This window comes from Cylas formicarius, unplaced genomic scaffold, assembly GCF_029955315.1.
Source record: "Cylas formicarius isolate icCylForm1 unplaced genomic scaffold, icCylForm1.1 PGA_scaffold_3__17_contigs__length_32017465, whole genome shotgun sequence".
NCBI lineage: Eukaryota > Metazoa > Arthropoda > Insecta > Coleoptera > Brentidae > Cylas > Cylas formicarius.
The window spans coordinates 5,251,904-5,323,992 of record NW_026844326.1 but is presented as its reverse complement, the minus strand read 5'-3'; the positions used below and the strand labels follow the sequence as shown (position 1 = coordinate 5,323,992).

Here is a 72,089-nt window from a genome sequence, read left to right as displayed (position 1 = left end):
GAAATATATTCTGGATTGCATACTTCGAGAAGGTCTAAAAGCAAACAAATTAAATTAACACTTGATAAAATCAATACTATAACAACTCTTACAATCTAACCCATCAGCAGCAAAAGATTTTGGTATAGATTTCGATTTCCGTTTATGCAACTTTAACTGTTTTTCCAATTTTTTAATTGTTTTATCTTCTTTCAAGTTTTCTTTGACTAACAATATTTTCCTATTTTTCCTCATGTCCTTTTCTAATTTCTTTACTTGTTTCTGCTCTCGTTTGTGCTGTTCTTCCATATTCAATTCCTTATTAGCCAATAATTCAGTTACCTTTTGTCCAGGCACACCGGTATCAGAACCTACTCTTGATTTATTGGTTTCCGTTTTGAAGTGCTGCACACTATCCTTCATATCCCCGTTTTTTGAAAATCGTTTTAAGTTATAATCATTTCGTTTTGCTTTCTTTTCTTTCCTTTTTTCCTTGCGAATCTGTTTTCTGCTCAATTTTCCTATATTAGGTTTTTTCTTATGTTTAGCACCCATATCTAATATTATTTGATTTGATATTGGATTATTAGAGAGGTAATTTTTGAAGAAAAACTTTCCGTTTCCACGGTAAGAAAAATTTTGGAGAGGCTAGAGAGGTTCTGCTTCTTCTTTTTAAAATTAACCTACATTAATAAGTCCGCCAAGCCAAGGGATCTGACCACTTTCCAACTTTGGTCGTATTTTAGTAGAATATGAACGAATTCTACTAAGCTTTTCCAAAAACACACCAAGTAATGATGTCGTCAATGAAAAAAGCAGAGACTTTTTACCAATTAAAGAAAATAAGAAGAATTATAACTTCGCAACACTAGTGGGAAGAGTGGGTGGCAGGTTGCTCCGTCAATTGTTTACTGTTGTATAGCTCGCAAAAAGAAGAATCCTGCCTGTTTTGGCAGCCAACACTAGTTTATCGTTCGATGCTGCCAAGTCTTTATTCAATCGGCTAGTGAAATACCGAGTAACATCTTATTCATGACGAAAAGTGCTCGCACCTCTCATTACAGATTTTCAATCTTTTCGCCATCTAGCTATGACCTGGAAAACTAAAATATTATTATTTATATCATTATAATTGTATAGAGGCAACCAGTCATCAGACATTCTCGATATTGTCAAAGCCTATTCTAAAGGAATGCCAAATAGCGTAAAAATAGTATATTATGCAACAAGTACTGTAAACGGCATTTAAGTAACGAGTTTATTTGACACGTATTAATTATGTGATAGAATATGCTGATGAAATGCTAGCTTCAGTATTCCCGGTATCTGCGACGCGACGCTTGCATAAAAACTTTATATATATAACAACTCTGTGCTTTGCGTCCAGTTCTCCTTGTAGCGGGTTAAAGAAAACCTCGTAGTTCTATTTGTAAAATAAAAAAGTGTTTTTTAAAAACGAGATCCTTCGTTAGAAAACCTTAACTGGCGCAGTCGTGACGGATTTGGGGTAGTTTTCGGTCAAAGCCACGTCATCGGGACGATTTGATCGTGAAACGTGGGTTTCAACCCTTAGACTCCAAAACGAACCAGTGATAGACTGTCTGACAAACCCAACGTGATTGAGTTCGACTGAGGGCAAGGAAGGCAAGAAATCACCCCCGCAAGCAGTGCTACGCAAGGAAAATTCCAATAGGAAGAATAGGCTGACGACTAAGAGAAATCAAGGTTAGTGCCCAAAATTCCTATTGTTCTCCTTTCATCTTCCCTGGTTAGGACGGTGGAAATAATTTAAGGATTCTTAGTTTTAAGTTCAATTTTAAGAAATTTCAAAATCAATTAAATTTATGAACGAAGATAAAGACGTCGACAATTTAAGTGCGTTTTTTACTTCGTTAAATTTAGTGGAACAGAAAGTAGAGAACAGTCAAATCAATTTGAAAATGAATTCTAATCAATCGTCGAATTCAGGTGTAAATTACACTTTGTTAAAAATGTTTATAGATAGTATTCTGCCATATAATGGTGATTCCAACACTTTAAATAGTTTTCTATCAGCTGGAGATTTCCTTTTTGATACATATGGTCAAGGAAACGACGAAATTTTAAAACAATATTTGTTAAGAACTATTAGAATGAAACTTGTTGATCGCGCACAAATTCTAGTAGGCTGTAGAATGGAGTTAGTAACGTGGGACAATATTAAAGTAGCTTTGTTAAATTGTTTTGGCGATAGACGAAATTTAGAATGTTTAGAACGGGATTTGTTTATTGCCACCCCCTTTAAAAATGAACATCCTTTAGATTTTGGGAAAAGATTACAAGTTTTAAGAAGTATCCTTGCTCAAAAAATTAATGCATTTCCTGCCGATACTATGGATAATGCAAGCAAAGTAATTCATTTACGTCAATACGATCAAATTTGTTTAAGGACGTTTATTAGGGGATTACCAGGACAATTACAAAGTATTATAAGACTTAAAAATCCGAGCTGTATAGAAATAGCTATGACCCAAATTATTGAAGAGGAAAATTTTCAATATACACAAAATATCTTCAGAACTCCAATTCAATTAAAAGTTTTGCCTAATACTTCTATCGAACCCGTTAAACAATTTTCACAAAATCCAAATTATTTTAGTAACCAAAATTTTAATTATGTACAACCGATTCGCCCTACAAATTATTTTCAAAACAATAATCACCATAATCAAAATTTTAGAATTAGGCATGATCAAAATCAGTTTACTCCCCAGACTAATAGTTTTCCCAGAGGTCCAATTAATATGCCTCAACCACGCGAAGTTCCAAGAAATTTTCCTACAAATAGGCAAGTTTTTGGCCCACCTAAGAACGTATTTAAACCGACAGGTCAGGTACCTAACAATAAACCCGAACCTATGTCAACAAGAACAAACTATACTATACCACGTCAAAATAATCAAATTAACCATTTCAAACCTACTGGCCCTAGAAATTTTATTTCTCGAGAATTATACCAAATCGACGAAAGTAACGCGGTACAAACAGATGAAACATCTGCGGTATTTCAAAATGAAAATATTCACCAAGAGGAATACTCTGAAATTGAATTTTCAAATCAAATTGAATACTTTAATGACACTCAAAATTTTGACGAACACCCTGAAATTGAAAATCAAATCTCTCAAAATTTTACAATAACGAGCCAATGCGACTCAACGAAATGACATTAGAAATGTATACCGAAATTAATAATAGTTTACCGTACATCCAGATTAAAGAACCCGCAATTAAACTTTTAATTGATACTGGTTGTTTTCACTCGATTCTTCGACCTTCCATTGCAGAAAAATTTTATTATGAAAAAATATATCATTCCCCAACTATTATTAAAACAGGAACTGGTGAAAAGGAAACTCTATTTAAAGCAGATATTCCGGCTTTCCCAGAATTAAAATCTAATACCAACCTATCTTTTATTCTTTTTGACTTTCATAAATTCTTTGACGGTATAATAGGATTAAACGACCTAAAACGTTTTAATTTTTCTATCGATCTTGTCAATAAACAATTAAGGAATAATACAACTAATATACCAATTTTATTTAGACAACCACAAAACGAAATATATTGTATTACTGTGAATGCACACGAAATTGTTAACGTAAGAATTCCAGTAACACAAAACAATGATGTTATTATTCCCGAGCAAGTCATTGAAGGTCTCTATTTTCCAGAAACACTTACTACTGCAAAAAACGGTTTTGCGCAAACAGAAGTTTTTAATTACACTGAGAAAAATATAACGTTAAATTTCCCACAACCTCTAAAAGTTTTATCTTTTCCGGACTTTCATAAAGAAAATTTTGAACTTTTTAATTTAGAACACATCTTACCAAAACATAAAGAACAATTTAGTAAATGCGACATTTCCAAAATAATTCGTTGCGAACATTTAAATTTAGAAGAAAAATCTGCTATAATAAGGCTTTGTAAAGAATATAATCATATTTTCCATCATGAAAACAAAAAGTTAACGTTCACCAATAAAATCAAACATTGTATAAGAACAACGGATGAATTGCCTGTATACACTAAATCATATAGATACCCCTTTATCCATAAAGAGGAAGTTCAACGGCAAATTAATAAAATGTTAGACGACGGCATCATTAGACATAGCCAAAGCCCTTGGAGCAGCCCCATTTGGGTAGTCTCGAAGAAGCCTGACGCCAGCGGCAAGCAGAAATGGAGGATTGTCTGTGACTTTCGTAAGGTAAATGAGAAAACGATAGACGACCGCTATCCATTGCCTAATATAAATGATATACTCGATAAATTGGGACGGTGTAATTATTTTTCAACTATCGATCTTTCATCTGGTTTTCATCAGATCGAAATGGATCCGGAATCAATTGAAAAAACAGCTTTTAGTGTCGAGAATGGTCATTTTGAGTTTGTTAGAATGCCTTTCGGATTGAAAAACGCCCCCGCGACATTCCAGAGCGTCATGGATAATGTTTTGCGTGATGTACAGGGAAAGGTTTGTCTAGTATACATGGACGATATCATAGTATTTTCGTCATCCCTAGAAGAACACATCAAACATCTTAAACTTGTTTTCCAAAAACTGCGACAAGCTAGACTAAAAATTCAACTAGATAAAACGGAATTCCTACGAACCGAAGTAGAATTTTTGGGTCACATAATAACAAAAAACGGAATTAAACCGAATCCCAAGAAAATTATTGCAATCCAGAAATTTCCTGTACCGAAAACAGCAAAAGACATAAAATCTTTTCTAGGCCTTCTAGGATACTATAGAAGATTTATTAACGGATTTGCAAAACTCACCAAGCCATTCACAAATTGCCTAAAGAAAGGAGCGACCATCAAACACACGCCAGAATTTCTAGAAGCATTCGATCTTTGTAAAAATATCTTGTGCAATGATCCAATACTACAATATCCAGATTTCGAAAAACCTTTTATATTGACAACGGACGCCTCTAATGTTTTTATAGGAGCGGTTCTCAGCCAAGGAAAAATTGGTAGTGATCTTCCCATAGCCTTTGCCTCTAGGACATTGAACCCGGCTGAAAGCAATTACTCAACCATAGAGAAAGAATTATTAGCAATCGTGTGGTCAACAAAATATTTCCGACCATATTTATTTGGCCGAAAATTTGTGATAGTTACCGATCACAAACCTCTACAATACCTGTTTAATATGAAAGAACCAAATTCCAGATTGCTAAGATGGCGACTAAAACTGGAAGAGTTTGATTACACAGTTCATTATAGGAAGGGCAAACTGAACACTAACGCTGATGCCCTATCACGCATCGAACTAAATATGATAGATAAAGAGTCACTTTTCGGAAATCCTGGAGATATTAATGAAGATATCGATAAATACATACATGAAGAAGATCAAAATATAAGCCTTGAACAATTGGAACAAATTGAAGACGTGTTTAACCCTCTAGAAAATGTAAACACTCCAAAAATTAATATCATCTCGGACATTCAAATTAAACCGCCAAATATTCCTAATACTGGTAAGACAGTACACTCAGCAGCTGAAGATCCAATATTAAATATACCAATTACCGAAAATATTTTAAATACTTACTCTAATCAAATAATATTTAACCAAAAAACAAACGGTCGTTATCACGTGATTAGGAGTTACCCATTCCAAAATAAATCTAGATTTTCTGTTTATTTAAGTCAAAACTATCAAAATGAAATAATTAAATTCTTTTTAGATTATTTGGATCCAACAAAAATGTACTGCCTTTATGTACAAAACACCGAAATAGATTTAAATCGAGAACTATCTGTTTTGTTACCAAATACATTTAAAAACCGTGCTTACAAATTGGTAATATCGAAAACTCTTTTAACTGACGTCACTGACAGGACAAAACAAAAAGACCTAATTGCATATCATCATGAAAAAACCTGTCATCGAGGAATTAATGAAAGCCTAATAGCATTAAAAAGGCTCTATTATTGGCCAAATATGAAAACTGATCTAACTGAATATATTAATAATTGTGACACGTGCCAACAAACAAAATATGATCGACATCCACCAAAATTAAAGTTTATGTTGACACCGACCCCTTCTGAACCATTAGAATCCATCCATATGGATACTTTTCAAATATGTAACGTAAAATTTCTCACAATTATAGATGTATTTTCACGGTACGCCCAAGCTTATCCGTTAGAACCCGCTTGCACAGCAATTGCTATCTTAGATGGTTTAGCGACCTTTATAAGTCATCACGGCCTACCTCAACAAATAACGTGTGATAATGGTACGGAATTTAAAACGTCTTTGCTTTTAGATTTCTGTAAATTGCATAAAATTGCAATTCATTTTACAACTCCCGGCAATTCTAATAGTAATAGTCCAATAGAGAGATTTCACTCTACTCTTGTCGAACTATATAGGGTACTAAAATTAAAAGAACCTAAAGAAGCCCCTAAAAATTTAATAAAATACGCCATTATAGGTTATAATTCATCAATGCATAGCGTAACAAAACAAAAACCTTTTGACGTTATTAATGGAAAAGTAAACGGTTTAGATCCCTTTGATTTAACGGATGAAATCATTGTAAATAATTATATCACAGATAGACGTGAAAGACTAAAAACTATCTATCAACAAATTTACGAAACATCGTTAGAAACAAAAATACGTTTAAATGAAAAACAAAACGAAAAACGAGAAAATCCACCTGAAATGAAACAAAATACAAAGGTTTACGTTACTGACAAAACAGCAAAACGTAGTAAGGACAAACCCCGAAGAAAACCTGTTATTATAGATCAAGATATTGGGAATAAAATTATTACAAAAAATAAAAAAATTATTCATAAATCTCAGATCCAAAAACCTAAAGCTTTTTCTTCTTCGCAGGTTAATGAACCGGACAACGCTGTTCCTTCTTGCAGCTACGCTGTTATTAGTGATAGCGAATAATGATATTGAAGTTATCCCAATTAAAACACCACTTCTCCCCTTCCGCTTAGGAAATGCTCGAATAATTCAACATCAACATACATTTTTGCATTTTGTAGAAACATCTCAACTTTTTAATCAATTACGTAATTTAGAATACGCTTACGCTGTAATCTCAAAATCATTAAACTATACAAATAAACATAATTATCAGAATGTACACTATATTAATGGAAATAATTTACTTAATAATGTTCGATATTTAATTACTCAAGTAAAATTTAAACTTGGTAACATAAAACCTAATAACCGTACAAAAAGAGGTTTAATAAATGTTGTAGGTAAATTATCGAAATGGCTTTTTGGCACTCTCGATTCAGAGGATGGACAAAAATACGATAAAATTATCACAGAACTTGTGCGTAGTAAACATTCATCTGACATCCAACTAAAAAAGCAAACCTCGTTGATTCAACAGCTGATTGACAACTATAATGATACTATAACACTTCTACAGAAAAATCAAGAAGCTATTAAAAAACATATAGACATTTTTGAATATAATTCAAATAAAACTATTACTGACATAACTACTTTCATTAAAGCTCAAAATACACTAATGCAAATAATTCTAAATTGCCAAAGTTTTATAACTTTTTTGGATAATTTAGAAAATGCCATTACATTTGCGAAATTAAATACATTACATCCTGTAGTAATATCGGCGGCCGAATTAGAACAAATAATTTTTAAATTGACTGTTCTCTATGGTGATAATCAAATTCTAATTTTTGAAAATCAAAATAATTATTATCAGTTAGCAAACTTACAAGTTAAATTTACAAAAGATAAAATAATTTTTGCCGTCCATATTCCGATTTTTCTTAAAGATATTTTTGAAATATTCCACCTGTTCCCAGTACCTGTGAATCACTCCTTAATTATACCTAATTCACCCTACCTAATATTGGGCACTGACATGCAACAATATCAAGAATCAATCTGCCCAATCATTGAAGACACCTACGTTTGCGAAAATCAACTTACCCAGCCCATCGGTGATTGTGTGACATCCCTCATTAAATATGCCGAAAACAAAAATTGCCACGTAGTCAATGTAAATGTTTCAACGCATATAATACGACCAATCACTAGTAGATTTGTTTTGATAATACCATCGGAACAGAAACTTAAATTACAAATGAATTGTCAAAACAAAGAAATAGCTTTTATTGAAGAAGCCTGCCTAATCAATGTTCCATATAATTGTGGTATAAGTACCCAAAATACCGAGCTTTGGAATAAAGAAGAAATTTTTAAAGCAAACCCATTCTCACTGCCACCCATTAAAATTGAAAATATGGAACATCACGATGTGAAGTACCAGCCACTCCAACTACAATCGATTGATCTCAATACGATCAAAAAACTACGAGAAGCTGCGAAATCATCGATCCCCGACATTGGTTATGAAATTCATCCAGTCACTTGGAGTCTCGCCACTTCAACAGGAATGATGTTTATTTTAATCTTGTTAATAGTTATAGCATGGAAAATCTACAAGAGCCATTTGCTGCAAGATTCCAAGAAAACCAAGAACGACCAGTCTTCCGAAAACAACCCTTCGTCCCTGTTGTTTTCCACTTCGGAGGGAGGAATTATGTGATAGAATATGCTGATGAAATGCTAGCTTCAGTATTCCCGGTATCTGCGACGCAACGCTTGCATAAAAACTTTATATATATAACAACTCTGTGCTTTGCGTCCAGTTCTCCTTGTAGCGGGTTAAAGAAAACCTCGTAGTTCTATTTGTAAAATAAAAAAGTGTTTTTTAAAAACGAGATCCTTCGTTAGAAAACCTTAACTTATTGCATTCTATACTTTTCCACTATTATTAGTTTTTGGGTACATTTTCGGAAAACAACACGAAAACATTCACTGACATGACCGCCTTGATGTTGACGTTTGTTAAGGCCAAAACATGGAATTGCTCCCAAACCCGTGCGGTAAAATCTCGGAAAAGTCCGAAGTGGTTCGGATCCGTGGGAAATGAAACTGACGTGGTAAAGTGACGCTTCCCGCAAGCTAGATCGGTGTGTAATTAGGCATTTTACAGACGGGAGTAGAAAACAACAAGTGCGGTAAACGGCATTTGACTCACGAGTTTATTTGACACGAGTGGAGCGAGTGTTTAATAAACCAGTGACTTAAAAGTTTACCGAAGGTGTTGCATACTATACTTTTTCTACGGCCTTTGGGTTTTAGGTACATTTTCGCAAAATAATGAGAATACAAGGCGTGGGAAATATCTCCGGAAATATCTGATTGCTCTCAAACCCGTGCGATAAAATCCCGGAAATGCCCGAAATGATTCGGAAACGTGGGAAACGAAAGTGATGCTTCCCGCACGCTAGATCGGTGGGTAATTAGGTATTTTACGGACGGGAATAGAAAAACAATATTAACGCTTTATTGTGGGGAGCGACATTACAGCATAACATAAGGTATTTCATTAAATATTTTAGCTGCATTTTAATTAAAATGGCAATACAAGCATTCTGAATTCATTGCACTTTCCTCATCTCGAGTTAGTATAGCTGGCCGATAGACGATACTGCTATAAGCAATTAACAGTGTGTGCATTAAATACCACACACAATGTTGTAAGTTAAAAAGCGAGAGATTACACTTTTTGGTAACAAAATAAACATTTTTTGGTGCAAGATAATGAAACGTCTTTTTAATATTCTCATGATTATGTTTATCAACACTAAGGTTGTTATATGCGTGATAAGTACCTTTTAATATAAACAGATTCTAATGTTGTGAGTGATTTTCTTAACGATTTTATCATGTGGCATTTATTAAAATGTGGAGCAGACAATACATAATTGTGAACCCCAGTTAAAATTAACTATATAAACGAAGGGGAAATTTCCGAAATAATTCCACTAGCTTACGATGTTTGGTTTGGGTTTAGATTCAATTAAAACTGTTTTTGATAAATTGATAATAGGTTTATCTATCCCTCACCAATTAGATTTATGTAATGCCAAGAGAATATTTTGCTTGAGGTTAAGATTAGTATTTGCCAGACAGCTATTAGATAATATATTGGCCCTACATTGACGTTTTCGTAGAGAAGGGTAATGATTTTCCTCGCATCCCTCTACATTTTACTGCACTTTGTGACATTTTCCAAACATTATGTATTAGGGGAGGTTATTAATACAAGGAGTCCCGAAATTAGTTACAAGTTGAGAGAAAGTTTCGAAATCTTAAAGTTTTAGTAGATTTATGTTAGAAAAAAAGTGAAATTTTATATGATAAAGGAATTGATGGTCTGTGACGGCTACACTATCTAAATTCATTTTCGTTTTATTAAAGAAAGAATTAGTAGGATCCTTGTTACTTTGGAGAAATCGTTTAAATCGTTTTAATAATTTCCAAAAGTATTCGAGGTCCCGTAGGACATAAGGCAATAAAAAATGGCCGCAATCCAACCTCGGCGACTCATTTTTTTTCGATTGTTCGCTCTTTTTTGAACATTGTTATGATAAGTGTCCGAAATTCAAAGCTTTGTTACTTGACGGAACCTATTGAAATTGGGGCCGCTGGGTGGTCGGAAATGTTCAAAAATGTACAGCGTGGGCCCGGTAACCTGAAAATTGGGTCACCTTTATAATGATAATTGATCATAGCTAGAATTGTTTTTACATTGTCATATAGCTCAGAGAAGTAAAAATCCACACCCACATATAAACTATAGAAACTGCGAGCGATCAAGTTTCGCCAAGTATTTTCTAAAAATTATAGAAAATTTATTTTCATTATTTTGCCTTTTAGGCAAAGATTATTTTCTCGAAAACTATTAACCCGATCGCCAAAGTTTTTGTACTAAAAAATGAAGGAAATGCGAGACTACAACTTTTAATGCAAGGATTTTTTCCATTATATACAAGGTTTTTAGTTTATAGACAAAAGTTTAAAGACCCCGAAAATTGTTGTTTTTCTAAACGTCCACTTTATGTGTATAACAATAAAAAATTGTGAATATGCTATGAAGGAGAAAAGCAAGTAGAGAACTTAAATATTTGTTTCAACAACAGAAAATACATGAACATTTACGAGGCAGGAAAAGCTATCACTAGGAAAAAAAATGGCGATTCTGAAAATATAACAAAATTCACTTGAAACGTGGTAACAGAAGTAACTAGTAATATTAAACGAGCATAATAATAAAAAAATTGAAGATCCCATTAGATTACATTAGACTTATTCAAGGATTTTTTCAAGATGCTATTTTGGAAATAACCAAACTCAATTTTTGAATGCTTGAATTGTTCTCTCTATTTACCTAAACCTAAACATATTGATTGATAGTACCATTTGTTTAAAGTAAAATTTTCTACACCAGATGCTCACATTCCCAAGTAGAGGACTTGCCTATTTTTTAATAGTTTATCAAAATGTATGTTTATATATGAAAACACATTATATCAAATATGCGCCCTTAAAGAGTAACTTAAAAGCCGAAAATCGAAATTCGTAAAAACTATGGCTAATTGATTCAAGTATTATAGGCATCAAGAGCTACAATTTTTGTATTTACGGTTTTCGCCGTACACATACGCTGCTCGACATATTTACTGTTACGATGTACTGCATGGTTTCAGAAAACAAGTATTTTCTCAAATATCTATCATTTACTCTATTGGAAAAATTCATAAACTTTCAAATTCAAAAACTTTAAAAGATCCTGAAAATTTCCGTTTTTGTAATTAATTTATTGGCTGTAAATGAAAAACTGTTAAAGAAGGGATAGTTTGGTTTGTACAGTATCCTAAATTGTGTCGAGAGAGAGTTTCAGTTTTCGTCTATCGTGAGATAATTGAAAAATATTATTTTAAATCGCTATTACTGTTACACATCTTTATATTTACAAAAGTTTGTCGTAACTTTGAAGTTGCAAAACATAATTGCAAGGTCATTTGAAACCACCAAATTCTAAGTTGTTACGTAGGTTGGAACTAAGCAGACCTTAAGATACTTTTTACAAAACTCTTGGATTCCTCCTGCGTCGAAATTGCTGACGTTTCGCCAATCATCCTGTTGGCTTTTTCAAAGCTTGACTGAAACTGGCTGGTATTTTACTCTGTACCTGCTTATATATTGCTTGATGAGGGGGGGGGGGCGCTAATGAGGGGTATAAATACCGTCTCGGATCGGATCTGCTTATATATTGATTGAGGGGGGCGGAGCTAAATGAAGGGCATAAACACCATCTCGGATAACTAATTCCCAAATTGGTGACAGGTAGAGACCTGAGTCGCGGTTAAGTTTGTTAAGTTGTTTATAGATTTCTATAGACTCTCGGATTTTTCGTTTGTTCATGCAAGAATTTTAGTTTTAGCGAATAAAATTTTATGTCCGGTTTCATGAGTGTGTTCGGCAACAGCTGATGAGTTTATTTGTCTTAGTCGTAAGGCTCTATCGTGTTCTTTGATCCTAGTTTATATTTTTCGTCCGGTATCACCAATGTATTATGCACGGAATGCTGTAAACTCCTGGCATCTCAAATGGAATTTTTTCTTTGACCGACCGAAGATGTTGAGAGATTTTTGGACAAGTGGTAAATCTGGTTTTGACATTATACTTCTTTAGAACTTTTGATATGTGCTCAGTGATGTTTTGAATGTAAGGAAGGATCACAGTGGCAAGTGTAGGATTGCTTTCGGCCTCATTGCTATTGGTAGGTTGTGGTGCAGTGTATTTTTTGATGGAACGCTTAATATCTTTAATGTGGAAATTATTAGAGAGAAGAGCAGAGGTAAGGTGTTTTAATTCTGTTTTCAGTGACTCGGGCTGAGATAGTTTTACGTCTCTGTAAACAAGTGAGGATAACCGATGATTTTTGGACCGGATGGGGATGTGACCATGCATTAAGGTCTGTGTGCGTAGGTTTTCTGTAAACACAATGACCTAATGATCTAAGAATGGAATGTTATTGTTAGTTTCCAACTCCATGGTAAAACGTATGTTAGGTTGTATAGAGTTTAAATGTCTAAGAAAATCTACTAGGGTTTCTTGACCATGAGGCCAAATAACAAAAATATCATCGACGTAGCGTTTCCATAATTTTGATTTTAGATGAACGGTGTCGAGAGCTTTCTTCTCAAAGGCTTCCATAAATATATTCGCGATGACTGGTGATAGTGGAGAACCCATAGCCACAACTATCACCAGTCATCGCGAATATATTTATGGACGCCTTTGAGAAGAAAGCGAAACGTCACCAATTTCGACTCAACAAAAACCGACGCAGGAGGAATCCAGAAGTTTTGTAAAAAGTATTACAGTAGCCTGTGGAAGTTTCTTTGAAAAACCAGACCTTAAGATATTTTTATCAGAAATGTCTGTGGACTGTATGATATTCTCAACCTTTGCGCTAAAGTTTCTTTTTTTTTTACTATGATTATTTCACGAAAAATTATATTCAGTATTTGTTGAGTTTACATGCTGTTCTGTCGAGCTTATGGCTTCCTCATTGATATTGAATGGACTGTATATCTTTTAAATTATTCATTTCACTTTTACACGAATCAGCATAGCTGTGCGCAAAATAGAAAAGTATTAAAAGAAAATAAATGCCCAACAAGGCGAAAATACCTTAAGAATGATGGTAGTGTCTTTCGACAATGTATTCAGAATTACTGAAATGCAATTAAAGAGTGTACTGTAGTAGCATGTAGTCACGCTAAAAGATTCGACCGCCTTCCTCCAAGCTGGGGTCTAAAACTGTAAACTCTACAAAAAACAACAAAGAGGGTAAAGTCAAATACAAATATATGGAATTGGCAATTTTTAGTCATCTGTCACTTGATTTCTTCCGCCGTACATGAGGTTTTAGCACCTACGATAGCTGTACTGGTGAAGTTGTGTCTGAGATCGGCATTTCACCGTATAGCTGCCACTCCAAAACAAAAAAAACACTTAAAAATATAATACTGCTTAGAGAATTTAAAGCTCTCGGTATATAATTTGTTTATTGTTCTGATTCATAACATAAATAACAAACACAGGTTCAAAAGGTCAAGAAAAATTGATATAAGGATTACTCGTTCTTGACATATGTGTATCGACAACGAAAAAATTGCATAAGTACTCATTTAGTTGAATCAAAGTGGTGTTAGCGAATAATGCGTGGAGAACAGTGTTGATCAACTCCATTAACTCAGAGGAAGTAAAGGATCAATAATATTTTACAAAACAACGAGTGTACAAGTAAGTAATAACGAATACTTAATATCTACTGTCGTAAAAACATTCCTACAGTATTAGGAAATTTAAAACAAATATACGATTGTCGATAACATATATTTCAATTTCAATCCATGACGTATTAAGTACAAATTCTTGGAACAATTACTTTGGAAGCTTCGAATATGCTCCATATCATACTATTTTTAAATTTCTGAGAAATTTTCATGATATGTTCTTTCAAGTTTCCCTATATTCTGAGTCCCAATAGCTTCTTAGAAATAATCCTGTATCTTTAAAAAAAAAAATTAATTTAAATACGTAGAAACAGTATGTGCAATTGTTCGATAAAACACAAAATATGTAAGTATTAAAAGTAAATTTTACTTCATATATTCGTAACACGGTTTTCCATTCTTTTTCGAATTTTTTTTCCATCTGCGGTCTAAATATATTAAATAATGACTGTAACAGCAATAATGGCAAATGACTTCAAAATTTCTAAGGTGTCACACTGCTAAAATAAAAAAACCTTCCTGTACTGATAAATGCTTGTAAATCGGTTTTTTCATCGATTTATTGATCCGTTTTTGATAGGCCTTGTATACCTTGACTTATTAAAAAAATTTGGAAGATGTAATATTATTTAAAAAAAAAAACACTAATTATTTGGTATTTTATATATATCTAAGTGGCAATTTGACATGTTCTGGGATTTGTTTACCTATACATGAACTAGTGCATATTCTATGCCTGTACAAAATTGAGATGAATTATTGAATTGTATTGATGATCTATTTATTACCTATTATTTTATTATTTTAAATAAATGTTTCTAGAAAAATCTAATATAACAACCGAACTAGATAGCAGATATCTATTAAGAAAAATGTATCTCACTAAAAGAGTTAATAAAAAATGTAATTTAATATATTGTACGTGATTGAAGATAGATATTTTGTTATTAGAACCATTTATATATATTTTACTTCAGTAGAGCAGTCTCAAACCCAAATTTATTTATTTATTAATTTAATACAGGTAAAACCCAATTACAGAATGAGGTAAAAACTGAATTACAACCTGATAAGATTATAAAAACTTAATTTCTTAAAGAAACGTCCACACGCTACCTTAATACCATCTATTTACAAATCTTCATCTTGTTTGGTTCTTCAGAGCCTAATTAACACTCGCTCACATTCTACTTTGTATCCGCTTATATATTATATTCCCGTATATAATATAAATGTATCATCGCATCAGCACCACTGTTCCGGGACGGTGAAATCAGTTCTTACAAAAGATTCAAACTTCGTCCTTGCCCCACGTTATGTCCTAAAAGAGGAAATCATTTCAAATGTGGAGTATATCCTAAACAAATTGCCATCTCAAACAGCTAATGAAATTCGATTTGAAGTCTCAGAATCCCTTAAAAATTCCAAACCTCTAATGTTCCGAAGTCTGGACGCATTGCTCTAAAATTTCTAAAATCTAATCACGACATCGTAATTCTTAGAGCAGATAAAGAAAATGGTCATAAACAAAATTGAATGTCAGAAAAAAATTGAAGATATTTTTACAGACGGATCCTATCGTCAACTAAAAAAGATCCTACGTCATCTGTTGAACGCCACCTTACATCTGTTATAAAGGATTCTTCTCTATCAGAATTGTTGAAAAAGATCTATTTTCAGCACCACTCATGCTCCAATACATTCTCCAGCAAAATATCTACCTTCAGTGTTAAAACCCTTTACAGCAAAAACTTATAGTTTCCTACTTAATTCCTCCTTAATTTCATTGAACAATAACAAACCATTACATTAGATCCAAGTAATATTCTGGTTAATTTCGACGTAGAATTAATTCATTCATGAATCTCAAAGCATCGTTTCAGATAGATTAAAATCCCAGAATATTTACTAAAACATTCTTATCTTAACTGAAAAATCCTTGCCTAGATAACGAAATTTTTAAATGCATTACGAATTTCCTGGAAAAAAGCATATCGAAATCGTTGGGAATTGTTTTATCCAACTTAAAACTAAATTAACAATTTTACACATTGATATTACAATTTCAATGATTGGTTGCGAAAGCAAAGCTTATAATCTCTAAATAGACTTTTACTGTAAATTACTGTACAAAACCCTTTATCTGCAATTGTTATCTATAATTTAATACTTCACTTTGGCAGGAATTTCTCGAATAATAATTCGAGTTACACGAACGCAAACAAAATCTGACTAGTTCGATATTAAACTTGAAACATAACAAAAATGTCGGAATTATCTTACTTAAGGCAAAATATTTGTAGAAATATCAATATTGAGAAAATACTTTCAGGAGGAACAAGTACACAAGTCAATATTTTAGTCCAGTTTATATAATTTTTTAACAAACTGTCTATTTTAATGCGTCGGTTCATTTTTCATAGTGAAATGGGAACACCAGTTTACTTGCAAACATTTTTTTACGAGTAGCATCTATATGTTTGATACCACATTGTTAAGACTGGGACAACAGGAACCATCGGTATTAATAACACTTTATTGCAACTTTGTTTCCTTATAATTCTGCAGTATATTGTCCACATAATTAAAGAATGCATTTTCTATTCATATTTACCTGTACTGTGGAAGCAAGCACGGGCACAGAAAAGGCACGTCAATAAACCTTTAGTAGCCCAATATTAAATGATTTTGAGTCATCTAGAATCGTGTTAAACTAAAAAAAACTAAAAATGCTTTGACGGTGGTTCCAGGCGCATGGGAGGTATAGTAGGCATAGTAGCCGTAGAATATTTTTTAGGTGCCTTAAGGGCTAAAATTTAAACATCTGCAGAGCTTGATTCTGGAGAAAAAACGGACAAGCAAATGAGAGCATTTCTCAAATATTTTGCCCTCGAAACAAAAGGGTTTTACATCTGGTGAAGGTGCTCTTGCGAAGAATTTAATATTTCGCCATATCTGGTTAGATCAGGCTTGTTTAATATGTGCAATCGATATAAACTTTACACCAACAACTGAGATAGCCGTATTTGTCCAAATCGTATCGGGGCGTTCGAGGCTCGTTCGGGGCAGCGCATGAGGGAGGCCGGCAAAGCGTTTCCGTGGAGGGAGAAAGAATTTTCCTCCATAGAGAATAATTACGATTTGTTTACATTACAATGTTTTTAAAATGCATCTGTTAACATTTACAGTGACTCAGCTTAAAAGGTTCAATTGCATTTTAATTAATCAACGAGTCAAACCTATCATAAATGTGTTTGTTTAAAGGTTCACAATTATTTTAAATAAATCATTGGGGTCATAGTAAAATTGTATTTAGGTACCTCTTACTCGGAAAATCGCATACGGCGATTATCACGAATCGTGAAAGGTTAATAAACACGTGTGCCCAATTGTTTTCACAGCTAAAATTATTGAGGTTTTTTAAATTTATTCAATAAGCAATATGATTTTGAGGATATGGTTGTCAATTAAAAGCACTTTAGATTATACAAAAAAAATAAAATTTACCTAAGTAGTTCTCAGGATAACAAGTATGAAAAAAATGAAATAACATTAAAATTTTAGAAAAGAACAGCGCCCATTGTAAATTGTAAAATAAAAATCCCTTAGGTACCAATGAAATACCTACCTATACCTTCATTGTAGTATGTTTAATAGAAGTTATACTTTTTTTTAGCTTAAACAATAGCGTAAATTGTTGTTCTTTATATCATGTCCAATAACCTCTATTTTATTTTGTAAACTGTTAATTTTATTGTGTCTGTAAGTACGTATAGTGGAAACCACGTATATAGATAATTAACCAACGTAAAATAAATTTCACCGCATTTTATAAATTAATTTGCTATCTGAGCCGTGATTACACTTGTATTTTAACCTCTCTCTTTATTTGGATAAATGTTTCGGCTGCTTTCGGGTGTTCAACGCCGGTGCCTCGTGTGATTTGTAGAGATGCACGTTATAGAATTTGTGGTTTTCCCCCAACAACTTTACATTACAATAAAACTAACGGATGTGCACAATTCGAATCTCCTCTGACGAGGTCTCCCTAGTAAGAGCGTTTCGAAAGGTCCATCTCAGCCCACATTGTAAAGATGATTAATTAGTATGTCTCATTAATATACTTCTCTCTGACGCTGTTGGCCTCGGAAAATAAATTTAAAAATTGCCTTTTGAGTGGAAAAAATGCCCATTAACAAGATTTCATTGACCTCGATTTTATGTGTATCTGCGATACAAAGAACGACACCCAAATACGGGCTGTTTTTTCCTGCGTTCTATCGACAATTAATAAATTTAGTTAATTACAGTTAATTATTAACAACGCTTTTCATTTTAGTTAATTAAATGCCAAATTTTGGGTCGTAATAGTATCTGGCTGTACCAGATGTCTAATTTTTTTAGCCCTTTGTCAATGTTACTGTTATTAAACGCTAAAGCAATAAAGCTATTTAATGTTATTATTAAATTATTATTATTCGTACTACTAACTACGGTTTTAAGTACTGAAAATTGGCCATTGTCGCCTTTGATGAAGATGAACGCAACCAAGAATATGCTGCAACATGGCATGTTCGTTCTTCGAAATCATTTAATTCAGTAGCCAGATGACGATGTTTCTTTATATGCATCTGGAGTTGGTTAGTTTGTCTTTTTGTCGATTTTATTTAATTTTATTTTGCTAATTTCTTTATGATTTTCTTGCCATTTCTTGTCAATTGTGACTAGATTATATTTTGTCGAACCGAAAACTTTTTTTTTATAAGGTAAATACCAAAAAATTTTTTTTTATAATATTGCATTCAGAATGTTTCCGTTACTTCATGTATAAATTCGTTGGCACCATTTTAAAAGGGATGTTTAGTTTAATCCTAAACTTTATCTAGGTATTTATAAAAAACTAAACACCGTTCCTTCAGAAAAAAGAAACGCGAAGTAAAGATTGATTAACATTTAACGTTTCCTTACTAATAGTTTTCAATTGGTTTTCTAGTCACTTTTAGTAGTTAATTCCAAAATCACCTTGGATTTTCCTACACGAGCAATATTGCTATAAGACAAATGGATAAGTTTTTTTTTTCAAAGAAACTGCCACAGGCTACTGTAATGCTTTTTACAAAACTTCTGGATTCCTCCTGCGTCGGTTTTATAAAAGTTTCCGAGGCTCTTAAAATTACTTCAAGGCCCATATTACGCTATAAGTTCTTGTGAGGGAGAACATGACGTGTGTGGAGGTCATTGTTATATTTTTTTGAATTGACATAAATTCCTTTAAAGGAAAAATATCTCATTTGAAGCAACGTTTATGAAACTGGGAGAGGTATTTCTTCGAAAATATAAATAAAAAACATCTGTTTTTAATTGCAAAATTAAATCATGGGCTTAAAAAAAAGTTCGCTTCAGGGTAATATATAAAATTATTGGTGCAAAATAAAATTGAGTTGTAGTAGAATTTTCTTTGGGTTTTTGAGTTCTTATAATATTTACTAAGACATTTTCATAATAAAGTGAAAAATCCACACGAAGTAAAATATGTTGTAAAGAAATGATATATATGTTTGGTGTATATTTATTTATTTCCATTATTTATGGTTTATAAGCAACATTACAACCTCTTAGTTACAAATGAATGAGGAGTAAAAATTTTTTTGTATTGCTAAAATTTGGTTACGGTTACAAGATTGTGCAAAATTGTGCTGCAGGGGTTTTATAAGAGTAAGGAAAATTGATAAGTTTCCAGGTTTTATAAAATTTGGTAACGCGAAAAGTACTGTTACTATTATAAAACAAAAAAAATTGGCAAAATTGTATCCTAATTTTTCCATGTGGCTGAAGTCAGCTTGCGATTGGAATTGAAATATGTGTCAAATTACAGCGGACCAACCAAATACTGCATTATTTTGAAAATTCTGTATTAACTTTTTTTAAGCAAGATTTGCGAAATTTGGTGCCTCTGGTTTTAAGGTCTTCTCTAACTGATGTACCTTGCAAATTTATTCCCCATCACGGCCCTTCAGTAGCGGTGTGAAAATACCACGATTATACACCTAAATCGGAAAACTTTTGATTGTAATGAAATTCAGTACGCTACTACGTATGGGGTGTAATCCATTCAGTTTTAATAATATTAAAATCCAGGATATAGGAGCAGTTTTGTAAAATATCGTAATTCACTATTTGATATAGAGCATGGGTTAAAAAAGGTCAATTTAACATTATTGATATATTTCCAAATTTGGTATAATATGATTTTCTTGGTACAGCATGGATTGTAATAGTGTCTAAAAAGACCAATAAAACTACTTAAATTTGCACTCTTGAAAGTCTTTAAAAAACCATCCCTTATCCAACTAATTGTATATTTCACCTTGCAGACGATTTTGTGCTTCGTCAAAAATATGTTGAATAAGTTTATTTTTCTCTCTTTAATAGGACTAGGCTCCTTATAAATTCTCAACCTTAAAAAAAAAATTGTATCTTTTAGCCTCTAGACATTTTTATAAATTTTTTCAACAAGCGTGGTAAAATGTTGCCTTTTCGAATTGTTTTATTTTTAATTTTTTTATAAATTTCTTTAAAACTTTTAACTATTTTAGTTTTTTTAATCAAACCTTAACTTATGACACTACGAAAAAAAACTTCAACTAGATTTATTAATTCACCTGGGGTAAATACCAACTTTCCTATTTTAAATAGAACATCCTGTATATGTATAATGTCTATACCTAAGTCTAAACGTTTTTGGCAACTTTAAAATTATATGTTAAAAATGCCTGCACTAAAGCAATTACAAATTTTTCCTATAAGGAAGCTTTAATTATTATATATCATATATTGACTGGATATTTTGGATGTAAATTAATACAGGGTGAACAAAAATTAAATATAGAAATGAAATTATAATTTTCAATGGCAAACCCTGCATTTTTTATAAATTTATCCTATTCGACTGCGAAAACTAAAGTGACTTTGTGAGAGTGATAGTGTTTTGAATTCCGCAAATTTATAGCTTCCGAAATAATTGACAATTTAACATTTTCTAAATGTAATTATGCGGCTGTTAAGGTTTGTTGTCAATTGGGCATGATACTGACGTTTTAATCCAACGCAGTTTTTAAAAAAAGTAGAAGTATATACAACTTGTTTCGCTGAAGTCCGTATTTATTTATTTATTTATTTTGTAATATAAATTTATAATTTATCTTTTAATTTATATCACCGCGATCCCTGGAATCACGTTGTTCTTCCAATTGTGGGTTTCAATGAAACAAATTAGATTAATTAAATAAAATAATAAATTAATGAGAGAGAACTCATGTCAATCTGACATGTGTGATGTTTTTTAAAGTGACTTTTCTGTGTTACCTTCTTCCTAGCTTCTAGCTCCTCCTATACAAAAATGATTTGTATAATTACGAAAACCTGAAAAAAAAAGTCAATTTGTAAGATAACATCTGACAGTATATTTTTCTACCCCCGTCTGTAAAATACCTAATTTGTCAATTCTGACAGTCATGTCAGTGAATGTATTAGTGTTGTTTTGCGAAAATGTACCCAAAAACTAACGATCGTAGACAAAGTATAGTATGCAACCGCACTTGTTGCATAATATACTATTTTTTTTAATATGTCTGTATTAAATTGTCACTTACGACATTTTACCAAACCCTCGCCCTTACCTTGAGAAACATGTGTTTCAAATTTCGTTAATTTTGCTTGAAAAAATAAACTCCATGCAGCAAATTTAAAATAATGGCCAGTGTTTGCCCGCTAAAATTTGATACAGATTTTAAGCCCAATCCCAAGCTAACTTCATTCACGTTATTTTTCCAACGATTTTCAGGTAGTTTTATTTTTCTGTTAGAGTTTCATCTACCGAGTATTTCACACGGTTGACATTTTTGACTTTCTCAACGTTTAATAAATATTATTATTGTTATGTTATGTCAATCCAGTTTACGATAATACGAGTTCTAAGACGCGTTTTAATTTTTGGATTTTTCGAATAAGTCCCTGAATCTGTATTAAGGTCAAATGGAGTAGTTTTCGATAGCAACAAACACGTCCCTTGGTCGTGATAAAAGTGAAATACCAAAGTTTAAATCGATACATAATTTAGATATCATTAGAACAAGAGATGATTATAAAATTGTCGAGTGCTTAGATAAAATGAATGCCGATGTATGTTCTTCCATTGAGCGAGATCTACCCCATTTATACGGTCCCTACAGTTACATTGAATGTACAGAGAGGGTCAGAAAGGTGGGTCGATAATGACAGTGTTTGCCGTTTTTCGTTTTTAGGCCCGATCCTATAAAATGCAGGGCGTTGAACTTCATTTACAGATAAACATTGATATTTACAAATAATTCAATATTTCACATATCTTGTTAAAACTAGCAGCCCTTAGATCGTATAATTTTGTCTCTCTTGTTTATTTTCAATAACAATATAACAATTGCAGAGATTTTTGATGTTGTATTTCTTCAGAACTTTTAATATCTATTCTGTATCTGCTTTGAGAATTACGATGTTGAGATGAGATTTTTGAAATTTTAGAGTTCAGACTTTGAAATATTATACCTTGGTACAAAACGTGGGGTAAGGACGAGTTGGAACCTTTTGCAAAAACTGATATTTCCGTGTCAGAAAGTTTGGTAATTGAGAAGAGTTTGATGGTTTCGCTAGTGTTGAAGTTAGTTTTTCAAATTTTCGAATTGATAGAAGATAAACGAACTAGTATGGGGACAAGATTGAGGCAATTTGAAGATGTAGAGACAGAAGAGTCTTGTAAATTTAGTCTACTTGATAGATATGATGAAATCTTTCCCGAAATAAATCAAAATTAGGTTTTGATATTATGGGATATTTAAAGAAAATTAGGGATAACGTTGTTTCCTCTACAACGTAACAAAAAGTCAGGGTACAGGGTAATCTTACCAGGTTCAGTCGGTGATCTTCTAACTTTCTGCTTTTGTGCTTGATGTCCTCTCCATAAAGGCTTGCTTTTTCTTCCACATGCTACTGTAATACTATTTACAAATCTTCTGGATTCCTCCTGCGTCGGTTGTTGTTGAATCGAACTTGTTGACGTGTCGTTAATCATTCTGTTGGCTTCTTCAGAGCTTGATCAATAGGATGATTGGCGAAACGTCAGCGAATTTGATTTATAAACAACCGCCGAAGGAAGCATCAAGATTTGTAAATGATGATAATATGCTTTTTGCGTCTTTTTTATTATTTGAATTTGATAACAAAAAGACATCGAAAACTAAATTTGTGAAGAGAAGTAAACAGAAGAGAAAAAGTTACACAAATAATAGGTAATGTAATTTTTTAAATATATGAAAAATGTGTTACAAAAACATTGTCGGTGAAATAAAAAATGTCATTATAGAATTCCTAATATTTTTCCTCAAAGAATCTGAAAATAAATTTTAAAAAATAAAATAAAAAATAATATTAATTAAAAAACAAATTCATTAAATAGTAATAGCAACTTAATTATATAATATGAAATAAATGAAATATACAATAAAGCCTAATTTAGTTGCTCATCTTGCTTATCTTAAAGTTGTTTAAAGGAAATTTTAAATTAAAAATGAAGGATATAAAAACTTAGAAAGCCTAAATGATCATAATAAATCTGCCAGTAACGAGATGTCCCATCTTTTCAACTCACCCTATGGAAAAAAGCCAGTTAATTTTAGAAAGTTTTAAAATTTTGTTTTGCCAGCTCTTTGATCAATGTTTCTCGTTCCTTAGCATCTGGCTAGTTTGCTTTCCATATATTTAGTTTGTCTCCAAGTGTTTGCTACGTGACTCTCAACCTCTGAACTGAAATATCCAGCTTATCTCTGACTCCTAAATGTTTGTTGTATACGCGCTCCGAAAAAATGTATATATATATATATATATATATATATATATATATATATATATATATATATATATATATATATATATATATATATATATACATTTTTGTATTGACTGCATTTTTTTATTACTATTTAAAACATTCTGTCTACAAAATATGACATCAATAGAACTTTACTTTAGTTACTATTTGAATTAAATATTATTTTTATTTTGTATTTTTGTATTACAGATTTCCATAGATAAATTTATTTTTATAATTAAATTTCCTTGAAATTGATGTTTTATAATGAGTATTTTACTTTTTTTGACATAAAAAAATTAACAATAAACATATCACTTCTTGTTATTCCTCGTCGACTTTTTGTTGTTTACGATTTTTTTTACATATCTAATAAAACATAAATAGCTTTTAGTTTCTTGCACCGCAAATCTTTATTTGATTTTAGATCGAGACTGCAGCATGTCGCCAATAAAATTCATTTTTACGTTGCTGGCTTTTACATTATCACTAGGTGAGTACGTCTTTTATTATGCGATATTGAACAATTTCATCCCAATTAATCCGCGTTAATCTAAATAAGCAGTTGGTTTAATACCAAGATTAATAACAATTTATTAAACTTAAGTGTCCTTAATAATTATTAAATTGGAAAACAGGAAACATGACTATCCAAACTATTAGTAGGGTACAGTGTTTTCGCAAATGAACTTGCATGCGTAGAAATCGGCGCAGTGCAAAATATTTGACTTTAGTTTTTTTTTATAGAAATTATTCATCTGACCCAAAAAATAAACATGCTATTTGGAAGACAATTCAATATGCTTTGGTGCGAGTTTAAATTTGTCAAGAGTACTGATATATCCATAGCTACGGTTAAACAAATGAAACGTGTTCATGCAGTAGTTACAGTAATAGCAACAAACTTGTTATAGACTTAAATTAACCGCCTTTGCAAGTGGAATTTTCACATTATTCGTTTTTAACCATTTGGATAGCGTTTAATTGTTTGACTTGATGTTTACACCGCAAAAAAACCCTCAAGTTATTTCTTGACAACTGGATATAACATGGGCAGCTGTTCGAAGAGCATGTCGACGGAATGAGGAGACTGGATCCTTTGCTAGGCGCCCTGGAACAGGCAGAAGGCAAATTACAACGGCTCGTGATGACCGGTTTATTGTGTCAACAATAACAATAAATCGTCAATTTAATGCGGTTCAAGTGCAACAACAGCTCCATGAAATTCGAAGAGTGGCTATTAGTAAGTGGACAGTGAGAAGAAGTCCGAAGGAAAATAACTTGACCCGTTGGATGGAACCATTGCACATAGGGGACGTTGCTCCTGCCAGGTTCCAAAAATCTGTAGAAATCTTTGTTATGTATACTTGTTATCTGAAGTAATTGAGATGCAGTACCTATAAGTTTTTGAAATAGTGTGATGATTTTTGGATTTGTGATGTGTTATTCCATGATGTGTATGTTAACACGGTTTACGGATGTCTTATATTCACGCTGGTAAGCAGATCGGATAGGATCAGATATCCCGTATAAGATAATTGCGAGAGCCGATTGAAGAATCGGTCGTCATCTCATGACAATTTATTTAGAAGTTGTTCCCGTGTTTGTATATGTTAATCAACCTGGAGGATGATGGATTGGTCCAGACTCTTCTTGAAGGAAGAGATTCTTCAGGATTTTTGTATTATATTTCACTTGTCGGACGCTGATTGAATAACCTATTGTAGTCGTGGCAATTAGAAGTAAATCCAATCCAACCTGACCCCAAAAACAACTGTAATTGGTTCAAAACTTACTCCAGCTCATCGCTTTACACGGGATCATCTGAATTGGACATGGGGATCTGTTCTGTTCTCAGAGCTACACTTCGTACCTCAACCTAGATCCCAGAGCTTATTGTTGCAGTAGAAGAAGAGTGGCTTAACATTCCATAAAAAACAAGAGCGAATTTGATTAGATCTATGCATAATTGAGTAAGAGATGTTATTAGGGCAAGAGACGGTCATAATCATTATTAAAAAATAAGTGTTGAGTAATTGTCAATAACCCTATTTATCAATTTAAACTCGTATTAAAGCATATTAAATTGTCTTTCAAATAGCATATTTTTTATCCGATAAATAATTTTAAAAAAATGAAATTGCAGTCAAAAGTTCACAATGGGCCGGTTTCCATGCACGCAACTTTAAATTGGGGTGCTACTTGCAGTCGTGCGAAGTTAGAGGCTTCATCATCATTATCATTTCCACTTTAGATATGAGGGACTAATGAATGTTACGGCACCCATATTTTTCGCAGCATCATTATCTCTTCATTCCAAGTTCAAATTATTTTAAACAATACAGGATGGCTCAAGAAATCGTGACAAACGCTACAAAACATATATTTTTTTAAATGCAACACGCTATTTTTAAATTTAGTTTTTAATACGCTATGAAATTATTTAACTTTCCTATGAATAATAATACTTTCGTAAACCTAATAGTTTTTTTCAATATTTTAATTTTTTTTAAAAGGAATTCTAGTTTTCACACTCGGAAAAAAAATAACGATACGATGATATTAGCGCTATTCGAAGATGACGTAAACGATATATGCAACGGAATTTGAAAAGGCTAAAGATGGCTGGATGAAGACACAAGGCACAGAAATTGCAGAAGTAACTGGCTACAACAAGAAAAAATACCCTGTGGAATGAGAAACAATCAAAACACTTGTGGAAGAGAATAATATAAAAAAATATTAAGAAGAGTACGTCACAGAGTTACAGTAGAACAAACGAAAACGAACAACGCGAAGTCTTAGAGATATTAACCTCTGAAGTCAAACATGCCTTAAAAAATTGTAAAAACAAAAAAACTCCACCTCAAGATGAGATACAAATTGAATTTCTAAAATCACTGAACGATGAAATACATCAAAAAAGATTCCACCGGAATGGTTAACATCAACATTTATACCTCTACCAAAAAAAAAACAATCCGAAAGCAGAAAACGACTACAGACTCATAAGTCCATGTGCTACCCCTTAAAAATCCTGCTGAAAATAATCCAAAATGGCAAAAAGATATACCGGAACCAAACAGCCACTGTGAAAATTAACGAAACGGAGACAAAAGGAGTGCGTATCCAGCGAGATGTCAGACAGGGGTGCGTACTTTCAACTGCACTCTTTATTTATATTCAGAGATAATATTAGATCGGCGAAGTTGGAAAAGAAAAGAAGGTATTAAGATATACAATTCGCGGAAGATTACAATTACAGGGTCAATAACGAAAACATTAAAATGGGACTTACAATAAATACTGTAAAAACAAAATTCAAGACCACGAAATAAGAATCAGATTTAAAACACTATTCAGCGACAAAAATCGATGCTTGAATTAAGATTATAGTTTATTGAGTGCTACGTGTGGTCACAACTACTTATGGAGTAGACACTTGAGCTCTCAAGGCTCTGACCATCAAGAAACTAAAGTCTTTTCAAGTGTGCCTGTATCGCAGAACCTTAAAAATACCCTGGACTGCTAGAACTACTAATGAGGAAGTGTTATAAAGCATAGGACAAGAAAGGAAATTAATGTTTACTATCAAACCAAGAAAAGCAGTTTATGTCGGAAATATTCTAAAAAAGAACGAACTACTACAGACTATCAAGCAGGGACGAGTGGATGGAAGAAAAGTGGTAGGAAGAAAGAAGAAACATCAGGGACTCAAATGAGTGTAGGAGAGCTGTTTCACGTTGCAAGAGACAAAGACGCATTTAGAAAAGTGGCCGCCAATCTCTGTTGAGGGATAGCACTGGGAGAAGAAGAAGAAGAATCTGAATTACATGCTACAGGATGTTCGAAATAAACGTTTATATCTGGATCATTTTAAATTGAAATATTTTACCAAATATGATAACTTTAAGTATGTCAGGTACCTATTTTTAATACTTAGCTACTTATTTTTATTTTTCTAATTTTTATCCTTCTTTAACAAACAAAAAGAAAACTAGTGCGGTTAAGTCACATGTTCGAGGCGTCCGTCCAATCCAATGGAATTTCTCGATGATAATGCGGAGAAGCCCCCAATCTAGATTTTCGCTTTACTTCGAGAAAGAATTCATCATACCCGCAAGGAAATAGGTCAAATGAATAAGACTCTATTATCTCTACATTTTGAAATTGCTTCCATCTTGTCCCCATCCGAGTTCGATACCGTTCCAAACATGATTCATGACAAAGCTTTAAATCTTCGTTTATCTTTTACCCAAAATCTCATTCAGAAATTTGAAAAACTAATGTCAACACTAGGGAAATTCTTCTCAACTACCAAACACTGTGATAAATGTACCATCACACCAACTTTCGAAAACGGAAAAATCAGTTTTTTCAAAAGGTTCCAACTTCGTCCTTGCCGCAATTCTTATCCAGGAAATCATTTCAAACGTCGCGTCTATCCTAAACAAACTGCAATCTCAAATAGCTAATGAAATTCGATATGAAACCTAAAAAATGCTTAAAAACTCAAAACCTCCTAAACCTAATATTGTAAAGCTTGAACGCATTGCCGTGAAATCTCTAAAATCTAATCCCGGCATCGTAATTCTAAAATCGAAAAAGGAAATGCTACAGTGATCATGAACACAAATTAAAATCAGGAAAAGATTGAAGATATTCTTACAGACATCGTCAACTCGAAAAAGATCCTACGTCATCTATGGAACGGAACCTTAAACCTGTTATTAACGCTTTTTCTCTATCAGACTCTGAAAAAGTCTATCGCCCCTCATGACTCTAAAATTCCTCTTCTCTACGGACTCAAAAAGATTCACAAACCAAGATTACCCCTTCGACCTATTGTCAGCACCATTGGTTCTCCAATATATTATCTAGCAAAATATCTAGCTAGTCAGAATTGACAAACGTCAAAATAAAAAAAAAAACCGTGCGGTAAAATCCGCAAATGTCCGAAGTGGCTCGGATCCGTGGGACAAAAAACCCAAGTTGTAAAGAGACTCTTTCCGTTCGGTGTATAATTAGATATTTGACAGCGGAAAAGTCACTCGTTTATTAAACATTCGTTCCCCTTGTGCCATGTTCTTTACCCAACTACTTCAAGATATTTCAAGCCTGCTAACGCACAATGTTATGTATTAATAATAATGGATTAATTAAAGCCATCTTGCTTCATCATTTTCTAATAAAATGATTTGACGAAGATTTGAACAAGAAAGCAAGTTTTGCCGGATTAGTGGTTTCTCCTTGGCAGTATAATCTACTGGATGCAAATGAAATATTTTCGAAAATTTGTCTTTTTGTCATGGTATAATCCGGATCGAAGGGATAATATTTTTCTATTCCCCTCTGTAAAATACCTAATTACCCACCGATCTAGCGTGCGGGAAGCGTCATTTTACCACTTCAGATTCGTTTCCCATGAATCCGAGCCACTTCGGACATTTCCGGGATTTTACCGCACAGATTTGTTAGCAATCGGATGTTTTGGGAGATATTTCCTACGCTTTGAATTTTGACCTATGTCAATTCTGACAGTCATGTTAGTGAATGTATTCTTGTTGTTTTGCGAAAATGTACCCAAAAACTAACGGTCGTAGAAAAAGTATAGTATGCAACACGTTCGGTAAACTTTTTAACTCACTCGTTTATTAAAAACTCACTCCGCTCGTGTCAAATAAACTCGTGAGTCAAATTACGTTTACCGCACTTGTTGCATAATATACTATTGTGTTTTCTAGATGCGCAATTAACTGTAGATTGGGTTGCATCACACTTGACAGCTAATGACCTGTGGATTATGTTAAACTTGAAGCAAAATTTCCAATTCTTTTCTTACTACAAGTCTTACTGCAAGTAAAGAATTTTTTTCCGCCTCACCCAGTATATATCATATCAATAAATTTAGATTTAGGAAAATCCATACTTAGTTTTTTTAATTTTGTTAAGTTAATTACTCACTTGCAAGGTCAAAATTGGACAATGTTGTTTTGTCGTAGTCAACTAATATTAACGCAGTAGTCTTAGACAGAAAGAAGGGTAAATATTGAAAAAGTACTAAAAATGGGTATATGATTTACTTAATTGAAGGTATAGGTTATTGTAAGATCTTTCAGAAAAAATAATAATATGTATTTAAGAAAATCGTCGAAAATGTTCAACTTAAATTTATCCAAAAATATTCGGATATTTTGAACACCTTGTAGCGTCTAATTTAAATTCCATTGCATATATCTTTCATGTCTTCTAATGAAGCTAATATCAAATATAAGTGATATAGCTATGACGCTATCGTAATTTTTTGCAATTGTGAAAAGTTGTATTTTTTTCAGAAAAATTAAAATATTGAAAAAACTATTAGGTTTAGGCATTATTAACAAAACAATTCAAAACAAAATATAAAAATAGAGGGTTCGAATATAAAAATGTATGTTTTATTATACTGAATACTGCAAAATAATTTTAAATTGACATACTAACAATCTTTACACATTTTCTATTTACCATTTTCTCATAACTTTTGAAGCCAATGCGTTAATAAACTTTGTTGACTACCCTGTACAACTGTACAATGTGTCCCTTCTGAAGATACCATATAAAAAAAGGAAATTTACCGGTTTCGTTTTTATTTTTTTCTGGTATTTTTTAAAAAGATGAAAAGTCACATTCTCGTGTACAATTTTTCGGCTCTACAATATGGCGTTAATCGATTTTAAGTAGGACGTTTCGTCTCGGCTAAATGGATTTTTATCAATTTTTCAATGTTTTGGGTAGTAGGCATTGACATGATGGCCTCAAGCAAATGTCAAATTACGTTGAAAAGAATAAAACTATCAGTCTACCAGCAATTTCTACAAATTGAACAAAGAAATGAAGAAAATAGACATTTGCCGAAAAAAAAATTTGTCGCCATGACAATACAATGCATTATAATTCGAATTGCTTCCTCATCCACCTTATACGGCCGACTTAGCACCCAGCGACCACGCTCTGTTTCCTAACCTCAAAAACTCGCTGAAACTGAGGAGAATTTATAAAGATTACATGCCTAAAAGTATAAAAAATAAATAAAAAACGTTTATATCATTGTAAGCTTCGAGACTTATCCAAATCATCCTCGTATAAGGAATCTACCTACTTATTATCTTTTTAATTAATAATTCATCATCATTAATCATAAATTCACGACTGCAGCTAGCAGCATTTTTAACTGCACCGCTATAACACACTGTCCTTTTATCTGCTTGTCTTTATATACAAAATTTAAATCAAAAGTGTAATAACACTCAATCAATAGGAGAGGTGTGCTTAAAATGACTCACCATTTCCATCTTTCTTGCTCTGAAAGGCAAAGACAATTTCCTTTGTATTTTGTAGCAGAAATATGTTCTATTTAAACAACTAACTCTATTTAATGACTATTGAAAAAAATGGTGCAGGTAAAATGGTGGGCTGTGTAATCCTAGACGTCATCAGTACTAAAATTTACTCCTTACTATTTTTCGAAATTTCTTGCGATTTTCGCCTTTCTTTTCTTCGAATTTCGTATTTTTATTCTCTTTCTTCTTCTTCTTCTTCTATTTGAGCAACAAATGTACGATTTTACGGGAAGACATAAAAAGGAGCTTTTAACCGAATATATTTACAAATTACAAAATATTTACAAATACTATTTACAAATATTCTTCATTAATTCTGGATCGGTTGTTGACAAATCGAAACTTCTGACAATTCGCCAATCATTATTTGGCTTCTTTAGAGCTTAAGTGAAACCGGTTTGCGTTCTACTCTGTACCCATTTAACTCTTTGAGTGGGGCGGAGTTAAACACTGAAGCATAAACATTGTCTCGGATTACTGATTCCATATTGTTAAGTCGCGATTTGGATTTTTGTTGTTGTTGTTGTTGTGCTGATTTCATGCAAGAATTTTAGTTTTTCGAATAAGATTTGATCTCCAGTTTCATGATTATGTTCGACAACTTTCTTTGTCAGGTTCTCTGTCTCTCCAATATATTCTTTGCCGCATATGCATGGAATGCTGTTAACTCCTAGGATCTCAAACAGAATTTTATCTTTGACGGATCGAAGATGTTGAGAGTTTTTTGGACAAGTGGTAAATGTGATTTTATTGTGTATTATATTTTGTAAGAAATTTTGAAATGTGGTCCCTGATGTTTTGAATGAAAGGAATGACCACAGTGGCAAATGCACTTATTTTATTTAGGAAGTTGTGATAAGTATTTCGTGGAGCGCTTAAAAACTTTAATGTGAAAATTAAAACAACATACGATAAATGATCTTGACTGTAATATTGCTGCAGGGTATCGTTCCAGTAGTAGGGAAATTGAATCACGAAATATATAAATAAATTAAACTAAAAATAAATATAATGCGTTCTCCATTATCACCGGTCATCGCAAATATATTTATTAGAGTCTTTGAGAAGAAAACCAAAACCAAAATTGTAAAGGATACGCTACGTGGATGATACTTTTGTTAATTGACCTCATGGATAAGAATTCCACAGAGAATTCCTTAGCCATTTAAACTCTACACACAATAACATTCGTTTTACCATTGAATTTGGAACTAATAATAATCTCCCATTCTTAGACATTCTTATCAATAGAAAACCAGATCTACCATTGGGTCAATCTGTGAAAACCCACACACACATTAGAATCCGGCCCAAAAATCATCGGTTATCAACTTCTCTTGTTTACAAAGTCCTCACTGAACCCAGAATTAAAGCACCTTACATCTGCTCTTCTCGAATAATTTCCACCATAGAGATATTAAGCATTCCATCGCAAATCACACTTGACAACAACATTCCAAAACCAATGAGTTTGAAAGCAGGTGCTACAGTTTTGCTTACATTTAAAACATCACTCTCCACATGTCAAGAGATTTACCACCAATAATCTCTCAAGAATTCGATCTGTCAAAGATAAAATTTCGTTTGAGTTACCAGGAGTTTACAACGTGTCATGCATAGAAGAAAAGAAAGAAAAGAAACTCATCAGTAGTTGTCGAACATAATCATGAAACTGGACATAAAATTTTATTCGATAAAACTACAATTCTTGCATGTACTTAATTATTGTATGAAAAATCTAGCGAATCCAAAGAAATATATAAGAAACCAAAGAATCTTAACCGCAACTCAGGTCTGTATTTTTCACCAGTATTTCGCTCCGCCCCCTCAGACAATATGTAGCCAATACGAGCCATTTTCAGTTAAGCTCTGAACAATCCAAGGGGATAATTAGGGAAATGTCCGCAAGTTCGACTCAGCAAAAACCGACGAAGGAGAAATCCAGAAGTTTTGTAAAAAGTAAGAATACATTCTGTTGCATTTTTATACTATATAATTGTAATTATATAAATCACAAATAAATATGAAATAAAATTAATCGTCAGAATATTTTGAATCTGTGCTATCACTATAATCGAGGAACATTATTATTGGAACGTTGTAACAAGTTTTTTAAAAACTATTTTTCAATTCAAATGCATAATGAACACATTTCTACAATCGCTAGTAGTAGTTCACACTGAGTTTTAATAACATAATTTACATGAGCGGAAATTTTTGCTTTTGTTTTAAGGCGTCTAATTTTATTTTCCCAATACCTTTTCTATAGAATTTAAATCTCAGTGATAAGATTATAATATAAGGAGTATAATACGATATTTTTTATAACCTCATTCTTTAAATTCCAGCTGGTTTCAAAGTAAAGGTCATGCCGACTAAAGAACTCTTGCAATACCTCTTTTTTTGCTGCTTTTTGAGCTAAGGTGAATAAATAATAATAAACCATTTCGCTGCCTGGTGGGATATTTGGAAGAAGAAAACTTTTTACCAAATTTTTAAAAAGTTCGCTTCTAATGTCTCGATGGTAGTCTAGTGAGCAGGGTTTAATTTTTATTGCTGAAAGTTGCAAAGCATTTTTATTTAGCCCAGCTTCCCTCAGTGTAAAATGGACATTATTTTTCCTCTCGATGCTTTCTTTGTGTTATGGGTGTCGAACCAATTCTCATTAAAATATTTCGTTTTTCTACATGAAATTGATGAAGTTGAGTCAAACATTTCACCAATCATTGGATATCTTTGGCGCAACTGTGCTTATCAATATTTTTAATCCTATATTCGATTTTGTACAGAAATCGGCGTATTCTTTCACTACTGCAAGTAAATTGACCATTTTCTTTTCATTTCTGTAGCAATGATTCAGGTGACGGAATGTCACACTTTCTAGTGAATCATTAGGAATGCCTATTATCTCCGCGGTTCTCCCAATGGCAGCTTCCATGTCCTCTAAAGCCGGGTCCAGACGGGTAACTGAACCGTGTAATGTAACTTGTGTATACACCGCATCTTGTCAAAATTTTACAGCGTACTGCTCGCAGTGAGCCGTCCGTTGTCGGTAAAATGGCGAACCTTCGAAGTAATGACACGTGTTAATGATACAGCATCTGGAGGAAAACTCAGTCTTTTAAAACCACCTATCTACATGTACGAGAGTACCGCTCTTGTAAAAATGGAGTGGTCGAAAGAAGAAACCTTCGAATTTATAGAAATATATCGGAAAAAAGAGGTGTTGTGGAACCCGAAACTTCCACAATATTTCAATATAATTAGAAAAAGCGCTGCATGGAAAGAACTCGGTGAAGCAATAAATATGTCCTCTGAACTACTTTTGTTCATCTCAGGTACCACAATATGTAAACAGGAGATTGCCATTAAATTCTCATAGCTCACATCAGCAACATCAGAACCTTTCCGCACGTCATCAGTCTCCGCACGAATCTCGTTTTCAACATTCCTATCAGTCACCTAATTACTTCTATAAGTCACCTAATGAAACTTCCTTCGCCAAACTCTGAAACCACCGTAATGTCACTACCAATGTATCTTGTACTGAAATAACCTTTCTCATATGGTATTTTGTTCCATTATCTTCGGGTCAATAAAATTGATGAAAAAGTCTGTTGGCGACATCCTCGTGAAATTTTTATAGTTTCCACTAACTGACTGGAATTTCAAATCACGCAGTAAACTTTGTTGATCTCTTTCCGAAAGTTAATGCATTTGCCACCAGCGCCTTTGTCTTTTCTTCTTATTTTTTAATTCAAAATGCATATAAGCCGCAGCAGCTACATCCATATCGTAGTGTTTACTTCCCGACGCAAAAACAAACTGAAATTAAAGACAGCTCGCCAGAATGTATTCCAAATATTGTATGAGGTTCGGTTCGGACGTTCGTACGTTTCGATGGAACAGAAACTCGAAAACAAGCGAGCCAAACATTTCCTTGGTTCGCAACGATGTTACGTTATGAGGTTAGGTTGCCAGTCTGGACCCGGCTTAACATTTTTAGAAGACCTATGGACAAATTTTCCATTAAAAAATATTAATTATTAGTGGATTTTTTATTTTCCATCTTTAAGTGTCATTAATGTTGTAGCAAACGGTGATATATTTTCAGTTTTTTAAAATTTCAATACTCAGAAACAGTATATAAAATTGTCCGATAAAAAGGATAAAAAAATATATAAGTATTATATAAATTTTACCTTCATATACTCATAAAACGATTCTGTTGCAGCACATATTCAAGTGACACTTTCTTTTCAGTTAACTAACAAATAATGACTGTACTGTTAAAAATATAGAAGGAAAAAGAAAATTTTGATCAAAAGCTTTTAAAAAAATATTTAGAGTTTAGAATGGACGTGTTATCTACTCATCAACAAATACATGCTTCTTTTAAATGGTTTTTAAAAATTAACACGTTAGGTAATAATATATCAGTTTTAGCTTTCACAATTTCTAAGCTGAATTTAAAAATGTTAATCTTTAGTTAATCTTTAGAACTATCACATGCAAAATACTACATAGAACTCATGTAGAGTATGATCTGTTCATAGATGTAAGAAAGTGACCAATTGCTTTTGAAAGGATTATCCAAAGGTGGTCATTAACATACAATGCAACAAGATTATTACTTTAATTAATAATTAATAAATAATAATTGATTAATTAATAATTGGTTAATTAATAATTACCTTAATTAGTAATAATAATCTTGTTGCATTGTATGTTAATGACCACCCTTGAATAATCCGTTCAAAAGCAATTGGTCACTTTCTTATATCTATGAACAGATCATACACGGAAATGACCGAGCTAACCACCTTCTGGTTCGATTGAAAAGATGAAATAGTTAAAAATAGTTCATAAATGTATACTTACTAGTTTCAGCTTTCTGTTTATAAAGTTGCACTAAGTGAAGAGAATTTTTAGACCTTGGCGATGGTATAAAATGCTTTCAATGCAACTCGGTTGAGGATCCCGGATGCGGTGATATTCAAGCAAACGAAACAGCCAGTCCGTTTCTGCAGGAGTGCGTTTCCGATTCTAAGATGGGCGGTCACCTACCGTTCTGTCGCAAATTAAAGCAAGCAGGTAATAATAATAATCTTTATTTTTGCATCTGTAAACAATATTCTTACAATATTGAACAGAAATTACACTAATCATCAAAATGATGTACAAAAAAACAGGGCCACTGAAGGTAATTTTGACGAAAATCAACGTCCAGCCCCTTGGACTAGAATATTTTCATTCATTTAGTTTCTGAGCTACTTAATAATTTAATTAAACTTAATCAATTAATTAAACTTTTATAGGATATCTCTGTTAGTTTTGGGATCACCCTCGTATCTCCGTTGTCTTTTAAATTATTGAAGAGATTAAAGAACGTTCCTATCGGATTTGTTCCGTAGAATACTGTGGTGTGGTTTGTTTTTTTCTTGTTCTAGCCGTTTAATAGCTTTGAAGCAAATGTTTGCTTTTGTATGATTTATGTATATCATTTTCTACGTTAATTCGAAAATGATTTTCAGAAATATATTAGTATATGTTTGCTATTTATATTAACTTATCTAATACCTTACAAAATGACCTTATCAAATTTTGACTTATCAACTAGGTAAATAAATTAATGAATTTTATTATGGTGTAGTTAAATTGAAAAAACTAATTATGGAGTTTGTCTAAAGCTGAATTAATTGATATGATCTATATACTAGGTGAGGCGAAAAAAGAAGACTTTGTTGGTAGTAAGACTTTACAAGTTCATGTATCCCAATAAACGTATACCAACCAAACAATCTCTTAAGTATTTATCTAAACTGTTTAATACTAGTGGCAGTATTGAATATGAAAAAGTGGTAAACCGGAATGCCACCAAGGGGGAAACAGAATTGTAAAATTTACTTCAAGTTCAAGATAATCCCCAAATTAGTGGCCGTCTAGTAGCTAGCTTATGTGATACATCCCAATCTTCTATTAAACGCACCACTTGAAAAGACAAGCATTATCCCTTCCATATGTTACTACACCAAGAAGTTCTAGGCCGTGATTTTGAATACTGTTATAAATGAATTATTATTATCATTCAACAGTCAATTTATTCTAGGAAGTGCAAAACCAAAAGCATTGGTCACTTAGTGTGTGGTAGGTAAGTTCTAAGGAAATAAGTTTAAAGTTATTGGAACCTATTTTTTAGCTAACCACTTAATGGGCCTAGATATTTAAACTTTTTGCAGAAGAAGAACATTGAGATCGAACAAATGTGGTTTCAGTAGGATGAAGCTTCTCCTAATTATCATCGACAAGTCAAGATTTTTAAATCGTTACTCACAGAAACGGGCGAGTGTAGGAGAATAATATCGTTTATGCTAAGGAACGTCCAAGAAAATATACGAAAAACCCTAAACATGGGTATTTAAGTTGAAGGGCACATTTTTGAGTAATGTTGTAGTAATAGGTATTCAATATTATTTACTGCGACTTTAAAATTTTGCTGTTATTTTCACCAACATTGCTGATAACTGTCTATAACTATATCTATAACTTTATCTGCGGCTCCAACAAAGTTATTTCTCCTTTTTATTTTTAAAACTTAACAGAGCCCTGTTCGCTAACAGTTTCTTACTAACAGTTTCTTAAGTTAAAATAAATAAAGTATTAGGTATATGACATACTTTATAAAAGGTGTAAATTTTTGTAAGATTTTTCAGAAAATATAGACAAAAGAAATTCAAAACAAAATTTAAAGATAAGTTGTTCCATTTCAAAAAATGCTTCACATGTTTTTGTGTAGCCATTTATACTTTAAAATAATTTTAAATTGTGTACCCTAGCAATCTTCACAACTTTGAGATAATGAAATTTGCTCTATCGTAGACTAGCGCCGTATATTAACAGTACCTAATCTGCTGAGGCGCAAAAACCAAACAAAATATAAAAAATGCACACAAAGTTTTAAATCATTCGAGTTCTGAACTACCCCTGGCGAATCATTTATCGGTAATAAAAAGAAAAGCGGACCAAGATTTATTCCTTGCGGCACACCAAGTCTTGTCAAAAAATTCCTGGATTCTCCTCCTTTGTACACCATAAATTCCCACTTGATAAATACGAAGCGGCTAGTCCATTGACAATTCAAATTTGCACAGTTTCGCCAAACAATCCGTCACGATCTACTCTTTCAAAAACTTTATTAAAATCGGTGAAAATAATTCTGATCTGACTATTTTCTTCGATTGCGTGACTTGCTTTTTGGGCAAAGTTGAAAAGATTTGTTGTTACAGTGATTTTAGGTAAAAAGCCATGTAGCTTTTCTCTTAGATAGTAATATATATCTAAACATGATTTCTGTTAGTGGCGCCGAATCAAATTTAAGTTATTTTTGGCAGAAAGCTTGGAAATTGCTGTCTATCCTATTCTCTACCTTTGAAACATTTTGATAATATTGCAGATAACTCCACATCTGAAAAATCTAAAACAGGTTTGGTTAGTTAATTCTTTAGAAAATCACCATTTTTGGAAATTACATTTGGAATTCTATGGTTTATTTGGCTTACAATATTTTCGGTAAATTCTTAAAGTAAAAATGGAGATCGCTTTGTTTCTGAAGAAACCAAAAACGAAGATGTTCTCTGGCTTCGAAATGACATATGAGTGGCCCCTGGTAAATTGGTATACTGGTATAGAGTGACACTGGAAAGTAGACTTGATTTGGATTGACACATGACCAATATATTAAACAGAGCCCACAGAATGTTGGAATTTGTAATCAGAAATTCATTGAAATTATTAAATTAACGAAATTAAAGCTTTTACAAATTCTTCTTTTGGCCTGTGTCGATTACACAAGCAATATGAGAACGTCATCTAAACCCAATCAAATCAGGAAATACCTAAGACATTTGGTTTATGTTTTACAGTGAAAACGGATCGAATACCAAGGATAGTACGTTCTTGCGGTTGGATATTGGACAAACATCGAGAACGCACAGATTACTGCAAAAAAGGAGACACGGACTTCATTTTAAGGACCAACTGCGCGTGTTTTTCAGATGCCTGTAATGGTTCCACTAGGATCTCTTCGTCGCCTTTCGTCTGGTTGTTTTCAGTGATAACCGTGTATATTGCCTCTTTCAAATGTACTTAGGAAAATACCAGGGCATATGTATTTATTGTAATTCGCATAAAAAACACATACGACGTTGCTTTTGTTTTTGTTGGTGTCCTTTCGATCAGCAAGGCAATTTCCCAGTCGATAACCGTGTGTCAGTGCCTCGCTGTTGACGTTATCTTGTTTGCCAAACACTGAGATAATTCCCCTATCAGCATTTTTAATACATTTGCGCTAACGTGATTGCAATTAATTTTGGCGCTAAAAGGAAGGTATAATTATTACGTCTGGCATAATATATTTAAGCGATAGTTGGACCTGGTATTTGGTTATGCAATGCATCAATAGTGACCACAAATTAACGATGACATTTAGCTTGTTCTAGGCAGTTTAGGTTTTGACCCTCCAAATTTACCACACGCCTTTGTTTCTTTTTGCTTTCAAAAAATCGATGAAATCGCATATCTCCACACGGAAAAACAGAATAGTTGGTGCAAATAGGTTAAGCTCAATTTGAGCATATACTCAGCACTATGTCGGCTTAAAATCAAAAAGTGAGATTCTCAGTATCTTAAGTTCCTTTTAACAATGTTTGAAATCAATGCTTCGTTTGACTATTTCAAGTTTTTTAAACAAAAATGAAGGTGATTCAAACTAAATCCCCTTTACAAAGTACATCCGCTTTATTTTAAAATTTTAGATACTTTTGTAGCAACTTGAATTGACCATACACCGTCTTAAAAATATAAAGCTAATCTAATTAAATGTTCAGGCGAAAGACTAAATATTAATTCCAAGCTTTGACCCAACCCGGCAACACCGCACTAGGACAAGGATGAAGAAGACGGGATTCACGCGTGGAACGGGCGTGGGTCGAGACGCCCCGCGAATGCCTCCTAATTTCAATTAATTTTGATATGCAATACAAATGTTTGTTTGGCTTGCAGAGTACCGTATATTTATCAAAGTAGTGAAAAACAAAGTTAAGTGGTTATTACTCCGCTGAACCTATCGGGAATCCAAAAGATTCCTAAGTGGTCCTTCGAACTCTGAAAACAGCGTTAGCCCGACCACTAAATGAGCATAATTTTATATTGGATTTCTGTTAGTTTTAAATTAGTTAGATATATACTTGAAAAATATTCATGTAGTTGGTCAACGAGCAATATCTTATCCCAGTTTTATATTGAAAGGGTGGTAATTTTACCTTAAAAATTAAGATATTATATAACATAACATATAAATAGCTTTTCAGCTTATCTTTTTTCTAAAACATGTTATTTATTGATGGATTTTTAATAAAGGTGGTTAAGGACTATTTTTAAAAATGAACTTTTGCGGAGGTGTTTACTAAAGATACATTAATAATTATGACAAAAAAAATGTCTACTATTGTGGTAGATATGCCGAAGTAGATATTTACATTATTTTCATTAATTTTATCTATCTAAAATTAGTATTCCTATTATTTTATTGTAATAATTATATATAGAGAAATTTGGTGATCCAGCATGTTGATGTAAATGTAAATACATAGTTACTTTAAAAGTACTTTTGGACGAAGAAAAAAATTCATTGCCAACTTTTTCTTTAATCTCGAATCGAAAAAGGGCTTTAGAAAAGATTTTTTTTTTGGTTGTCCCAAGGACTCGAAAATAGTGGTATTTAGGAAAAATCTCTACTATCTCTAACATACTTAAAAGATGTAGTTAGTAAATATAGTAATTATATAGTGTTCTAAATATATATTTTTCAATACTTTTATAACAGACTTTGGAAATCCCCAAGTTTTCAATGTGTCTTCAATATTTATTGTTTTCACACCACGAAAAACTGACACTGCACTGAAAGTTCATATGACCAATCGCTACTATAACTAAACAGTACTGTACGATTATATTCTCTCATAGAAAGCATTTTCAAATTTGGTATGTCAAACTTATTACATCAAGGACATCATAATCTTGAGGCAATTATTTTACAGACTTATATACGATTTGTCCTTTTCACTTGAATATTGAATTCACACTGAGCAACGTTGTTTTTTAATTCGTCCCATATCATTTCTACAAGACTGAATGGCAATCGTCTTTAATTATTATGGATAATGCACGATATCAATCTAGAATTGTACCAAATGCATCGACAAGAAAAGAGGAAATTGACAAATGGCTGCCGAATAAGCCGATTATTACAAAATGACAAATTATATTTTATGCGATATCATACATATTTTTTTTCCGATTTTTTTGGCCTTGTTTTGATTTTTTTTGCATGGACAGAGTTTTCGAAAAATAGGTTATTTAAAAACATATCTTAATTTTTTCATGTAGATTCCTCTGCATAAATATTTGCATATCATTAAGGAACGCCATGATCTATTATAACATAGAAAATACATGAATTCATTTGTAAATTAATAAATTCCAAGGACGACTGTTTCTGTGTCTGTTACTGCCCAAGTAATACGATCGTGATCGTGAGTGACGTCTGTCTGGTATTGATCAGATAGACATTTAGAACGGAGCAATATCTGTTGAAGTATAAGCGAAAGCAAGACAAACAATCTATTTTATTCGGTCTGGTGTTTTATTGCCGACTATGCCATCACAAATCGTACCGACTATATTTCCTTTCCTTTCCTTTTATTGTGTGCTGGAATATAGAGGTAAACTTTTCGGTATGATAACCATCCTGTTTAATGAATGCATTATTCTCTGGTTGATTAGTGGAAAATAGCAGATATGATATATTTGTAACCTGAACTTTACCGGACCTGATACAACAGAAATTCAGGCCCTATGAAGAGGAAGAACAGTGTTTTCTGGTTTTTACAAACAAAATATCTCAACTGTTGGCTTCTTCAGAGTTCAACTAAAACTGGATTAAATTGTAACACCCTGTATAGTTTTTGAGTGATATTGGCTCGATATTTTCTTATTTGTTGTTCGCTATCGGACGTCTCGCTACTTATACACATAACAGATTAAATGAGCGATAACCACGTTCTGTTTGGAGAAATACGATACGCGCTATTGTTGGTTATTTTGCCAGGCGCGTCTCGAAAAGTAGGTCAAGATGTCTCCAAAGGTTTAATTTCGAATATTTTTCGAAATAAACGCATTTAATTTTATTTCGAGTTTCAGTATTTCAGTCTAACCGAGAAATTTGTCACCTAATGCAAAAACGGTGATTTGTGATAACGAAGATAGATACCAGCGTATCCCCATTTTCTGCTAATGTTTCTATAATCTAATCTCAGTAATTGTCGATAAGCTGATTATTACGAAAACTTCTACATATTGTCAATATTTTAACGAGGTTCAATTTTTCCGATAAATAATATTATGAATGGTGCATTTATTATTGTTTTTTATTTGATTTTGGGAAAAATAACTCTTATTGGGCCCTGATTTTCCATTTTAGTCTAGATTGTCCATTTTAGCCGATTTTGTCAGTAACCCCCTTGATGTATGTATATATATATATATATATATATATATATATATATATATATATATATATATATATATATATATATATATATATATATATATATATATATATATATATATATATATATATATATATATATATATATATATATATATATATATATATATATATATATATATATATATATATATATATATATATATATATATATATGATGACACTATATTCCGGGATATCATCCGTTCGCTCGTTGAACTCCGACTGGAATCCTGCATCCGACTGGAATCCTGCAAATCTTGCATCCGACTGGAATCCTGCAGACGTTTCGCCAAAATCTCACTTGGCATCTTCAATGCTCGCGCTCCGAAAACACTTCGAACACTCGGAGCGCGAGCATTGAAGATGCCAAGTGAGATTTTGGCGAAATGTCTGCAGGATTCCAGTCGGATGCAAGATTTGCAGGATTCCAGTCGGATGCAGGATTCCAGTCGGAGTTCAACGAGCGAACGGATGATATCCCGGAATATAGTGTCATCACATTTTTCCATCCGTGAATCAATACGTGAGAATATATATATATATATATATATATATATATATATATATATATATATATATATATATATATATATATATATATATTCTATTCTATTTAACACGCAGTTAATGGCACAGTTTAAAACTCTCTAATGAAAACTGTCTAAATGTTTTCAGTATTGACAACGTTTAACCAGTTGCAACGAATTAGAAACAATAAGAATAATTACAGAATTCGGTAAGGGCACGCAAATTTAAAATCCCAACAACAAATATAACTAATGTAAAAAAAAGCTAAGGGCAAATAACAAAACCAATAAATATGCGAAGAGCGAAGAACGATACCAGTATCAGTCAATACTGCTATCGCTTTGACAATATTATATATTATAAATATTATCTCAACTTATAAGAGAAGAAATAGAAAGATAATTAGTTGTGATAATCGGGACATTGAAAATAATTCTATTCCGAAGAGTATAAAAACAAAATAATTCACACAAATATCCGAATTATAAGCAAAGAAAATATCAAAACACTGCCTTCTCGACTTCTGTGATAATAATGTAAATTCTCATTATAAGAGTGAAAGTATTTTTGTCTACTGAAACGAAAATGAAGAGTATCAATGAATTTTATTTGGACCCTGGCGATTCCATCTACGTAATTGTTATAACGGTCTCCGAGCTGGCGACGAATACTCCAGAACATGTCGTGTCTGTGTAATTCAAGAAGCTAAGTTCTTAAAGCGCTCAGTGGTTCTCAACATAAATACTAGATTACGCAGTGCTTTTCCGGTGATATGGGACCCGAAATACAGTTGGTTTAATTTTAAATTCACATGTACATAACATTGGAGAACAGAGTTTTCCGAGTCCCTTAGACATTCACTTTTTTATTTGGATGCATTGCAAAATTTAAGACCAAAATATGGTTAAAATTTTTTGGAATTCCACTGTTATCGCTTCCGAAAATGATATTTCAGTGATATGTGGTACACATAATAAAAGGGTTTAGTAGTTTACCTGAGGGTATTTTAAGCTTTTGATTTTAATTAGTTGACTGGCAAAGAAGTGAGCCTTCTAGTACCACAATTGGCGTAACACATAAAACAAATTACATTTTGCACTACAATGCTAACAGACATTTACTTGAAATTAATTTTTACGTTAGATGAGATTAAAATATATAATGCTAAGCCCTCTTACATTACTTATTTACTATTTGCAAAGCTTCTGGATTCCTCTGCGTTGGTTGTTGTTGAATCGAAGTTGCTGAAGTTTCGCATCTTGGCTTCTTCGGCAACTGCTGATGAGTTTATTTGCCACATATGCATGGAATGCTGTAAACTCCTGGCATCTCAAGCGGAATTTTGAGAGATGTTTGGACAAACCAGATTTACTGGTTCTGACATTATATTTCTTAAGATCTTTTGATATGTAGTCAGTCATGTTTTCGATTAAAGGGATGACAACAGCGGCAAGAGTGCGGTTGCTTTCAGACTCTTACATTCAAACCATCACTAACTACATCAAAAGTTTTAAAGAAATATAACGTTAAAACCAGATTTACCACTTTTCCTAAAATCTCTCAATATCTTCGATCCTTCAAAGACAAAATTCCGTTTGGGACACCAGGATTTACAGTATTCCATGCATGTACCGCAAAGAATACATTCTAAACACCTGAGGAAAAATATGAAAACATGAACTTAACCGCGACTTTACATGTCATCAATTTAGGAATCAGTCATCCGATACAATGTTTATATATATTATCAAGTACAGAATAAAATGCGTACCAGTTACAGTTAAGCCCCAAAAAAGTCAACGGGATGATTGGCGTAACGTCAGCAAGTTCGATCTAACAACAACCGACGCAGAAAGAATCCAGAATTTTTGTAAATATTATTGCAGCAGCCTGTACTAAAATTATGGTGTTCGATCTGAGGATCTTCGCCAGTGAACTAATTTAAAAGTTTGAAATGGACCCAAACTAAAACTAAAACCCCTCATCATGTGTACCAAATATCAACGGAAAATCATTTGCCAATAATCAATATTAATCAGCAATCTCATTTTCAACACAAAATTCTTCAAACATTCTAAAAAAAATTATACCGTGTTTTGTCTTAAAATTCAACTCATTCCTTTTGTCAGATCGGAAAATACACTGTTTAGTAAAGTTTTTTATTTCAACAATGATATGATTTTAATAGGTCTGTTTTTAATATTTAAGCACGAAATGGAGAAAACCTCTCAAAGGCGATAAAAAATGAACAATCCGCATGTAAAAAAGGGTTTTCGAATACCAGAAACTTGGATAACATATGTATAGTAAAGAATTAATACAATATTCTCCACTAATGTATGTATTAACTGATGGTCGATTTTACTCCATCCCGGCTGCACGCTTGATTTACAAAAAACAATTGAAATGCTTCCAAAATAAAAAATTTAATATCCTATCCACTTGGAAAACTCTATTCTACAATGTTATGTCGAAGAATCTTTTAACTGGTGAATACCAAAAACATTTATGCACTTTTTACTAAAGCTTGTCAACTGTAAAAGTCTCCCATTTAACTGCATGATTACTAAATTTTCAATTATTTTTTTATACATCTGAAGTGCTCTTTTTTACTTTTTTTACTCAAGTCATAAATTATGACTTGTTTATAAGAAATTCTGTCTCCACTCAGAAATTATAACATGTTTCTCAGAAATTCCAACTTGTTTTTCAGATATTTTGACTTATTGTTCAAAGATTTGTTTTATTAAATTTTAAATTTTAAAATTTAAATTTATTAAATTGAAATTGAATTGAAAAAATTAATTTTTAAGAATTAGGTCAAAGTGAATGTGCTTCCTTACACCTTCATTTATATAGGATAATCTCCATAGACTGGGGTGAGGTTTATTTTTCGACTAGTGACATTTAATAATTTGGAAATTTAATTTTTAGAGGTTGCTTGCTCCCATATTGTTTTTTTTTTACTTTACTTTACTTAAATTTTTATACTTTTACTTAAATTCTACTACTAAAATTTCTCTTTTGTTCTATTGCATGTTTACAATTGCTTATGAACTCGTACATAATTTTTGTTAATCAAGAGGAAATTACATAAGAGAAAAGGAACATATTTTTTATCTGTTGATCAAATACTTCACGTCGCAAACAGCCGATTCTCGATTTTTCGCAAATTGCGGAAACGGACTTACAACTCCGATAACAAGCAAACAGCGCTGGATCAAATTCAGAGGTTAAATTGTGATATTTTTGTTCTAGATTAGTTCTATCAGTTTATGAATCACTCGTTAATCGATAATTTCGCAATATTAAGGTTATTTTTTTGCGAATTCTATTGTTTCGAGGAATGATTCATATCAACCGTTGTTGGAACATTGTAAAAAAACATTAAAAGATATTTTATGATTAATCCATTAAATAATAATAAATAATAAATTATTGAACATTTTCGTTCGCCTGTTGCAAAGTCCGTTGGTTTTATCAGCAGATCAGTTCGAGTGTTATTTTATACCTCGCATCATGGGTCAACTTCAAAGTTAATTTCTCGCTAATGGCTGAAGCTATTATCTTAGGATTTATTCAGAGACCCCTTATTTTATGAATTGGATTTACGTAATAACCTTTTAAAATATAATAAAACACAATATTTCTTTCCCAATAGAGAGATCAGGGGTATACCTCAACGATACTCTTTCACTAAAACAAATGTTGATTCATCATTTAGGAGACTAATCTCTTCTTCCAGTGCCTATTCGGTCCATATACAATTTTTTCCGTGAAAAAGACCAGCGATCACAGATAATAATTTTTTTTTTAATTTTTATCTATTATTCATGTAATTCATATCATTTTCTTATTTAGATAGATTATAAAAAACATTAGAAATTATATTATTTTTTTTTAAATTTATTTTGCTCTACATTTCTAGTTTCAAGTTAATACATTAGTTGAATTATCCTCTCTTGTTGGACAAAGATTCGGTCCAAAGTCTACTGCTCTTCCCCAACTTATGATGTAAGAGATTACTGAGTGTCCTGAGGAGTAGTATACATTTAAAAGAGAAGAGCTAAGGGCTATTAAGTTATTTCGATGCACAGTCAATTTGATCGGACCACTTTAATTAACTGTCAAGTTCAGTATAGTCTGCCTCAATCTTAATCGATGGACCCTCCCCAAGAAAACTTTAAAGATATTATTATTGTTATTGGGTAAAGAGATAATTAAAGAAATTATTTTTACTTGAGTGACAAGGCAGGGGTGGGCAGGTATAGGACTAATTAAACATGAAGCTTTAAGAGAAACCTATCTACTTACAAAAACGCCAATATAGTTGACAAAAGGAATAAACATAGTGATTTTCAAAGTCACCGTATAGATAATAGTGATACCTAATACCTTATCAGGAGGAAAATATATTGTCTTTATCCAAGCGAAGTTGTTCCTTGTTAATAATAAAAATACGTAAATATAATAAATATAGAGTTGTTTGTAAAATGGTATTTAACTACCGCAAAATGGACAAGGCAAGGCAACACTGTTGTAAGGGCAATCAAACAGAGCAAATGGGGAAAAGCACCAGGCCTAGACGACCTATACATAGAGGTTCTAACAATGTTGAGTTGTTATATAGACGCCTTGGTGGATCTCTTTAATGACGTTTATGGGTCCGGTCAAATACCACAGGATTGGCTTCACTCAATCTTTGTAACAATCCCGAAAAAAACAAACGCTAACAGTTGCGATCAATTCCGAATGATCACCTTACTGAGCGAGGTTCTGAAACTCTTCTTAAAGATAATCCTCACAAAAATATACAACAGAGACGAGACATAAGCCTCAAGCCTCACATAGTTCAGTTTCAGACAGGGCTTTGGTAGAAGAGAAACACTTTATAACTTAACTGTCCTACTTCAGAAATACGGAGACCAGCAAAAAGATGTCTTCCTATGCTTTATAGATCACCAGAAAGTGTTCGAGTGTGTTAATCATTCAGAATTAACCATAAAGAATTAATAAGATTGCTCAATAGATGAGAATGATCTTAAAATCATAAAGAACCTCTATAATATGAATCAAATAGTGTCCTTTATCTATCTATCTATCTATTATCTATTAGGACGATAGGACGATAGGACTGTGTTCTGCCCGCCTCCTTTTAATCTCTACTCTGAAACGATTTTCGATAGAACCTTAAGAAACATTGAAGATGGAATCAAAATCAACGAACAGACTGTTATAACCTTCACTATGCTGATGATACAGTCATAATAGCCGACAGCCAAGAAGCGCTACAATGACTAATAGAAAGAATAAACACTGAAGAGGAATGACTGGGACTGAAGATTAATATAGACAAGCCGAAGGTATTTAATGGTGGTTAGCAGAACACGAAACATGCAATTAAATATAAGAGTAAAAAACAAGAACATCGAAAAGGTCACCAAGTTCAGATATATCGGTAGTTGGATAACTGAAGATCTTAGAGATACGTAGCAAGATCGAGCAAGCCCGAACAGCATTCATTAATATGAGAACCTTGAGAAGTATGAGAAACTATCATTTTAAAAGAGTTGAAGCACATCAGTTCCAATGAGATGCAGTCTTTTCCAGAACGCTCACCGCCGCATTTGTGACAGCAAGTTTTTCCTACGTGTCTGAAACCTTAATTTACATATTCATGGACATAAACTTTGATTAGGTCGAAGTTAATTACCTATTTTTTTTTAAACCATTTCGCAATATCAGGTGGGGCTTGCAAAATCTAGTTCTCTTTGGATAGATTCCGACAATGCTTTTTCCGACTTACTTTTGTTTTACTGATTGTATCTGTTGACGATAGTTCAACCACAATGTTCGTTTATGACTAGAAACTTCAAGCTATAAGAATGAAATATGGCCGAACAGGTCCGTACTTTGCTTAGAATTTAATTATTTGGGGTTTTGTTAGGCAAGATACTAAACAATATTTATTTATGTATGTATTTATGTTTAAATCTAAAATAAAATTACAAATTATTTTTATTACCTACTTAAATTACTAAAAATTATTCAAATAACATATCAGTATCACTATCGCTATCATCGCCTGTTCTAATTAGTATTTCCAATATGGATATACGATTGTTCTGCTTTTTCTATATGTTTAACAGAATTTGCCCAACTTTGTGGAGGGATGGTAAAAATTTCGCTTTCTATAAGTTTGAGGATATTGGAGTAAACACAGGGAAAAACATTGTTACGACGAATGGCAGATTTCAGTTAGTGCCAAACATGTTCAATGGGATTAAATATACAGTGGCCTTAAAACTGTATGCCCTAGATTTTTTGCATAATTATCACAGATGTATTCCTTTTGTAGGTTCAAGCTTTGTAGAACCTCGATGAATTGCTTTTTGGTATAATCTTCGTGAAAATAAATGTCGTAATTATACATGTAGTTTTGGATTGTTGCTTTTGTGTCACATGAGGAAGGGGTTTTAGTCAACTGTCTACTGTGATAACTTGCATTGTCCATTACAATGACGCTATTAGGAGGAATGTTTGGAACTAGTTTGTTTTTAAACCAACTTTCAAATAAAATAGCGGTGGTGTCTTCATGGTAATCCAGAGAAAAATCTTTAATATTTTTCGCAAACAGAGAAAGTCCATTTAGAATCCAACCATCTTTAGTGCCAGCATGCAAAATAGTTATTCTATTACCTCTTTTTGACGGCGCGTTTGTTTTACACTTATCAGTTGAGTCGCCCCAACCCTTTTCCGGGGTATCATAAGTGTCGAACCAGGTTTCATCCAAGTAAATAATTAGCCTTTGTTCTCTGTAAATTCTAATTTTTTCTAGATATTCCAGTCGCCATTTCCGAATTCTAAAAGATTCCATTAAAACTTGCCTTTTGTCAATTTTTTTAAATGTAAAACCCATGTGTTGAATACACTTCCATAAGGTAGTTCTGCCACATTTAACACCGGCTTCATCTTTTTCAAGCCTAATTAAGATATCTAATGTAGGCACGCTTTGTTCCTCGTGTAACTGGTAAATTTTACGCTATATTATATCTTGATCACTTTCATCTACACTCGAGAAAATGTCAGCATCGCTTCTTTTTTTCCTCGCTGTAATGGGATTATTCACAATTTTCCATACAGTTGACGTTGGAATTTTCATCAATGTGGCCGTTTGTTCTAAAGATGCTTGCTTGCTGGCACCACGTTCAATGAGAGTGAAATAAACATTATTTATAACTTCCTTAGTCCTTCCTTAGTAGAATAGTGTTTTCTACATTTGGGCTGGAGCATCTCCTGAGATACACTAGACTCGCACATATTTTGCATAATTCGCACACGATTCAACACACGCTGTATTACACACGAAATAAGAATGATTACTAATAAACTTATACTAAGTAGTATACTAAACCAAAGAATATTGAACACAGGTAGGTATAAAAATATTTGCTATTACGGACCACAATTTTACCTTAATTTAAATTCCGAAACTTTAGGTAATAATCTTGTTTCATTGTATGTTAATGACCACCCTTGGATAATCCCATTCAAAAGCAATTGGTCACTTTCTTATATCTATGAACAGACCATACCTTTTCACCCTATTCCATATCCCTTAAAGTAATTTCCCTTTTCAATAGTTTATCCATTCTGATGACGGTTTCCAACTTTTTTATGTTTCCGGTGGTTTCCATTCCTTGTTAGTCGATCTAATTGGCACTTGCTTCTCTTGTGAGAATTGTACAGGGTGGCCCATTTAAAAGGGACCTATACCAGGGGGGGTTGCAAAAAAAAAATTCAAACACGAAAGTTGTTTCTATTAAAATGACCTATATTTTTTTACTTTCCTAATAGTCACTTTTTTATACAGAGGGTGGTAAAACAAACTTACATTTTTTAGGATAAAATACCTTATATTTTATTGCATTTTTGGATAGTCCCTTCAAAGACAAATTCAACGATATACATATATGAGTATGGATCTGTGTGCACCGTTTCGAACTTATTCAGAATTCGGGTTATGTTTAAACCATCATTGTTGGGTTGCTTATTCACTTTTTCAACTTTTTTCCATCTATTATTTTTACGAAAATAATGCTTTTCTTTAGGCAATGATCAAATTTAAAATATTTTCTTAAAATACGCGGTGTTGTCATAGTTCGCAAAATGATATTTTTCTCAATTTTCTCAAATCTGGACTTCTCGCTCGCCAGGAGTTGCTTCCGTTTTGTCCACTCCATTCTTTCAAATTTTCGCTTGATGGTAAGGAGCGCCATTTTGCTGCCAAATTAAATTTGGATGCTCTCTTTAGGGAATATTATTATGTATAAGTGGCCGAATTTCGTTCCTTAATAAGTTTAAATATCGTACGGATGTAAAATTTTATTGGTAAAACATGGGTCTTAAAATTCTAGATCTCCAGGTTGCGCACCATACTTTCACGGATCTTCGCCCCTGCTTGTTTACTTCAAAAACGGATTTTTTATTTTCTGAACTCCAATAATGCGTATTTTCTCTATTAAATAACATGGCAGATCTAAATATTTGTAAATTTAAATGGCTTATAACTGTAAATTTTTAAACATGATTCAAGTGTGGTTCGTCTTACGTCTACATCTGAAACGGCGATCCGGGTAGAGGTCTCTGGAGAATTTTCAAAATGCAGAAGAATATCTACCTGCATATTTTCTTCCAAAACCGTTTGACTCCTACTTTTTTTCACTAAAACACTGCCATTTGTTCGAAACTGCTGGTATATTTTGACAAATATTTTTTCCTGGTCTATGGGGAAATTTGGGTGTATATTGTCCGAGAGCAAGAGCTGGACTTTTACTATTGGCGATATACCATTCTAATAGGTCAACTTTTTCCTCCTTCGTATACATTATGCAAAATAGACTCAACAAAAATGCAACTTAATAAAATTAATAGAAAATAGTAGTCCGAAAAAATACGCTTAAAATATTATAATACCCGCCAAGAAATCAGTAATATTACCACAACAGAGAACTACTATTGTTTTTAAAGTTACTGCGATGATTATGTCAAAATGGTCAAAATTAATAATATCATCAATTTTGTGTTTGTGTCTTTCAACAGGCCGGTTTCTATACTATATTATATCTATATTATTAAGAATATAAATATTTTTTAAAAGTTTTTTTTCTTTCATTTAAGGACCTTATTTACCAGATTCTTAAATTATGAATTTAAAAGAATTTATGTATTCTTGGAAAATAATTGAAAATTAAACCAAAATAGTAAGTCAGAGACCCTACTATGTTATATAATAAGAAAATTAAGAAAAGTATCATTTTGCGAAACCTGGCAACACCGTGTATTTTAAGAAAATATTTTAAATTTGATTACTGCCTAAAGAAAAAAGAAAATAGTTTAAAAAGTTAATAAGCAACCCAACAATGATCGTTTAAACATAACTCGAATTCTGAAGATGGTCGCTAATAAGTTCGAAATGGTGCATCACAGATACATATTCATATATATCGTTGAATTTATCTTCGAAAGGACTATCCAAAAATGCAATAAAATGTAGGGTGTTCTATTTAAAAAATTGTAACTTTGTTTTATCACTCTGTATATAAAAAAGTGACGATTCGGAAAATAAAAAAAAAGGTCTTTTTGATATAATCAACTTTTGCATTTAATTTTTTTTTTTAAACCCGCGTAGGTTTCGAGATAAGGTATAGGCCCCTCTTAAACGGGAACTGTTACTGTGACTTTAATTTCTTTATTTCCAAGTCTGTAACCATAACGCTAATAATTTTTTCCATATTTATAACTAAGTCTCGGTCCTCCTTAGAAAATATCTGTTCCCCACTACCAAGCTCCTTACTAGTTGCCAACTTTAAATTCTCTATTTCGTAATAAAATTGCAAAATTAGGTCCTAGTTACTATTATTCGGAATTCTTTTTTTTGCAATTCTTGCGGGAATTAGAATTTAGAACCTCTGGACTTCCGTTCTATAGCAGCCCTTTATTTTTAATGTTATTTATATCTTCTGATTTATCGCCTCCAGTTTCAACCAAGGGAGGCGTTCGCAATATTTTACTTTTTAATGCAAATGTCTCATCGCGATCCATGTCTCTATTATTTAAGTACACTTTTATTTATATCACTTGTAGGAATATCTAAATCTAAAGAGAAACTGCGCGTTTTTTCCGATTGAGTCAACACCATTCCTTTTTTTTTTATCTTGTATGATTTAAGACTATTTTCACCCATTACACTTTTTTATGTTATATCCGTCCGAGAAACTACAATAAACACAATTTATTCGGGAGCACGTCCGTACCGCTCGATAGCTACGATGCATGGAGAATCGTTTATTATTGTTATTCATTATACATACATTACTATTATACAGGGTTACTCAAAAAGAAAGTGCAGATTTCAAACGTTTATTCTTTCCAAGCTACAAAAGATAGAAACATGACTCTAAGATTAATGGATAGTGAAAAGTGTAAAATGTATTATTACTATCGTAACAGTTCCATTTATGGCCGCATTGGCGCTGATCTTTGTTCTTGTTTTATTTGCAAGTGGGTAGTCTTTAGTGAACTGGCGACCCCACAGGAGAAGTCTTTTTGTATTCTACAATTCTCAAAACCAAAGTCCATTGTTGCAGTTTAGCGAGCATTTCGTCATGAATTTTACGAATGGCATCGAGATATCGCACATCGAACGAGAACATCGAGCGTATTCATACATTTTGCGAAAGGATCCGAAAGAAATCCACATCGAGAGCAATCAAACAATTTAACATTACTCAACCAAGAGTATGGCAAGTTCTAAAATATCGTCGGTCCATGAAGCCATACAAAACATACCATAATTGTATACTTTTGCAATCTGCTTTTTCTTTTTGAATAGAGTTGATGATAGCTGAGATACGAGGGACATAGTCTGCCTAAATCTCCATGGTGCTGACTTTTGCCCGCAATTATGGAAGTTAGCTGCCGACAGCAATAAAACTCGAGTTCGGTAGGTATTAAAGGACAGAACATTACGGACGGACTCTCAAATGCTTTGGTATATATATTTTTTTGTTTATTTAGGTGGGTATAATCTTATTAAATTACGCTAAGAAGAAACAATGATATTAAATATCTACAATAAATTCATAACTAGGGATATCTATACATAATTACATATTTATTCTAAACGTCTATATCTAATTCTGTTCCACTATCAGAGTCGTCATTGAAAATGAAATAAAAGAGTCCTCAATTTTGAATTTTTCCATCTCTCAATTGATATGTGATTAATTACATTTTTTATCAAATTCATAGCACGGGGATTTAAAGTAGGAGTAACATTTTCTGCTCTGGTCTTTGATTTTACGTTTTTCCATGAATGGCCTATGGCGTTAAACATGCAATGGAGGAAGGCATAAAAATTATCTTTTTTAATTGCATATGAATTTTGGACTTCCAAAAGTTGGGCCTTTTTGTAACCGAACTTAAAATAAATATCATTTTTTAACAAATATTCCTGGATTTCAGTTTTGGATCTTGATAAGACTGGTGCTTTGAGTAGCAGAATATTCTTTACTGACAGCAACAAGCAGCTTGGAACAAATCCGTCATCTGACCCAGCATGTATTATGGCGGTGCGTTTTCCTTTATTTGAAGGTGTTTTCGACTGACAGTTTAGAGTGAAATAAATCGATCCTTTGAATACAGTGATGTGCGTATCGAACCATGTTTCATCAAGGTAAATTATGGATCTCTTGTCTAATCTATATCTTTTAATTTCTTGTGTGTAATCTCCATTACTATTTGAATTTTGCGTATTTTGCGGTACTGAAATCCCATTTGACAAACAACTTCAACCTCCATAGAGTGGCACAACTTATATTTACATTGGTTTCATCATCTTCTAGCCTCTTTTTCTGTTTGTCCAAAGTAGGAACAACCTCGCTTTGATTCGATGTGAGGATTAGGTCCTGATCACTACTGCCCATACGGTAAGTTTGAAAATCACTACATTTATTAATTAATACTATTAAACTACTAATAATATATTTTATCGCCGGTATAGCCGTTTTTGTAAGTAGACAGTTTTTTTACAAAGCTTCCTGTTGAATAAGTCCTCTACTGATGAAAGTTTGGTACACATTTTTCACAACCTGTTTTGCGTCAAAGGACAAATGATTTCGACGCGACATCTCGCAAAATCTCGTAAAATAACTTTTTCGAAACGCACAGTAAAAACGATTATTCAACACTGCCGCAAATGGTCAACATTCAACATATCAGAAAGAAAGAAATATACCTGAGCCACTCGAATATTTTTTTGTAAATGGCTTTACCAAATAACAACAGGTAATAAAATCGTTAAAGTTTTATTGGAGCGGGTCTGTCGAAACCCAAGACGATGAAGATTGAGAAATATTTTTTCAATTTGGCTCTGTATCTTAAAAACTAAAGGAGCCATGGAAAGGTTGTTAACGACATGTTTAGTTTCATGGAAAAGTAGTACACTGAAAAAGTTCCCACACCGTGAAACGTGGTACATGCCGGAAACTAAAATTTAAATAAAAAAGTTCGCGAGAAACTAAACTTTGAAGTTGACCCAAATTTAAATTGAACGTTAGTTTTGATGCGAATGACATTAAATACTTATGACCACATAAAGCTCAAGCTCATTAAAAGACATCTTGGTCTGCAAACGCATTTATATTGATTACAACCTTCAATTACTTCTTCTTCACTAGAACATACGAATTTTTTTACCGATATTACGCTGACGGTTGCCTAGCATATGGGAAAGCAAAATTAAATTGCAAAATTAACAATTAAAAACTCTAGTCGAGGACCACAAATCTGATAATAAGTAGCGGCGTTAAATATATAGGAAATGTTTGTATTTGCGGTGCCAGGTTGCACTTGTCCACTGCACACCTCGAGCAATGAACCACAGACAGTTGGTTGTCGATGTTTGCCTCCCTGATCTTGTGACAAATGTCGATGTTGCTTTGCTGGGCAAGCTGGCAACCTCTGATGATGTACTGTTTCTCACCGACTAAAAAAAAAAATGGGCATTTGTTTGTAAATCTGCAAATATCAGTTAATTATCATCAAAACTACAATACAAGACATCTTAGACAGAGTTTGTTCTGATAGATGGAATTATCCAATCAGTAAAATAATATTCTAGTAGGAAATTGTCTGCTCTGTTTCATAACCTAATTGCGAAACTCAGTAGTCTTAGCAGTATTCCAAACATATAGTTGATCTAAATATGCCCTAGTATTCAAACTTAGAATTATAGTCACTTTTCGAAACTTGTTAGCACAGTTGGTATCTGTGATAATGGATAGTGTTTTTGAACTGCGCGTTGTAAAAGTGAGAAACTTATTCTCATTGTCGGAAAACAGGATTATCTATTAGGGCTTGGAACGATGTTCACTGAAATAAAATGATTAATCACACTATTGGGAAAACTAGATTTGTCTGTGGACTGGAGACTATCATGAGGATATGAATGCTGATGTTTTCGAACTCTACTTCCAGCAAATGCTAGATCTCATTCCTCCTGGGTCTGTTATAGACATTGATAATACCAACTCATGAAAATTTGAAAAAATAATCTTAATCATGTTTTCTTGAAAACGAAAACGTTAATAATTTTTCAACGAAACTTCCACATAGATAGAGCAAAATCGGCTCACCAATGGCTCGATTTTTGAGAAACATTAATGGTTAAAACCGCATGGCGATATCTTCACTACCAACCGAGATATAGGGGTTTTCAAGTTTCGGCCCTATTGAAAATTGCCCGTAACTGTTTTATTTTAAATTAGGGCATTTTTTAAGGCAAATACAGTTTCGTACCCAGATTTTTTTTACTCTTCTCCATTTTCTCGTAAATGAATTCAACTTTCTTATTTTATATGCCAACCATAGTTGGCTATGGTCTTGAATACATGCTCGTGTCGAGCCCTTTGGAGCCATATAGAATTGTTTGTATCTGTGATTAAAAATGGCGGAAATTAAGGGCATTTTTTGTTTGTGATTAGTAGACCGTGCATAATATGTTAAAATAGATGTAATATATATTTTTTTAATTTCTAATATATTATTTTATTATTTTTGAATATTTAAAAAACAAGATTATAGTTATTTTAACCTAATAAATAACACACTGAATATTAGAGTACAAAATATTAAAAATTAAACTTTTACATGAAATATTTTAACGTAAATGTTTGGAAAATTATATCTTTAAATATAAGATCCTTTAATCTCCCCCATAAAAAAAAACTAAAGGAGTTAGATCAAACGATCTCGCAGGACATAGAATGGGGTCTCTAGTTCCAATCCAACGTTGTCCAAACTCTTCAATTAAAAATTTGCTTGGTGATAATAAATACTAATACTACTAATAAATAAATAAATATTAATATCACCATTTTAATTAATAAAAATAAAATGCCACAAATTTACCTCGGAAAATTGCTACCCATACATTGAATCCTAAGCGACCTTGTTGAACTTGTAACACTACAGCATGAGGATTTTCTGTGCTTCAGCAACTAGAATTGTATCTATTGTATTTTCAGATAAACCAGTTGCAAAATTGTATTCTTCTACCGACATCCCCATTATGTAATTGGTGGACTATTCTGGTTCGATATAGCTTAAATGTATATTTTGTAGTCAAAACTTTAGTTTGTTGATTCAGCCAGTACTCCTGAGGATATGCATGCATTTTCCAAATCTTCTCCAATTACATTCAATTTCCGGATTTCCCGTTCTTCGTTTAAGTGGTTTTCATTTTATCTTGACTTTTTCACACTCCTGTAATTGGTTAAATTATTTTTAACGTCCGAAATATTTGCTTTTTTGGTTGGTAGCCCTCTGGATATGTATTGAAATAAAGTTCATTGGCTGCCTCTGTATTTTCGTTTGATAAACACTGTTGGAATATTTTAAATTCCTAAGTGAACTAAAAACTTAAGTTTGGACACTAAAATTATGTTTCACAGAACACAAAATTCATTAAAGGATAAAAGTTATTTCCTTAACTGTAGTAATACATAAACAAAAATTCCGCCCTTCTTAATCATATATACCAATAAATCTATTTGGCTGAAGGCATGTTTTTCCCATAGCCAACTACTATTGCCATAAAAAATAAGAAAGTTGTATTGATTTACGAAAAAACGGAGAACTGTAAAAAAATCTGAGTACGCCACTGCATTTGCCATAAAAAAATGCAACAATAATATTTTTGTCCGAATTCAAAATTTTCATAAATAAAAAAGTTATGGGCAATTTCGAAAAAAAAAAGAAAGATAAATAGATAAAGACGTGATTTTCTGAGTATGAAAAATTCTCCTTGATTTATTCACAGAACATGTACTAGTTGCCTTATAATGCACTAGTACTTTGCCTTAATATGAATCAGCTTGGGCCTGTGTGTATTTAAGTACCTCGTTTTGTACACAATCTCCATGAATGTTTCCGATAAAGCATTTAGATTTATTTACATAACCTTTATTCTTACAAACACTTCAGGATTAGGCACGATAATCCGCATTGGTTGAAGATTAATGGAATGCAAAAGAGATTCAGTTTCAGTAAGGTCATTTTTATTTTAGTGAGTGACGCTTTTCCGTCACAGCAAATTTCTATACGTTGCTGATAATTCGTACGGGCATTTTCCTAAAAAAAGACATTTGATTGGCACATTTATCTAAGTAATTGATCGAATACACCGAGGATAATACAAAACCGCATTTTTCAATGTTCTAGAATCAGCGAGGCTAGTAGTTTTATTATTTTTTTAGTTGTACATCAAAATGTTGGAAAAATAAACCCGTGCTTTATTTTTTCCACTTAATTCGATTTTTTTTTTATTGACAAAGGCAAAGCTGGGGTGGGTTTTTTGAAGGTTAGTATTTTTTTAAATCGAACTTGTCCCAGGTCAAAGATTTTTTATAAAAAAAATTTATATACAGATTTAATCATTAAGAAATTATATACATTATATTGTTATCATTACTGTCATTACTATTTTATTATTATTATTACATTATACATACAATACATTAATATATTAATTCCTTTCATTTTATTGACCAATTAAAAAGGATATTCTGATTAGTTTCGACGTAAAATCCTTCTTTACTAAAGTGCCTATTCCTGAAACTCTCAACATTATTTCAGATATATTAAAGTCCGAAAATCTGGACCCAAACCTTCTCGCGTAAATTGCAAAATGCTTTTCTGGAACATATTTTGCTTTTAACGGTCAAATTTTTGGGTTCTCCATTATCACCAGTCATCGCGAATATATTTATGGAAGCCTTTGAGAAGAAATCCCTCAACAGCTTCTATCTAAAGCAAAATTTTGGAAACCTTACGTTGATGATTCTTTTGTTTGAGGAATTCTTTGATCTCATGTTCAAGAATCCCTCCTAGATTTCCTTAGCCATTTAATCTTTATACATCCTAACATACGTTTTATCAATAGAAAATCAAACCTAGCATTGGGGCATTTTGTTTACACAAAACCTAAGCGCACAGACCAATAAGAATGCATTAATTCTTACACCACCATCAGGCCCAACAATCATCGGTTACAAACTTTCTTGTTTACAGAACGGAAAAACTATCCCAATCCATGTAACTGAACCTACATCTTACATATGCTCTTCTCTTTAATAATTTTCACATTAGAGAAATTAATCGTTCCATCACAAATTACACTTCACCACAACCTTCCAAAGAGTCGGAAAGCGACCCCACACTTGCCCATGTTGTCCTTCCTTACATTCGAAGCATTACTGACCACATCAAGAGTTTTTAAGAAATATGTTGTCAAAACCAGAATTACCACTTGCCCAAAAATCTCTCAAGGTCTTCGATCCGTCAAAGATAAAATTCCGTTTGAGATACCAGTAGTTTACAGCATTCCACGCATATGCGACAAAGAATATATTAGATAGAGTAGACGAAAAATATCAACTAGACTCAAAGAAACTGATAGAGCCTTAAAACTACGACAAATAAACAGATCAACAGTTGTCGACCACAATCAAGAAAGCGGACATCAAACTTTATTCGATAAAACTAAAATTCTGGGATGCAATTAATTCTTCTACTAATGAAAAATCAAAGAATTTATAAAAATCAGGTGTTTATCTTTCACCAATATCCGAATCATTCATTCGAGACGAACGTTTATGCCTCTAGTTTAATATCTGAAGAAGCCAACAGGATGATTAGCGAAACGTCAGCAATTCATCAACAGACGACGCAGGAAGAATCCAGAAGATTCCTAAATAGTAAAAATATCCGGTAATAAATACTTAATTGCCTTGCAATAAATCAACTCTTTTTTGCAATTTAACTAATCAAAATAGAATATTCTAGGTATGTTCCAAAAATATTTTGACTATTATTTGTTTATAAATTATTAGTTGAGTAAGTTTAAAATATCAATTGCTTTTTTCCTATATTTGATGTATTGCGTATTTGTTTTAAACAAGTTATTACCTACTTATTACAAAAGGATTTCTTTCCGTTCTCATGATGACTACATTAATCAACCTTGAACGTCTATATTTTAAGGGTTGTTATTGCTAAAAGATTTCTTTAACATTTTAAAAAGAAAAGAGTATCTGCTGTCATTTTGTATGGTTGGATAGGGACCGCCGTTTGCATTTTCGGTGTCTTCAGGTTTGGTGACCGTTTTCTTGTTGGTTTTAAGATAAGTTCATTTCTTAAATTATTGGCGATAAGTAAACAAGCAATTTAGTATATATATCATATATGGGCTGTATAAAATTAAGCGTTGAAAAATAGGTCAACCAAGAAGAGCTGAAAGATTACACTTAAACATTCTTATTAAATGTCTTTCGTTTTATTACCCAAACCTGAATAATAGCAAGTAGGTATGATTAAAAAAAAATCTGCTCGTTTAATTTTAAGTAAGGCGGATATCATTAATTCATAGTGGGGGCAAATTTAATTCCAATTAAAATATTATATTTTAATGGGAAACCTGTTAAATTAATATGGGATGTGCTTGGAATTAAAAAATAGGACTTTCTAGTCCACGGTTAGCATTAACGGAAAAAATGACTCCTTACAATTTATATTGATAGCATGTTTGTTTTAAATCAATAACGTGTTAAAATTGTTATATTAAACATTTAAAATAATATTTTGTGATGCTTGTTTCATTATCTGTTAATTATGATTTGTATGATGTCCTTTTCGATTCAAATGCAGACATTATTATGCACATTTTAGCTTCCACAGGACATTATAGAACCATATAGCATTTTATTGATTTATTAAAAAGCACCGGCGGTATTATTTTTTAATTTTAAAGCGTTTTTTCTCTGAGTGTACTTAAAAATGTATGGAAAACAATTTGAAATACTTTTTTACTTAAAAAATCCAAGAAAATGACCCTGTCTTATCAGAAATTAAATTTGATATTATACAAAATAAATATGGTGATATTTTTGCAAAACATGTGTGTAGGTGGCGCCATCTACAAGTTATCGCAAAACCGATTACGCCATTTCATTTGTTATCCCCGAAAACACCCGCGTACGGATTTTCGTGCCTAAATTTTTAAAATTGTAAACGTAAATAATAAAAAACAGAAAAACAAAATTTCTTTTATCGCCCTATATCTCCGTAACTATTATCTTTCGGAGATGAGTTCATTTGATAAATCAAAATATGAGTTTTGAAATACCCCGTATTCTATGGTTTGATTTTTGCGCGGCTCACGCTCTGAAATCTTACCTTTGGTAACGACCTTCAAACAGTTCAAGTCCAAATTTTTGGCCATGTCGAGATGGTCCACTGCAAAAATGGCATCGTATCGCGGATCGACGCTCTTGGCAAACGATTGCGTTTTCTCGATGGCGGTCTTGTCACAAATGACCGGCTGAAAACCGTATTTTTCCGGATACGTGCACTCGGTTTCATTGGACTTCGATGAGCAATGGTAACACTTTACCGAATTGCCTGAAAATAGATAGATATTTAGATATTCGATTTAAGAAAATGTTTTCGCTAAAAGAAAAGTTCAACATAAAAATGTAAATATTTAAAGAATTAGGCACAGAAACACTCAAATCACTTAATTTTAAATCTGTTTTGTCTACTTTCGAAAGTCAAGCAAAAATATGATTATAGCAAAAAGCAACCAACATAATTTTAGTTATGAAATGTTGAACAAATGACCGGCTGAAAACCGTATTTTTCCGGATACGTGCACTCGGTTTCATTGGACTTCGATGAGCAATGGTAACACTTTACCGAATTGCCTGAAAATAGATAGATATTTAGATATTCGATTTAAGAAAATGTTTTCGCTAAAAGAAAAGTTCAACATAAAAATGTAAATATTTAAAGAATTAGGCACAGAAACACTCAAATCACTTAATTTTAAATCTGTTTTATCTACTTTCGAAAGTCAAGCAAAAATATGATTATAGCAAAAAGCAACCAACATAATTTTAGTTATTAAATGTTGACCAATGTTATAAAGTTGGAATGAAAAATACATCTAGACTTTAATGAAAGTTTATAAATAGTAAACCAATAGCAGCTGTAACTTGCATATCAAATGACCACTAAAGTATAGGGAAATCCAATCTATATATGTAATAAAGACTTCCGATAGATATATTTAGACATAAAATTCAAAATCTGTCAAAAACGATAATACTTAGGTGTGCAATATTATACAGGGTTAACCAAAATTCAACCTCCATTATTAAACTTAAATCCATAAAATTTAGTATACGGGGGTTTCTAATTAGACTCGATCCAACAGTGACATAGGTCATGTTGCCACATTTATGTTCTTTTCCTAAGAGTATGATTTTCCATTTTTGGATTGCGCTTAAAATTCGAAGTATTTCATGTAACAAATTAATGAATAAGTCAATAAACTAGAATTTAGTTGGTATTTTTAAATAACAATATCAACTATTTAAAAATCAGGAAAGGTACTTATTTTAATAAACGCTCAAAGTGACGTCCTTCTGGTACTTAAGAATGTCTTAAGCAGTCTCTAAATTCCAGTACGGTGTGTTGCAGGGCATTCGGTGTTACAGCTTCAATTTCTGTTCTTGTCCATTCTTCTGAGTCAGTCAGAGGATTTGGTTTTGCACACTTCAATTTTAAGTGATTCAAAAAAAATCTAGGGGATTTAAATCTGATGAAGGAGGCGGCCACTGGATAGTACCACTTTCGGCAGATCCACCGATTTCAAAACATTTGATTCATATATTTCGACATTTCTGCTCAAAACTTGGATATTCGTATATGGTATTAAAATTCCAGGAGTGTAAAAACTTGGGTATGATCTTTGATAATGAATTTAGATTTCATACACAGATTTCCAAAGTTTTCCAATACGCTTATATTGATATCAACATCTATCACAGTAAAGATGTTCTGTGCTTTAAGTAAAAAATCTATCTGTGAAACACTGGTTTTGAGTCATCTCAATTTTGTTTATGGACCCTGCTCGGATGTTTTTACCCAATATAAATTACCAAAAATTACTCAAATTTTCGTAATTCTCTATACTCGTTTAAAGTAATATCTGACTTAAGACGTTTGTATCTTGAACGTGACCTATTTTTGAGTTTTATTAAAAGTTTTTAATGTTTTTAATGAAACATGAATATCAAATAAATAATTCATGTTATTCGTAAGAAAGTCAACTTGTGCGTTTAAATCATCAAAATCTCAAAAGGATCGAAAAAGGGTTGGATGACGGTTTTTCTGCAGATTGAGATTACAAAAAACACAGTGATCTGAGATGTCACTCATATCATGAACTTCAATATTGTCACATATGGATAAATTAGAGGAGTACACCAAGAAGCGAACTAAAGTTTCCAGTAACCCGAGTGGGCCCTGTAACTACTTGATGCATGCCGAAGTTGGTGAGAGTATTTGAAAATCTAAAATAAATCTTGTTAGACTGCTGATATTTAAATATTTCCTTTTTTTTTGCTATTTTGCTGTATGCTTTTATTTATTTATTTATTCCTGATGTTCAAATATAGCAAAGCTAATTTGAGGATAACTTAAGTCCTTAAACAGGTATAATATTTTTCACTGATGGGAATAACATTGTTAAAGTAAGGCAATATTATATTTGCACCAATTATTCCAAACCACCCATTTAGCTTTTGAGAATAACTCGGCCACAAAGTTCCATCTGCCGACCTGGATCATTTTCAGCCAATTTCTCAAGGAGATATATGTACATTGGGTAATTATATCGATTAACGAAGCGATTCAGCAAAAAGCCGCCTCGTCCGAAAAACTAATATAACTTGGGAAATTCACCGACACTCGACCACAAAGTTCCATCAGCCCATCTGGAACATCCATTTTTGCCAAAAACTCTTTTCACTGATGATTGCGTAAACATTTATAAACTATTCATCCTTTGTTTTAGCTTTTGGGCGGTGTTTTATGAATTCTATTTTTTTGATTCAATATTTAATTATTTTCGTTTTTTGTCATTCCTCCAAAAACGGATGAATATGGGTATTAGCAATCCAAAAATGGAATAAAAACAAATCATTTACATTTAAAAAAGGAAAATTTCAAAGCTTAGTTAAAAACCCGTAAACGTGGCAACGTCGCCTATGTCACCATTGGATCCGGCCTAATTAGAAACCACCGTATACCAAATTTAATAAATGTTAGTTCAATAATTCTTGGGATATATAGACGCTGTGCGATTTTGGACTAACCCTGTATATGAAAAATAGCTAAAATTTTCCGAAGAATACAAAAATTATTTTAATATTTATGATAAGACAGTTGTTGCTTGTGCACGAAAATACAAACACCCTATATATAATAATATAATATTTTAGAAATATAAACGAATCCAAACAACTTTTTTCTCTAGTTAATATATTTTTAACGGACTTTAAGGTAAATAAAAAAGTTCTAAAGATTATTAGGGTGTACAAGTAAAAATCATTTTTAAGGTATACACGGTCGCTCAAAAAATCGCGACGAATAAAACATTCTTTTTTACAAATTGAACTGAGGTGGCTTTTACTTGATGAAAATCCATTTATCAAAATAAATAAGAACTAAAAGTTCAGATTTTCAGGAAATTATATATTTTTACATGACAATTGTTTCTACAACGATACAATTGTCATGTAAAAATATATAATTTCGTGAAAATTGAACTTTTAGTTCTTATTTATTTTGACATTTTTTTTTTTAATGGAAATTTTGTTTGAACTCCTTTTAAAAATTTTCAACTTTTTTATTACTAGTAATACATACGTAAACCTAATTTGAATCAGATGCTACATGATGTTCAGAATAAACGAATATATTTTTGTTCAATTTAAATTAAAAAATCTCGATTTAAGAAAATGTATGCTTTATTCGTCACGCTTTTTTAACCCACCATGTATATTTAAAAATAATTTTAAATTGTGCATCCTAACAATCTTTACAACTTTTGTGTGTACCATTTTCTCATAGTTTTGGAAAGCAATGAGATAATGAACTTTACTCTATCTTCGACCCTGTGGTGGAGTAAAAAAGTTTCTAAAATTCTCTACTTATTTGAAAAAAAAATCGACTTAGAACCAGATAAAATCTAAATGAAATCTTTAATTAGGTTATTGATTTTTTAGTTGTACAGAGTTTTGTAAAATCGAAAAAACTGGCAAAAATGCGGAAATTCAAAAAAAAAACTTTTTATCATTCGCTCTCCAATAACTCCGAAAATATTCAACATATGATTGAAGAGTAAGCTTTTGTAACAACTGCGACTAAATTTTCAGATTTTTTCATTATCCATTTTTTTCAAAATTTATTGGGATTATCAAAATTTGTATAGGGTACGTGACTGGAATACCAAGTTTTCAGTTGATATATGCATCTAAAATAATTAAAAAAAAAACATTATAGCGTTGAACTAACATAATAATACCTTGAAATGAATTGTCAATTGGTGACAGGTCAATCGCAGGTCTGTCTCAATTTGTTGTTAACAGCATCCGCAGACAATTCATTTCTATACAAAAACAAAATATATTGGTGGTAAAAACGGCAAATTATACTCTTTTTTTTTAATCTTAATATTGTTTGTGTTCTTGGCAATTTTCAAAAATGCACTTATTGTGTCCCATCCTGTGGGACAATGTATCGTCAAAACATTTTTTGAAACTGTTTCTCCCCAACTTTCCACCATGTTCTAGGCCAGGAAATGGATGATCCTTCTTGGTTACTTTCGAATTTCTACCAAAGTTTAGGTTTAGGATTTGATTTTGGCGAATGATTGAGAAAATATTTTGAGCTTTCACGTAAAGAGTGACGCGTTGTCATTCAAGTTCAATTCGAGTCAAGCAAAAAATCATTCGGATATGTTGAATAGTTTCGCAGTTATTGCAGGGTGAATGATAAAAAGTGTTTTTTTTTAATTTTCTCATTCTTGCGATATTACAAAACTCGGTACCACTTAAAAACACGTAATTGCCCATTTCGTATGTACAATAACCCAACTAATGATGAGGTTTCACCTGGTTCTAAATCGAAAAAAAGGAACATTTTTACCTCTTTTTTATTCCACTTCTATAGAATGCATTGCTAATCTAATATAGTAGATTCCAATCCTTCCATACCCAAAGTGCAACCAGAGAAAATAACATTATAAGCGGATTTGAGACTTTACTTCACTGGAAAAAGCCAAAATGCTACACTGAAACTGAGCTGGTTGATTGGCTCGAGTTAAGTTTGCTTATATACTGTGTGTTCAGTAAGAACGGAAGCCTCAGAATTGATAATAGATAACAAGATCGATTTTTGAATTTTTTGTTGCACTTCCGCTTTATTTCACCGTTAATTAATAATTAACTGATGTTATTTATTTTATTTCACTTAAAACTGAAATAAAACAAACCAGCGGTTACAACATTTACAATTTTATTATATTGTGATTACCAGGAAATCGGAAACGAGTGTTTTGCCTTCTCTCAATTTTTGGTTTTGTTCTTTATCTGTCTAAGTAATAAATCATTATTGAACAATAAAACTTCGTGGTTTTAATTGTATTCCATTAGTATAATCCAGCACACGATAACTGGTCATGACAGTACAGTAAAGAACCAAAAAGGAAATGTTATTTGAATATGTGCCTTAAGATAATCGTTTCAGGAGTACGTGAAGTTAAAATTCATATAATTTGTTTATAGAAGAGATTCAACCATTAGGATGTTATGTTATTGTTTATGGACAGTCACTAATTTCCTTAATAAATATAATGAGATTTGCATTTATTTATGAGCAAATTTGATCTCTTATTGTTGTTTTAGTCGGTCGGACGGTGTTCACTTAAAAATAAGAACTAATTTCTCTTCATGCTGCCATATAACGATATTGTTATGAGCATGGAAAGAAGTTTTTATTTTTTAAAGTGAATACCGTACATTTAAATTTATTTAGAAATAATATTGGAGATTGTAAAAAAAGTTTTATTTTAAGAAAAATCAATGGCGTACATGGCAAAATTGAAAGTCAAATTCCGTGCACCCGCTACTGATATATTTAAAAAACTTGTGGTGCACTAAATCATGCCTCTTGATGCATAGTACAAATTGCCAAATTTCATTAAAATATTTTTAGAAGTTTAGGACATATGTGCATATGAAGCTTTCTTTTTAAAATGGACCCAAAAATTCAATTAAAAAATACCTTGAATACTATTAATTTACGGTTTGCTTGAAGGTGGTAGACATTGAGTCAGTAGTAATACTGACAGATTGTCAAATTCGACAATCACTTAGCATTTCTATAAATTTCCTCTGCGCCAATTAGCTGGTAAAGCGAAATACGGAAAATCCGGAAATATAGACTTAAAAATAGTGAAAGCACCTTACTAAAACTAAACCCAACGTTTACCTTCGTCGACGAAAAAGAAGAACAACACAACTACACATTTGACGAACATATAACTAATCATATTTTATGTTTTTGTTAATATTTTTGTTGTATCTACCTCAGTTTCGAAAACAAAAAATATACTTCAACTTCGCTGACCGACTACTTTCTGAAGTGAAGGAACTGTTGGTAAACAACGTGCGCACCACAATAACCCGAATCTATACTCCGGCACCTTAATCCGGACCGACATCGTCATTCGAAAGAACGAATCGTGGGGTGAACCGGAGAGGGAAGAGTGTGTATAGTGCTTTTACAGATAAACGGTTTTCTCCTAAATAGCCTGTATTATTGGCCGGTCTGAAATAATTATTTCAAAAGATATTAGGTAGGTAAAAATGTGTCTTTTTTATAGTGGAGTTTTGCATTTTTTTAAATTTAGTGGTCGACTATTTATTTTAGAAACATCATTACGTTTCTTCCGTGGGAAGACATTCCTTCATTTACCTTTTTTCAATGCCAATTGGAAAATCTGCGATTTTTACGTAATAGAGTAGTCTTAGATAATAATAAAGGGAGATAGCATTGTTTCCATTTCAACGTGATGCTAAATACCTTGACAGCCTTAGACAATGTAGCCGGTGCATATTTTTGAGAATTCAAAAGCATAAGTAAATTATAAATTTAACTAGATGTAAGATTCCGTTAAACATTTCGCATAAAATTACAAATAGTTTTTTTTTAAACAATAGCAACGGTAGATGGTAGGCATTAATTTATTTACGGATTTACCGCAATAATTTAACCGAAGACTTAAAGAGAGCATCTGAAGCTATTAAATATTATGATTATGGGGTGATGTAGATAACAAAAACATATACAATTAAGACGAAACTAATATAATATTCTCGGCCTGTGTCAGCATAATGCCCCCTATGGTAGTGCACTGTTTATAGGAACAGCCCTTCCGGATGGCCCGGCATAAACAATTTTGGGCAATTTTTTTAAATCGCTTTTACCCCATATAAAAGCTACCAAGGAATCATAAATACGAGCAATTGTCGTTGGGGACTTGGTTAGCCATTTTTCAACACAGGTCAGAAATACATCCCTAAAAAATAAATATTTTTATGTGGCTGTATTTGCGCCATTTAAGAGGAAGTGTGAAATATTTAAAAAATGGCGACAGGAGAGCAGATATTCTAGGACTTTATCCAAAGAACACTTCCCAACCGTACTTTCATTTCTGCGAAACAAAGTTTCAGAGACTGCAGAGACAGAAATGGAAGAAACTGAACGAGTCCTTGATTCATTATTGGTAGAGTTTTTCAAACAAATGAGGAGAACAAGCGAAGACCAGAAAAAAATGACAAGGAAGTTTGAAGTTAGAAAACGAATCACTATGATTCCCAGTGACCAAATCCAAAATAAAGTAGAATCTCAACCCCAGACGCGACGAAGAATTGCCTTGTTCTTCCGACAACCACCCAGAACCATCGAAATACCATCAAAAATTCAAAATGTGCCATATGCCGCATGGTTTTTAAAGTATGTTGCCCAGTTTGCGGATCGAAAATTAAAAAAGTTGAAATTTAAGTTCTATTTTTTTTTATTTATGCCAAAAGTTTATTTAGTTTTTTAGTAATGCTTTCTTAGTGTTGGGTATGTTTAGCCTTTAGTTCCCACGCAAACCAAAGAAAAAAAAATATTTTTTTGTTGTTGCTAATTTTTCAAAAAACTTCCACAGGCTACTGTAATACTTTTTACAAAACGTCTGGATTCCTCCTGCGTCGGTTTTTGTGGAGTCGAACTTGCTAACGTTTCGCCAGTCAACCTGTTGGCTTCTTCAGAGCTTGACTGAAACTTAGCAAATTCGACTCAACCAAAACCGACGCAAAGGAATCCACAAATTTTGTAAGATGTAAAAAAGAATCGTGTTACTGTTTTTGACGTATAAATGTCATTGTTTTATTTTTATAGGTGTGTAAAATGTAGATTAGGATGTTTTCTTGAGTTCCTTGTTTAATTTTAAATCTGTAAGATAATTAGGATGTTTTATTTTTGAAATGACAAGTATAAAGTGTCTTGTATAAAAAAATTTTGACAAAAAAAAACTATTTTTGAAATATGAAATATTTTGAAAGAAGCCCCGAATGCCGATTTGTTATAATGTTGATATAACGTTGGGTTAATAAATAACGACGTTATATTGAAAAAGTCTCCTAAAAGTGTGCAAAGTAGCCCCGTTTGACTGTCTGCTGCTAGAGAGTTTGTTATATAATATGGTTATGTGGACTGTCCATTCCAATTTTGAACGGTCAACAACATAACTTATTTAGCTTCTGTCTGTAAAATTTATTTAGAGTAAACCATTCTGCAGCCTTATCTTCAAGCAAGTTTGACTTATATATTTTAGGATATTAATTCAGATATCAGAATTTCCCTGACTTGTGACATACTGGTTTCGATCCACTAGGTGTGATTGAAAAAGTTTCATTGTCTGCCCCTTAAAGCCAGAAAAACATTCTAGTTTGTTCGGTGGAATGTTATGATTAACGCAGTCGAAGGTCTTGCTGAGGTCGTACAGAGTGACGCGTACATGCCACTCGGCTGACCTTTAAAGCTTCCGCGTCACAAAATGCACAAGTTGAAAAGAGGAACTAAAGGTAAAGCGACTTGCTCAGAACAGTGCTTTATATATTTTATAAAGATTTTCGGAATAAGATTTTTTTGGGGTCACTGGGCCCATAAAAAATGAGTTTAGACCGGTTTTTAAGTTACTATAAGCATCAACTTACAAAATTATCTTTCCATTATAAGTGATTAGTGTTGCAGATTTAATAGAAAAATATGTTAACGAGATGCCCGGATGTTTGGAAAAATTCTATTAACCGTTTTTTTATTGCTGAAAATGTTTAAAATAGTCGCAAGTCGTATTTTTCTGACTTACTACCACATCTTTAATATGCAAGAAAAAGAAAGCAAAAAAAAGGTCAATTTTAAATATTCTTTTAACGAAACCCAAAACAAAAATAAATTAATAGGATAAATGATTTTGTAAATATCTATTTTATAAAATAACACCCATAATTGATTTATTAATGCTCATTCCTGAACAATTAGTATGCAAGAACTTTTTTAACAGGAGTTCAATTTGACACGTAGAACTTCATGAACGTGTTGCACGTGTTGAGTCAGTTTGACGTGATCATCGGACTTCAAAATACCAAAACATCAGATCGCCCACAAAACCCATGACTAAACTACCGTTAAGTGTGTACGTTTGATTGGTGCATAATTAGTTATAATCACGTGACGAACCTATGGCTGTGATTTTAGTCATCTTTTTTGTTAAATTGGTCCATCTGTGGTTGACATTCCCTATAAATCTTAGCGTCATAGATTCAAATTTGCGAAAGTTACGTAGCCAAAAATGCGACTCTATGTCTGTGTGTGCTGGTGATTTTTTGCAATTTTGAAACAAATTTAAAGAATTTAATTTTGCGCGAAAGCTGGAAAT

The 72,089-nt window shown here is 32.5% G+C and overlaps 3 protein-coding genes across 3 annotated transcripts in view; 1 reads left to right on the top strand and 2 right to left on the bottom strand.

Annotated features, from left to right (window-relative positions):
* LOC132699549 (nucleolar MIF4G domain-containing protein 1) overlaps window positions 1–635 on the bottom strand; it is a 12,553-nt gene extending 11,918 nt beyond the window's left edge. Inside the window, exons 1-2 of the mRNA XM_060666334.1 lie at window positions 93–635; window positions 1–34 (exon numbers count right to left, since the gene is read on the bottom strand). The exon at window positions 1–34 is cut by the window's left edge and continues 454 nt beyond it. Of these exons, the coding sequence (XP_060522317.1) occupies window positions 1–34; window positions 93–534 (476 nt within the window). The 5' untranslated portion in view covers window positions 535–635. The remainder of the gene's footprint in view (window positions 35–92) is intronic.
* A 13,447-nt stretch (window positions 636–14,082) lies between these two features.
* On the top strand, window positions 14,083–39,719 carry LOC132699278 (uncharacterized). The gene is made up of 4 exons (XM_060665911.1): window positions 14,083–14,221; window positions 24,543–24,608; window positions 36,430–36,591; window positions 39,420–39,719. The coding sequence occupies exons 2-4, from the start codon at window positions 24,557–24,559 to the stop codon at window positions 39,644–39,646; spliced, it is 441 nt and encodes a 146-aa protein (XP_060521894.1). The 5' UTR covers window positions 14,083–14,221; window positions 24,543–24,556; the 3' UTR covers window positions 39,647–39,719.
* Window positions 39,720–56,327: 16,608 nt separating this feature from the next.
* On the bottom strand, window positions 56,328–62,649 carry LOC132699983 (uncharacterized). The gene is made up of 2 exons (XM_060667007.1): window positions 62,429–62,649; window positions 56,328–56,681 (listed from the first exon to the last, which is right to left on the bottom strand). The coding sequence occupies exons 1-2, from the start codon at window positions 62,472–62,474 to the stop codon at window positions 56,464–56,466; spliced, it is 264 nt and encodes an 87-aa protein (XP_060522990.1). The 5' UTR covers window positions 62,475–62,649; the 3' UTR covers window positions 56,328–56,463.
* Window positions 62,650–72,089: the final 9,440 nt, after the last annotated feature.

Bases quoted from the DNA above. Each gene is read 5' to 3' on its own strand.
- LOC132699278 (XM_060665911.1), top strand. From the start codon at position 24,557: ATGTCGCCAATAAAATTCATTTTTACGTTGCTGGCTTTTACATTATCA. The intron at 24,609-36,429 runs GTGAGTACGTCT...GAGAATTTTTAG, and splicing joins GGCTTTTACATTATCACTAG to ACCTTGGCGATGGTATAAAA. The intron at 36,592-39,419 runs GTAATAATAATA...TATGTTTTACAG, and splicing joins TCGCAAATTAAAGCAAGCAG to TGAAAACGGATCGAATACCA.
- LOC132699983 (XM_060667007.1), bottom strand. From the start codon at position 62,474: ATGGCCAAAAATTTGGACTTGAACTGTTTGAAGGTCGTTACCAAAG. The intron at 56,682-62,428 runs GTAAGATTTCAG...TTTTTTTTTTAG, and splicing joins TTTGAAGGTCGTTACCAAAG to TCGGTGAGAAACAGTACATC.